This window comes from Vigna umbellata, chromosome 7 (genome assembly GCF_029865625.1).
Source record: "Vigna umbellata cultivar VRB3 chromosome 7, Vumbellata_1.0, whole genome shotgun sequence".
Taxonomy (NCBI): Eukaryota; Viridiplantae; Streptophyta; class Magnoliopsida; order Fabales; family Fabaceae; genus Vigna; species Vigna umbellata.
This window is the reverse complement of record NC_142171.1, coordinates 18846490-18918578: the sequence shown is the minus strand read 5'-3', so window position 1 is coordinate 18918578 and position 72089 is coordinate 18846490. Positions and strand designations below refer to the sequence as shown.

The 72089-nt window shown below is 32.3% G+C and overlaps 2 protein-coding genes and 1 pseudogene across 3 annotated transcripts; 2 read left to right on the top strand and 1 right to left on the bottom strand.

Moving 5' to 3' along the window:
• Window positions 1-13187: 13187 nt before the first annotated feature.
• On the top strand, window positions 13188-17226 carry LOC124833066 (amino acid transporter AVT6B-like; annotated as a pseudogene). Its single transcript, XR_015781075.1, has 7 exons — window positions 13188-13403; window positions 13502-13987; window position 14053; window positions 14322-14473; window positions 14956-15156; window positions 15897-16362; window positions 16690-17226. The product of XR_015781075.1 is annotated as an amino acid transporter AVT6B-like (transcript).
• Window positions 17227-33478: 16252 nt separating this feature from the next.
• On the top strand, window positions 33479-38329 carry LOC124833061 (amino acid transporter AVT6B-like). The gene is made up of 5 exons (XM_047307435.2): window positions 33479-34221; window positions 34364-34516; window positions 35443-35646; window positions 36519-36984; window positions 37858-38329. Exons 1-5 carry the CDS (start codon window positions 33786-33788, stop codon window positions 37991-37993), a joined length of 1395 nt encoding a protein of 464 aa, XP_047163391.2. The 5' UTR covers window positions 33479-33785; the 3' UTR covers window positions 37994-38329.
• A 1111-nt stretch (window positions 38330-39440) lies between these two features.
• LOC148195307 (uncharacterized) lies at window positions 39441-62579 on the bottom strand. The gene is given in 21 exon segments (XM_088093870.1): window positions 39441-42672; window positions 42997-43767; window positions 44046-44165; window positions 45239-45446; window positions 49178-49374; window positions 49537-50165; window positions 51790-51849; window positions 51852-51902; window positions 52010-52348; window positions 52351-52366; window positions 56003-56104; window positions 56191-56457; window positions 56534-56651; window positions 57491-57586; window positions 60558-60615; window positions 60695-60753; window positions 60805-60814; window positions 60899-60948; window positions 62074-62146; window positions 62149-62191; window positions 62279-62579. Coding segments are annotated over 21 exon segments (6414 nt in total). The 5' UTR covers window positions 62375-62579; the 3' UTR covers window positions 39441-39621.
• Between the last annotated feature and the right edge of the window lie 9510 nt (window positions 62580-72089).

The following is a 72089-nucleotide window of genomic DNA, read 5'->3' as shown; positions in this document are numbered from 1 at the left end:
ATTATTAAATGTTGTAATTAAAATGTTATAAAAGAAATAAATTTTAAAATAAATTTTAATTTATCATATGTATGTATTTTATGTGGGCTATATTAAAAAGTATAAATCAAATAAGAATATGACAACAAAGTTAGTTGTTATGATGCAATTGTAAAGTAAAATTTAGTTGAAAATTATTTACCACGTGTTGAAAAATAATTAAACTAAAAATAATTTAAAAAAAATCTGTATAATAAATAGAGAATTTCATTATATATTATAAACTATTTATTTTTCAAAAAGAATCACGAAATTATTTGCCGTTGGGTATACCTAATTATACAGTTTACGGTTTTAATTATTATTTTTCTTACCGTTATTTTTTACGAGACAAATTTTAATCATCATTTAAATTAATAGAAAATATATTTCTGTATTTTTTTTTCATATAAGACTTATCGATATATTTAATTACATTCATTTTATAGTCTCTTCTTTTTATTTTATTCTTTCATTCTCTTTCACTTTTTCTTCTATGTTCTTCTTTATCTTTTTTTCACCCTTCTCACCACTTCACGTGGGTTGTGTGAAAACGACGTCTAGCATATATTCTTCATAGTTGAAAATGATAAATGAAAATGACAAAACAAATTTTGTGGGATTCTGCTATTTTATTTTTATTCTGAAAAGTAAAGCAAATAAATAATGTTGAATCGTTCTAACTTATTTCCTTAATTATATTAATTAATAAAAATATTAATATTTTATTTGTATTTCAATGTGTTCGATATGTTTATTTTTGTTACGCCTTTATTTAAAGTTTAGTTTATTATAGTCCGAAAAATAGTATTACAAAGGAAAAAAATCAATTTCAATTGTATTTTTTCTTATTCAAATTTTACTCATTTTTGTAAGACTTAAATTTTTAAATGGTTGCATAATATAAATCAATAAATAGATTATAGATGCTTTATTTTATTGGAAATTTCAACTCTCTAAATTTCTTTTCTGTAAACACTTTAGAGTAAAAAGATAATAAAAATACGTGTTGTCACGCCCCAATAATTACTCCGCTGAGTCACCACTGTGCTCCCATAAATGCACCGTGACACGCACACCATCCCATTAAAACGCACTCACCCTCACACTGCATGCATGCTGACAAGTGTTACTTTGGAACGTTCTAAAACGTTAATGGACTCCAAGTGGCAGCAGGCGGTTGGACGATCGTCCTGTGTGGGGAAAGATTTGATTTTCTGAAAAACACTCTTCACATTCCTCTGCACGCTTCATCTTCTTCCTCAAACTTTTGATTTCCAGATTCTCTGCCTTCTCTCTAGAACCTCCACCTTCTCTCTACCATAACTCACTTTCTTCTTCTCCGATTACGTTTCAGAGACCACAGAGACGTTCCCTGCACCGTGAGCTTCACCTTGAACCGAACCATTTCCAGTTCTGGTAAGTTTCACTTGAACGCTCGTCTCTGGAATTTCTGCAAACAGTACTCATCTGCATGCATGGGCGTGAACTCAGTTCTTTCGTTTTCTTTTGTAAATGTTAGTTGAAGAGTTTAAGAGGAACGTTGAGAATAGAAAGTCACCTTGGACGAGTAGAAACCACTCATCTTAGAACGTTCACTACTGAATCCGGGTAAGGGGAGCTTATTAAATTTAATTCTTGCGTTATGCTGTGTTGTATGAACGATCAGTGATGTTGCACTGTGTTAAATGTATGTTCTGTAAATAGTATTGAGTATGAATTATGATATCAGATTATACTATATGATTTTGATGAGGAAATATGCTATGGTTTGATTTATTGGAAACATGAATTGTATGATGAGATGATGCAATGAAAATGTTGGATTTGTACTATGATAGTAGTGAATTAATGCATGAAAGTTTTGATGGAAAATATGGTTACTGTATGTAGAATTTAAATTTGAGAATCCTATGAAAATGAACGTTCGTTATCGAAACGGTCTTTGACCGTTCGGTATTCGTAGTAAATTCTTTTAATGAGTCGAACCCTTTCATTTGGAAAGGATTTCCCTTTGAGGACGAACGCCCTCTTATATATAGCTTTACGTTTGAGCGTCCGGCCAGACGTAGACTTCAGGAGTGTTGGGTGAGAATTTGAGAAGCCTGTAAGTATATCCTTGAACTCTTAGTCAAATTATTAAGACATAAACTTTAAGCATTTGAGCTATATTAAATTCCAAACTTCTATGATTTTGAACCAGTGAATAGTCTCAACCCAAAACGTACGTCCTAAGTGGCGCTTGGTCTTATACCGAACGCTCGTCCCAACAGTGTAAATGATAAGTAGCGCTCGGTCCTTTACCGAACGTTCGTTCCTTCCGTAATTATCAACAAGCGGTAATAGCGTTCGTCCTAAATTGAAATAGCGTTCGTCCATAAATTTAAATAGCGTTCGTCTATAAATTTAAATAGCGTTCGTCCAATAGTTCTAGTGACGTTCGTCCAAACTTCATTGAATGCCTAATCTTGCGCTCGGTCATTGACTAGCGATTTGTCTCCTGAATTAACTCGTGTTCGGTTTATATATATATAAACAAGTTTGCGATATGTCTATCCATTGGATTCGTTCCAGATTTATTGAACTAAAATTATTCTAAGTATTATTTGGATCGTACTAGAGTCAGTTAATCTAAATGATTTAAAGGAGTCTTTTCTCGGTCTCACTCTGAACGTTCGTCCTCGTTATGAAGGGGAGTGAACGTTCGTCTTTTTATACAAGTGGAACATAGAATGAAAATGTATTTAAGAGAAAGAATTAAGATGTGCGAACACCATGAGAAATGAAATTGTGATTTTGGATTTTGAACGAGCGTTCCAGGGAGGAACGACTCTTGAATGGAAATTGAGATTTTGTTAGTATGAACGTGGTAAGCTTAGATGGTGGTTCATCCTGATATTCCGTGAGTGCTCGTTCTCAAGTAGAGATGAGTATGTCATGTGTGGGAATGGCAGGAGGTCTAGTCCATAACTGTAACTTGGACAGAAAAGACTAACCTCAGGTGGCTACTGATGAGCATTCCAGTTACCCCACCTGAGTGCACGGACGCCTTAGCTACACAGGATTCATACAGTCCGGACGGTCGGTCTAGTATCAGGATTTTGGATTGAATAAATGTATGAATTGTATGAATATGTTGTGAATTTACTTGCTGGATTTTGATATGTATGAAATGTATGTTTGACTTGAATTAAATTCAATAAGCTTACCCTTGCATTTTCCATTGTGTTGTCTTGTCTATGTATATCCGTCTTGTCAAATGCAATGATCATCCGTGTGGATGTGAGCAGAGGGTGATGCATCTTTGGAGCAAACACTTGAGGAGGAAATCATTGCTGAAGAAAACTTAGTGGAAGTCGAGGTGAAGGCCGAACCGTAAATGCGTTCGGTTTTAGTTAGTGTAGATAGGATATCGAGCGGCTGTGAGCGAGCGTTCTTTTGTTGCTGTACATATTTGGACGTTTGGTCAATTTTTGTAAACCGTTCGTCCTCATTCCTTTTGTAAACGCTCGTTAATTTCTACATGAAAGGCCGTTCAGCCATTTATTTAAATCTGTTTCCTTCACTTTTAAAACTGTTTTGAGTTATTGATACGTGTAATTATTCTAAGTATATGGTTGATGACTGTATAATTTTGGGATGTTACACGTGTTATTAACATTAAGATAAGTTGATCAAATTCTTTTTTTGGATAAACAGTTTATTCACTTTTAAAGATTAAATCATATTTTCTTCTTCTCTTTCAATGTTTGGTTAAGGAGAGATATTGTCATAGTAAGTTATGACATTTTAATATAAGAGGCTTAATTGAATTCTTGAAGTATATATACAATATTTTACTAGCGGACACGTTACATATGACTAACGAGAGTTAATTCTAGCATTAAATATTTTTCTTTAATGTTTGGATGTATGAAAAACATAATAGTGAAATAAGTATAATATATGCATGATGAACATGGATGATATACAATTGTATATGATTATTGAGAAATTGAAAATATTAATGTATGATTATTAGCTAGTATTGGGATGATTATTAGACAATGAGTATTTTTGTAAAATTTGTGTTTGATATGTGTTATTTTTAGTAAATAAAACAACTCTTTCAAGTTTTTGCTTTATTTATCTTCTAATTTATTTTATTTTTGTATTTTTTTAATGTTTAATTATTTTATGATTGTTTAACTTGTGATATTTCTTTTTTAGTGTTTGAAATAAGTGAATAAGAATCAATTATGGTGGATGATAACAAACTAGACCTCAAGAAAGCATGATTGAACAATAAAAGATGGATTTTTGGGCAAATACTCACACTACGTGGCACGAGAATCACTTCCAACACTACAAATACAGAGAACAGACAATGTTGTAGAAGAGCTTGGAGTTGAGTTGTTGTTAGACATGTTAGAACCGCATAATAGAATATTCGTGTATGGACAAAAACAAAAGAGGAGTGAATTGGTTTACTTAATAAAATTGTGCTTTTAAAAAATTTCCTTTTTCATAAACTAATTTTATAACAAAAATTGATTCTTTATAAATAATAACCATAAAGATCAAGAGTGTAGAGAAAGAGAAAATTACATAAGTAGTTTCATATTGGTTCGAATAAAAAGACCATACGTTTAGTTGTTAATCTCTCTAAAGAGGGATTAACTAATATCTAACAAACAACCACAACTTACAATCACAGAATAAAGTTTGTGTTAGAAAACACTCTCTTGAAGACACAAGAGATGACAACACCTCCTTTGACACAAAGGATGAACAACTTTCCTAAAAACAGTAGCAACACCTAATCACTTAAGACAGTTATAGAAAGTTCTCACTCTAAGAATTGTGATCATCTCGGGCAATTGACCATCGTGTAGTCAACAATCACCAAAAGAGTTTAGCTCTCTATAGTGTCTTTTTCATTGTTCTCCATTGTCCACTGTCGTTGTCCATTATCGTTCTCTGTGGGGGAAAGCCTGTTTATAGGTTCTTTGATGAATAAAGGAGACCATTCTTTTGAAGAGTCAGATCTTTTACCTTCTCTATCTGTCATCGACACACCATCATTTTTGTTGTTCGCCGTGAGGGGGAGTCTTTTTATATATGGTCCAATCTAGTCTCTATAGTCTATAGTTGTCACCACTACAGGCCATCATCCGTTAATAATGATAATCTAGTCCCTACAGTTTGTCGTTGTCCACTATTGCAGCTCCCCTCAATTACTGATTGCAATATAGTCTCTACAGTTTGTCATTGTTTGCCATTGCAGGCCCCCATCAATTACTGATGACAATCTAGTCCTTGCAATTTATCGTTGTCTGCCACTACTAGCCATCATTCACTACGGATGGTAATCTTCTTTATCAAAGTCATCATAGTTGAAATTTCATTGTAGTCCATTGTTATCTAATATTATTCTCCACTGTTATTAGTTGTTCATCGACCTCTGTTCATATTCTTTATCAATTGGATGTCAATAATGCATTCCTCACGACAATTTGCAAGAAGAGATTTATATGGAGCAACCTCCCAGATTTGTTGCTTAGGGAAAGTTTTTTGGATTGGTATTTCATCTTCTATGTCATCTTCACAAATCATCAACAATTTGGTATTACTTGAGTGTAGAAACAAATATTTTCAATAAGTCTTTGTTGATTATATTAGTAACAAACTTGGTACACACCATTTGTATGCACCAGTTTGAGGGGAGGGTTAGATATATTATCTTTATATTTATTTTTAGTTAGTTTCTTATAATTTCTTATTTGTATTTTGGACTTAGTCAATATTTCTTGTATTATAAATACAGTATCCTATGTGTATATTCAACACAAGAGAGATTAATTTCATACATAATTTTCATTATATTTAACAAAAATAAAACTGAATTACGAGAAATTGATTTATAAAATTATTAGTTGTGCTGTTAGATTTTAAATAATTAAATTTGATTTATAAAAAAAATTAAAAAAGAGTATTCACCCATTTCACTCTATTATTCAAATAAAATAACTTAGCCTCACCATGCACTCATTAAAGGCATTTAAAAGCTTATCATGATATCAACCTCAATTGAAATTCACTTGTTGATGTCTCAAGTTAGGCAATTAATACAAATTTGCCTCCACTTCATTATCTTGGATTTTTCATGGTTTTCCCTCTTCTTCTCAACATACTAATTTTTCTTTTTGAGAATTTGAATTTGGACCTTCAACTCCTTTATGTTTCAATTTTTGACAATTGAAACAAGTTTAATTAGGTGAAAAAAAATATATTTATTAGTTGTAATACCTCTTTATAAGTTACATTATTGTCTTTTTGTTCTTAAAAAATTTGGCAAAGCTCTTAACCAACAAAGATAAATTTTCAAAAATGATAGCTATATCTGTGTGTAATTCAAAGACTTCAATTAAAATGTTACAAGCTTTTGATAAAAGTAAGAAACATTTAAGATATGATTAAGAGATGATATTATAATAATCACGTTGGAGATCCCACATTACTATACGACAAATTCATACTATACAAGTAGGTACAAACCTCACCTTACAAGTTAGTTCTGTAAGATTGAATTAAGCTTAAAGCTCATTTCTTAAGATGGTATCAGAGTCATATAAAGTCTATCCTAGTAACATTTATTATTTGTTAGCCTATTATGTCATCCGTTATTGAAAGATTTATTGTTTGATGGGTGTACTATATCATCTGCTATTGGACTACTATCGAACAATCCATTAATGTCTAGTCTCATGCTCTATATGTATATGTCTTGACATGAGAGTGTGTGTTGGAGATGTCCTCATCATTAAAGATAAGATAAATTCACATCATATAAGTGAACATAAATCTCATCTTATAAGTCGGTTTTGTAAAAGTTAAGTTTAAAGTTCACTTTTTAATATATCATTTTCAAAGATCCATGTATGATATATTTCATTTGCTAAATATAAAAACGTTAAAAAAGACTAATCCAACTGATTAAGATATGTTATCTTCTGTTGAAAGTTTCACATCGACTAGAGATAAAGCCAATTTAAAGTATATAAGTGGGTGCAAATCTCACCTTACAAGCTGGTTTTGTGGGGTTGAGTTAGACTTAAAGTCTACTTCTTAACATGGTATCAGAGTCATGTTAGAGCCTATCTTAGTGAGATTTGTGTGGTCATATTATTTCATCCGCTATCAAACCGTTATCGGATCATCCATTAATGTCTAGTCTAGTCTCACGCTCGAGATAAGACCAATTTAAAATATATAAGTGGGTGCAAACCTCACCTTTAAAATATATAAGTGGGTGCAAACCTTACCTTACAAGCCGGTTTTGTGGGGTTGAGTTAGGCTTAAAGTCCACTTCTTAACATCATCCATAAATTTTTAGGTATATATATTTAATATTTACACATAAAGAAAATGGTTAAATATGCTTTTAGTTTTTGAAAATGAAATTAGAATTCGTTCTTGTTCTAAACTTTGATACACCCTAGTCTCTCAACTTTGAAAATGAATATATATAGTCTTTGTATTCCAACAAAGTTAATTTTTGTGGACTTGTTAAATTGTGTTCCAGACATTTGAACGCAAACATGTTAATCAGTGTAAATTTAGAAACTATATCTATTTATTTTTTAAAATTTAAAAACCAATATCAAAATTTAGAATAAAAATAAATTTTAATTTCACGTTTAAGAACTATAATTATATTTAATCTTAAAGAAAATTTTGTTTATAATTCATAATTTGATTGGTGTGTTATGGTATCAAGATATGTTTTTTTCATTTTTTGTTTCTTTTCATTTTTTTAGTTATACCATTTTTTTCTTTATTTAATTAATATAATTTTATTACTTAATAAACTATATAATCTTGTAATCTTTCGGTCCAAAAATAGGCAACTACTCTTTGACTTAACTATAACTATAAAAATCACATATATCCTTAAATCTTATCTTTACAAAATAATTTTAAATACTAAAATATATTAATACAATAAATATGTGAAATACATGCATATATTTCTGCCAGTAATAAATAAATGACATTTTATATGTGGTGTAAATAATTTTTCTGAATCATGCGTAAAAGGCACGTAACCCATAACTATTTTTAATAATTGTTTTACTAATAATATTTCATATATAGAACAAATACAGAAAATAAATAAAAATATATTTTAAAATTAATTTAACTTTTATGAGAAAAAAACCTGTGTTCTGGCTAAGATATTATATTAAAATAAATAACCCATTTTATCATGCCTAACAACGCCCACTGCTTTATAAAATGATGTTTTGACATGGTTACTCTAAATCAAAACATAATTCTTAAAGAGATGATAGGCTTTTGGACGGTGACTTCTATTATTAAAATGGATTAATTTTAGAATTCCATTGTCTTTATATTTCTATTTTATAGTTTATTTTGTACATATTGTGGTAACATATTATCAATATGTTATACAACGACAAACTCCGAAAAGACTCTCAAACCGTGTTTGAAAGAAAATATAAATTTAATTAATTTATTTTTCAAGAATAGTGTATTTAATATATTAAATTACGATTAAAGTCTATCTTGAAATTTCTTAAATTTTATTTATAAAATTTGTGTGCAATTCTCACGTGAGGTGAGTCAAAAAAGGGACAATTCAACTCTCATTCCTAAGACAAGAAAATTAAAAATACACTATGATAAAGAAAATAAAAAAATAAAAAATGGTAAAAGAGTTTTTTAGGATATAGTTTTGTTGTACATTTCTTTTGCATGCTACTTAATCAATCTATGCTTTACGTTGTTATCTCTAAAGAATTATATATTGCATAATAAAAGGTAAATTGACATAATTTTCTATTCGAATTTAATTTGAGAAAACTCGATAGCATTTTTGGTGATAAGAGTTAATCTTATATAGTTAAGAGCGAAAAGTGTTGGATTAAGAAAGTTACAAGAAATATTTTCACGAAACATTATTAAAATAATTAAGATGTTATATAAATGTGAATATGCATTTCTAAGAGCTTAAGAAAAAGAGTTGGGTGTCAATTATCAAACAAACAAAACCAATACAATATTAACAAGGTATGAGTATGAACGTTAAGACATGGTTTAAACCTTCATTTGATCCTCGTATTTGTCTGTGTGGGTCATCGTGTTTTTTCGGTCTTAATCGGGTCCATAAACTTGTTAAAATGAGCCAATTAAGTCATCTCCATTAATTTATCAGTAACGCCTTAACTCTGATGACGTGGTGCACATATTATTGGCTCAGTTATAAGGATTAAATTATGTGGATATTTATATTTAAAAAAACAGTTTTTGATGTGGCAAGAAATTAGGGATTTTTTTCCTGAATTTGTACTAGGGATATGTTTTTTCAGAGTCTTCATCATTCTTCACCGTCTTCGTCTTTCCTTTTGAGCCTTTTCCTTTCTCAAGGTTCTGGTTTGCACGGCGGAGATGGATGAGTTGAGGGAAAGAGGTGTGTGGTTTCAAACTGGGCCATAAGAGATCCGACTCTGGATCCGCGTCGACGCCGCTGATATACTCCACCCAGACTACTACTTCGTCGGCGATGAATGTTCTCCCCACCAGGAACATCTACCCCTCCGGGAAGATCTTCACATTCATCTGCCCCACCGACGATGAATGCTCTCTGATCATGTTTTGGATTTGTATATGTGCAGGATTTCATGTCTGAAGATATGATCTTTTGTGGTGTTTTTGATGGGCATGGTCCGCACGGTAAAACTTGCTTCAAAGGGAATGTAAAATCTGATAGTGTAGAATTTGAGAAGGATTCCTCCACAGAGGATAAACTGAACTCTATGTGGATTGCTTTTGTAGTGGGAGCACTGTTGTGACTATAGTGAAGTGGGTAGTAGAAGAGAACCATTTTACTTTTATGATTGTTTCCCATTCTTTTCAATTTTCTTGATTTCTTATCTTACTAGGGTTCCAATCTGTTCTTGACAATGGCGCAAGGGCAAGCTTCCTTTCCTCTCCATCTTTCTCTGATTTTTTATTGGGTTCTCTTGGGATTTCCTATTAGTGTATTGCGGTCTTGAAATTGGGATTTTTGGGATGGTTCATTGGATTTTCTATGCAGGTTTTTTATCACAATTTTGGAAGTTGGAGTTGAATTGGGATTTTGATTTTGTGTTCCCATTTGTGAGCTTGAAACTGTTAGGTTTAATTTAATTTGTGAGTGGTGGTTGTTGGTGGTGGTGCCAGTGGAGGTGAGGAGCAGCAACCCCTGACGGTGCTCCGGTGATAATGCTCGGTCGTACGACAACGACAACATTGTCTTGGTGGCGACTCCAGATTGCGCGGCGTGGTGGGCGGTGGGAGAGGAGGAGTCTCATGCTTAATTGTACAAATAAGCCATTCAAAAAATTTTAATACACCTCAGCATGCCACGAGATCTAAAAATATTACACTTCAACATGTGCAAACGACGGTAATGAAAACTTAATAGAGATAGCTTAATTGGCTCATTTTAACAAGTTTATGGACCCGATTGATATAAAAAAAATGATGACCCACTTGAGATTGACACACAGATACAAAGACTAAATGAGGGTTTAAACCTTAAAACATTAATTCGAGTTTTTAGTGTACTTCGAATATTATTAGACTAATCTTCTTCTTTTTCTAATTTCAGTTTCAACTTTATCATTTTATTGTCTTTATTGTTTTGAATTTAGTTTCTATTTTCTCTTGTATTTTTCTATCAACTACTTATATATTGCATCATGGAAAATGACACTTGAACAACCATTTTTGACAACATTTAGACACGCGCACACGTGTCAAAATCTGAGTGGTCCATTTTCATTTAATTTTTCCAACTGGACCACTCAGATTTTGACACGTGTGCGCGTGTCTAAATGTTGTAAAAAATAGTTGTTCAAGTATCATTTTCCTTGGATCATTTACTTGATTTATTGTTTTTGTTTTCCAGCTCACCGTTATGAATTTAGTTCATGTTTTCATCATCTTCTATTAAATTTTCTTGTTCTGCATTTTTTTTTTCAAAGTATCTTACTAATTTTTAACTTTTTCAAACTCAATGCAATCCCTCAATCTTCAAAATAACAAATAAATTTTAATCAATAAACTTATATATGACATTGTTTCTTAGACTGAACTAGATTGATCTCTATACTACATCAGTAAAGAAGAAATATTTAGTTTTATTTTATAAGGCTTATTTGACATAAAAGACTTCTATTTAGTATAACGATGAAATTAACCATTTTAATGTTTATTTTTTAATTCTTTTTTAATAGTCTCATAGGTTTCATGGCTTCATCATAATACTAATTTTATATTTATCAAATTGAATGGTCCATTTTAGGATTGTCAACGAACGAGTATGAGTAGTAGTTTCGAGCTACCTTCTCCGTCGGATAAATATTTACTATCCTCTTCATTGGATAAATATATGTTACCTTCTTCATTGAATAAATATTTGTCTCGTACCATTTTAATATTCGTGTGGTATCCGTTATGTGGGTATTTGCATATTAATTTAATATTGTAGATATTTACAAAACAAATTCTAAAAATATTTAACAAAATATTTTAATCATAAAAATTTATAAAAAGAATTTAAAAAAATCTATATAAAAATCTATAAAAGATCTATACATAAAACTGGATTTTAAATATTCAATCAAATATAATCCGAGAGATGGACGTAAATGGAAAAGGGCAGAATCAATTGTTTTCCTTGAAATTTACATACAAAATATATACATATGTGGAAAAATGACACAGGAGAAAAAAAGGTTACTAGAAGAATGAAAATGAGATACGTAACTATAAAGAAAAAAAAAAAAAAAATATATATATATATATATATATATATATATATATATATATATATATATATATATATATAATGGTATTTTGATAAATTAAGGATTATTAAATATGATTATGATACTTACATCCATTCCGTTAATATGTGAGTATAAAAAATACATGTACTCAAATATCTATTTATAGTATCATTTTTTACACATTGTTGATTTTATCCGAAATGGATCCAGATTTTTTTACATCTCTAATTAATCCTAGTTTAAAATATTAATTGATGATTTATATATAATTCAATACATTTCTATTATTAATTATCAATTACAATGTATTTAATGCTTTAATATACATTCTATAAATAACACATTTCAACTTTAGTGGCTTAATTTGTTTTGTGCTTTAATAATTTTAAAATACTTTTTCTTGGTTTATTTATTTTTGAAAATCTTTAATTTTAATTCATAATTTATTTTTATCAATTTTAGTCATTTACTTTTTAATTATCCCTAACTTTGGTTCTTTAATTTTTTTTACGCGTTTTTTATCCTTTAATTTTTAATCATTTAAACTTTGTTTAGATTTTGGTCTTTAAAAATATGTTGAATTTAATTTGGTAACAAATCCTTTCCAATTTTCGTGAAAAAGACAGAAATGTCATGCATTGTTTTTCTCTGTTTGTGATATGTTCAAAGCAACAAAACACTACAAATATTAGACTTAAAATTTTAAAAAATTACTGATGATTATGTAAAGCACCTTGGGAACCAAAACTAAAAATTAAAGTGAAATATTTTTTGTTTGAAAAATAAAATAAATAACAATTGGCATAAAATTAATTTGAGATATTTATTTACAAAAGAGTAAAATTTAAAGATTAAATAACACTAAATTAAATATTACAATTTATGTTTAGATAGAAGTAAAATTGAAAAGACTAATATGAAATACTCTTTATCTTCCTCTTCTTTTTATCCTAGACCCTAAATAAACTTCATACACATTCAAAAATTTCTTAAACATTAGAATATCAAACTCATTTAAATAAGAAAAATGAGTCATAGACAAAACATATTATTAACACTTTATATATATATATATATATATATATATATATATATATATATATATATATATATATATTTAGAGAGAGAGAAATCATCACTTTCTATTAAAAATAAAAAGTTTGCATGCATGTCTTAGAAATACAAACCAATAGGGAGAGTCCTACCTTAATCGTAATGTGAATTACGTGCAGTAGTTTGGTGAACAACTATTGTACGTTAGTTTTTTCTTTATTCTATTTTATCTTTATTTTGGAATATTACTCAAATTGTAGTAAATAAATAATCATCATTGCCCTCTGAAATCTAATCTTTCTGCCCTTGTTTTTGTTTTCTTCTCTGGTTACATATTTCCAACAAGCCCAAATTCTCTCTGACTTCTGGATTGGTTGGTTAGAGAGATTTGGATTCTGAATTCTTTCTGAGCATTTTGGTGATCTGGGTTCGTTTGATCCTCAATATTTAATCTTGATTGTTGTTTTCTTCTTGGTGCCTTAATTTTACTTTCAGGTTTGTTTAACTGAGCGCGCAAAATTTTCTGAATTAATTGCTTCATAGTTTGAATGTTTGCTTCAACTTGAAAAATGGGTGTATTTGGTTTCTGACAGATTATTTGAGCTGGTATTAAATTTCAAGGAAAAGAGAAAACTTGAAAGCTGAAAATGACTATCGTGAACCTAGAACCCAGGGCAAAGAAGACAAAATCAAGGAAGAACAAAGCAGTGGCTGATGAGAAGGCACCTTTGATACCTAAAACTCTCGAGGCTGATTCTTCAGGGTTTGATGATTTCAATGGTGCTTCATTTTCTGGGGCAGTTTTCAACTTGTCCACCACAATTATTGGTGCTGGGATCATGGGGTTGCCCGCATGTGTTAAAAAATTGGGGATGATACCTGGTCTTCTTTCTATAATCTTGATTGCTTTTTTGACAGAGAAGTCAATTGGGTTCATGATTAGGATTTCCCGGGCAGGGAATCTTTCTTCTTATGCCACTCTAGTGGGGGATACATTTGGAAAATTTGGAAAAGCCCTGGTGCAGATATGTGTCGTAGTCAACAACATTGGAATGCTGATCATTTACATGATTATTATCGTAAAAAACTATATTCTTAAGATTAATACCTTAGATTCTATGAACTTAATTAGAATGCTTGACAGGGTAAATTTTAATTTTTTTATGCAGTGTTGTCATCTGATCATTAATTGTCTTTGCGGTAAAGTCATGTCTGTGTGGTTTCTAATTAGTTCGCTGTACGCAGAATTTTGCCCTTATCGCGTATGAATCTACTCAATATTATTTTGGTGGACTTGTTATCTAGTTCATGGTTAATATTTTAGGGTTAATATTTTAGTTGAACGTGGACACTTCAAGTGTTTAGATGAAAACTTTTGGGTTGTGATTCAGCTTTGTGTTGTTTATATTGAAGGTGATGTGATTTCTGGAACATCTTCTAGTGGAGTTCATCATTATGGTTTACTTGAAGGATGGTTTGGAGTTACTGGTGGACAGGACGTACATTTGTTCTTCTTGTTATAACACTCTCTGTGTTTGCACCTTTGTCCTGCTTCAAGCGCATTGGTAAGTGTTTCTTCTTTCTTGTTTTAAAGTGAAAATTAAAAACATGATATATCACAATTTGGATTGACCGCCAATTGTTGTGGTTGTGACAATGCTTAGGTGTTGTTAAACATGTCAGGTTTTCATCTCAAATACTCAAGTATTTATTTGAAGTGTTGACAGGCAAGATGAATTAGAAATAAGGCTTGACATAAAATGGACTACCTATTTTCTTGATGTTAACTGCTTTAATTTTTATGTTTCTCAGTTTTTTTTTATGGTTTGAATTGAATATAATATGTTTATGGTAGAAATTGAGCAAACAAGTAACTGAAACTTTATAAAAACTTTTTGTTGTTTTGTTGCCATAGATGTGGTGTTGGAGTATGACACCTTAGTGACATCACATACTAACATGAACTATAATGTCTTAAATACTTTGGCTTAAGTTATTTCTATACAAAAAACTCATGATTTTTTTTTTCATACTGTGCTTTTTGCAGATTCGTTGAGATACACTTCTGCATTATCATTTGGTTAGCAGTTGTCTTTCTCGTCATTGCTGTGGGAATTTCAATTTTCAAGATTGGAATTGGAGGCATTGAGATGCCTAGATTATTCCCTATCATTACTGATGTTCCTCAGTTTTTGAACTGTTTACAGTACTCCTGTGGTTGTCACAGCCTACCTATGCCACTTCAATGGTATGAAAGTTTCTCGACCATTGTTTCGAGCTCTTTACCCTGTTTTAATGTTTTTATTGAAAACAGACATATGTAGATATAAGTTTGTCAATAATTTAATTTCAAAAAATATTGTGACTTGTGAGGTCATTCTTACAGTTCCTTTATAAGCTCACTCCAGTTCATGTCCAACTAATTTGAAAAGAAAACTGAGGGTAAAGTGGTTTGGTAAATGAATATTGATTTATGCCTGGCTAAAGTTATTTGGTTTATTTCCGAGTGTTCATCATGATACAAAACTGGAACAGTAGAGCCTTTTTTAGTTTGAGAAAATATATTTTCTATTTAATTTTGTTCTCATTTGATTTCCTGTTTTTTAAAGTTTATACAAAAAAGAACTTTTATTGTTTCTGTTTTCACAGTTTCTTGTATAAACTTTAGAAAACAGGAACAAAGTGTTAAACCACAAACGTTTTCTCAACCCAAATAGATCCTAAAATCTCTTCATCTTGTTAATCATATACTTCATTCTGAGTTGATAACATGATGAATGGTAATATGCCTTTCGTATCCTATGCTTGGTTGCTTAAAGTCATGGTAGAAATTACTAGCAGATGCCTCAAGTGCTATTAGGCCCTTGCAAAAGTTTCAGTTATGTGGGAATGGAAGCATAACATGACTGCAGTTAGCTATACTGATTTTACGTGTTTACTTCATGGATATAGTTTGATATTTGTATTGTGTGCACTCTTCTTTTGCAGTACACCCCATAGACAATGAACTCGAGGACTCATCACAGATTCGTGGGGTTGTGCGTGCTTCCCTTGCTCTATGTGCTTCAGTGTACTTATTGACAAGCTTCTTTGGGTTCCTTCTATTTGGTGAAGGAACTCTGGATGATGTGCTTGCAAATTTTGACACTGATCTTGGGATTCCTTTTGGTTCTGTGCTCAACGATGCTGTTCGTGCTACCTATGCTGCACATCTTATGCTTGTGTTTCCAGTTGTCTTCTATGCAGTGCGGATCAACCTTGATGGTCTTTTGTTTCCATCATCTAGGCCTTTGGTTCTAGATAACATCAGATTTTCAATGATTACTGTGGCCCTTATTGTTTTTTCCTTTTGGGGAGCAAATTTCATACCCAGCATTTGGGATATTTTCCAGTTCACTGGAGCAACGGCTGCAGCATGTTTAGCATTCATATTTCCAGCTGCCATCATCCTTAAGTAAGTTTGGTGCTGGATTTTTCAGTTCAGTAGTGCATGAAATTTTCAAAATGTTATATTTTAAGTTGTGTTTAGATAAGTATTAAGTACCCACCATGGGAGGGATGAGAAAAATGAAAGTAACAATTGAATAATGGCATTGTAAAGAGGCGGATTCATGTTGGTTAAAAAGGGTGTAAAAATCCTGGATGAAGTTGTGTTGTGTATTGTACTGATTCTGCCTAACAGCCACTTGTCATGCATGGAAAACTTCTTGATCTCTGTGCTCTTTTTAGTGGTGATTAATGAACTCGACATTATCATTAAAAGTTTGTTTTATTACTACAGGGATCGGTACAACATTGCAACTAATAGGGACAAGATTCTGTCTGTCTTCATGATAGTCCTCGCAGTCTTTGCAAACGTTGTGGCTATATACAGTGATGCACTTGCCTTGATCAAGACTAGTCTTAGCTCAATGGGAGTGATTTCATGAAACTTTCTTTAGAAGTCCACACGCAATATGTTCATACTTGCAGAAACAGGAGTGACAGGGTTATTGGCCAAGTAGAAAATTGATGTTTTCTGAGAGGTACGAATGATGGGTTGATTGTAAGATAAAGAAGCAACCCAATGTGTTGTTCTTCAAAATTGTGTAAAGGCCTGCAACATGTTCATCCTCCTTTGGAATTTGCTCTATATGGTATTGTAGTTCTAGAGGCTCTTCTTGATTGTCAATGTAACATAGAATGTTGGCTGAATGATTGAAGGGACGTGCTATGAATTATGAAATAATGATGTAGGTGAGAGAACTGTGAGCGTGCTTGTAATATATTGTGTTGTAAATTCTCCCCTATAGAACACTTTTCGATGTTGTGCCTTAGAGTTTCATGAAATCTGTTTGAACACAAGCTGTCATATGTTGAAGAAAAATTGACTACATCATTATAAGGTTCCAGCAATACTATATACGGCAATAACGAGTTAGGAAAGAACACGAACTCCACTTCTATTGAAGATATGGATGAGGATGAAGAATGAGAGGCGTATAAAATTTCACTCTGCATAACTATCACTCAATAAAATAATGTGGTCTACAATTATTAAACTTTCAGAATTTGACAAAAAAGATAATAGTGCCCTTTCGAACTCTCCAAATTGTTTTTCTTACCACATGATTCCAAGTTCTGGGATTTCTATTTCAGAACCTTGATTTTGCGTTTCGGAAAGAACTTTTCGGAATAAGTTCTTTTATGCATCTCTCTCTTCTTCTTTCTATGCAACATTCTTCCCTTTTTTATCTTCTTCCTTTACAATAGTAGTGCGATGACAGCAGTAGCAACGAACGATGATAGTAACATTGATAGTGTGATGTAGTAATGAAAGGTATTTGAATTCGTATTATTGTGAGGGTGCATTTAATAATTGTGGGATGCAAGAAGAAGCAGTAGCTTTAACTTTGCTTTCTAGCTATAGTGTCACATCGAAGGATTCTTTTACGGAAAATGGTAACATGATACATTTTTGTTACGGTTACGGGATTGAGTACCAAACTCTTTCACAATTTTGCCTTCTTGCTGTTCCGATGCTAAAGTCAATGTTTGTGAAACGTTTGACAATATTGTAATAAATGTGTAATAAATACAACTTACCTATCACTTACCTTTGACTTGTATTTATAGTTTTTACAATGGGTTTGGGATTAGTGACAAGTTAATCATAGCCCAATTTTAGTCCAATAGCTCTAATTTGTTTTTTACCTTAATCATAGTCTTATTGACTTAGAGAATCGACCAGTTGATTTTTGTGAACTGTTCGGTTTGGTCGGTCTTATATAGTTTTATTTAGACCGTCTCTGTAAGACCCATAAAAATAAAAATATATATATATATATAGTAGTAAATTTTAGCATTTTATTAGTAATAATAATTTTAGTGGATAGAAAAATGTAAATTTTGGATATAAAATTATAGTAATTTTATAAGGAGAAGTTAAAATTTTTGATAACTTATTTAGTATTTTTTTTAAGAAAATCGAATAGTAAAAATTGAATAGTGAATAGTAAAAAGTGAATAGTAAATAGTAAATAGTAAAAAAAAAAAAATAATAAAAATAAATTTTCAGCATTAAGATTCCTTAGCATGGAAGAAATTAGTAGGTAGAAACTAAGATCAGATTTGGTGAGTAAATGATTAAAATATTATTTTTTAAATAATATTAAAATAATAAATAATATTAAAATATTAATGAATAGTAAATTTTTTTTACCTATAAATAGCCATAGGAGGGAAGGGTATTTGGCACCAAAAAAAAAGAGGAATCAAGTGAGAGCTTGAGAAATAGAGAAGAAAGAGTTAGGGAGAAATTTTTAGTTGCAAGAAGAGTAGAGGTTCTGAAGAATTTCAGGGAAACAAATTCGGAGTAGGAGATTAAGTCTGGAATAGAGGTAAGGGGAGCTAATCCTTCTTGTATATGATTTTTATCCATGTTATGATAATGAATATGAGTTATGAGTATGTTAAAATTTTGGTAATGGTAGTTATCTATTCACTTATATAAATTTAGTTTTCATGATTATAATTTTCTTATTTTCGAGTTAGTATGGTAAAACTTTTCTTTTAATTATTTTGACCGTTGGATTTAACTAAAATTTTAATATATGAATCCTAAGACCTATTTCTTCACTTTGACCGTTTGGATTTGTAATTAGAAGTCTGTACTTAGAGAAATAAATCCTGCATGTTTGAGTAAATTAATTACCCCTGTAAATCTGTTACTTAGTCACCTCGGTAAAATATATATTATGACTCATTTGACCATTAGATCAACTTGAAAATTTTATATATGATTCCTAAGATATATTAATACACTTTGACCGATCGGATTTTTAATTGAAAGTCTATGGTTGGAGAAAATAAGTTTTAAGTTTTGAAAAATCTGATGAACACTATATTTCTGTTCTTAAGTTATCATGGTAAAAATTTTATATATATTTCATTTACCGTTAGATTGAGCCCAAAATTTAGTATGTAATTCATAAGACATATTAAGTCATTTTGACCGTTCAGATTTGAAATTAAATGTCTGTGATTAGGGAAATTAGTTCCGCATTTTGAGTATAACCAAAAACCACTTAAAATTCTGCACCTGAGTTACCTCGGTAAAACCTCAATATCTATCTAGTTAACCGTTGGATCAACCTGAAATTTTAATATGTAATTTATAACAAATAGTGAATTATTGTGACCATTCAGATTTGAAATCGGAGTTACAGATTTATAGATATTAATTTCGTATCTTCTCAGGGATCTCAATATTGCTTAATTTCTATTTTTTGATATCTATATTAACTTTCGGTGTTAATATTATATGCTATTGTTTTAAATCTGTAAATAAGAAATTTGTTAAAAACTAGTTGAGGAACGCTTTGGCTAAGGAAAGATTTGGTACTTAAGTTGTCCATTGTGACGCACCTCTCTTTCCTGGAAGTATACTCGACGAGTTTTTAACTTAAATCCTATTGAACAGATTATGTACTGTTAAATTATTGTGTAATATATCTTGTTGGAATATATTCAGTTTGTATGATTTCTGAAATAATTGGACTTTATTAGATTTGAATTTATGCATCTGAATATGATTGTGAATTATAATGATGTGATTTATGTGGAGAGTATGTGAATGTATGCGATATAGTCAATTTGTATGACTTTTGGGATGGATGGACGTGATGCATATTGGTGTATGCATTCTGATTTGGTGTTTGATGCATATTGGTGTATGCATGATGCATATTGGTGTATGCATGATGCATATTGGTGTATGCATGATGCATATTGGTGTATGCATGATGCATATTGGTGTATGCATTCTGATTTGGTGTTTGATATATATTGATGCATGCAATGTGGTTTAGTGTGTAACTCATATTTGTTTATGTAATTTGATCTGGTATAGTGAGCATAGTATGGTTTGATATCGAGGTATGTTTATTGTATTGAATTGTTAGCTCACCCTTACATGTGTGTGCATGTGAATGCGATGATCGTATAATGCGTGATATTATACGGGAGCAGATGAAGGAATGTCGTCTGAAGCAATACCAATGAAGAAAGAGATCGAAGATAAGTTAGAAGGATTCAAGTTATACTTAGGAGTTTATAGTTGAAATCTGAGTTTAAAATATGTATATCAACTGTGAATTTTTAAGTGTGAGATTACGGGATGTTACCGTAAATGTAATAATATGAATTATCCAATGTGAGATATTGGGATGTTACATTAATGGTATCAGAGCAGTTCGTCCTTAGGATGACCTCTGTGTTGTGGGTCTTCCGTGTCTTCTCTGTGAAGAATTGAGTCTAAATGGTATAATTTACCATTTCCTCCAAATCTAGGTAGTAGAGTATTGTGTCTAACTACTCATGACTTTTACCATAGATGATTTTCCTTTCTTAATTCTGAGGGTTTGAGGAAAGATATTAGAATTAGTTAAAGCCTTGATAGGGAAATATAATACTAGAGTTTAAGTTTCAAAGGATGAGTGAAGATGTTGGTGTTTAGAAGTAAAATTTTTAGAAGTTTCTAGAACAAAAATTAATAGATCAGATATCTTACGTTTCACAAAAAGGAGTTGAGTTCAAAGGCTAGATTTAGAGAAGCTTTGGATAAGCATGAATGTAGCAAGGTTTGAGAAATCAGTTTGGTTTAGTATATCAATAACGTTAAAAGTCAGAAGAGAAGGAAGTGTTGATGAGAAACGGAATGACATTGTGTGAGATTGGTAACATGGATTGATGTATCAGTGATGATTGGAATCTGAAGAAAGAAAATGGTGGAAGATTTGAAGAGAAAGTTTAAAAAAAAAAAAAAAAAAAGGATAGGAATACTGAAGTAGATTAAGAATAAATCAAATATTAGACGAAGAAGAGTAGATGAGAAGTTATATAAGGAATAAAGAGGATTGAGAGAAAGTTTAATAGGAGGAGAAATTTATAAGTTAAGAGGACACGAGATCTTTTATTGGAAGGATTTTAAGCTAAATGGATGATTAAAAGGAGATGGTTAGATTTTTTTAGTAAATGTATTAGAGATAAGATTTGAGAGTATGTGATTGTGGTATGAGGAGTAGTGGAGAAAATCCAGGTACGAAAATTTTGGCTTTCGACTTATGCAAATATTTGGTATTTTTATGATAGGATTAAAATGTCATGATTTATGGTTGTAAATTTTATTGATTTTGGAATATTAAAGTTAGTAGAGGTAGTGTAGGTTGAATTGATATTATTATGAACATGACAAGATAAGGAAGAAGAAGAGTTTGGAAATAGATAAAAAGGAGGGTTGCAATGTGATTAGGGAATTTGGAATAATTAAGAAGTTGTAGGTTGTGATTGGAGAAATTTCATCAGGTATAGTTATATGGTAGTATTCAAACCTCAATAGTGATGTAAAGGATGGGTAAAGATTTATATGTCGCACCTTGATCTCTATCCAGTGATGTGTATGAGTGAACTTGTTTATACTTACTTTTAGTTCGCATAAGATAAAAATTTGAGATTTGGTTAACACTAAATATCCTTGGGATATGGTTTTGATCTCGGGGAGCACATTATAATTGAGGTTGCGTTGTGGTTGATTGCCTGATAATCTCTATAGACGAGTGGTAGGAAGTAACATGGTGGTTAAATGGTTGGGAAGGTGTACTTGCCTGAAAAAGTTCTTGAATAGAGTGGTAGGAAGGGATACTTGGCACAATGGTTTTGTGCTATGACATCTTTTGATGACCCATTAATTCTTTATATCTATGGGAGTTATTTCAAGTATTAGAGGATTAATTAGTGTAACCATTAAGCTATATTTTAATGTTATAGGATGGATTTAACTTATGTGGCATACGTAGTTTATTTAAATGGGTAGGTGCAGTACTGATAAGGAAGCTAGTTAGTTTTAAATTCGGCCTTATTGATATAAGTGGTTTCATAAATTATAACATTGTTGATTGAGTGATCTGTTGAGTCTTATCAAAGATACGCAGTTGTTAGGTACTGGGTTACGGATAACATTAAGTTTGTGGATTCATATTAGGTTAGGATGTGGGAAGGTATTTTGAGGACACAATTTATATTCCTAAGATTTAGAGTTTATAAGTTAATTCTTGAAGAATGTTTTAACTTAGGCTAGTAATGGTTGCTAGGAAAATAATTAAATAAAGGTTGAGGTAATTTGGAGTATAATCTTGAAAGAAGCTTGATTATTCTAGTTTTGTTAAGTATTTCAGAAGTGTTTATCAGGTGAAGAAAATAGTGGTTCAACATTTAGTGTGAGTTAAATAAAGGATGAGGACAAGTATTTTAGGGATATCTGACCAATGCAAGTGAAGGATAGATATTGTAGTCTAGAGTATGATCGAAAGGATGGTTTGGTCATGTTTCAATATGTTTTTAGAAGTTTATGGTCTTAAAGAATTGTGAGTTGATTGTTGAACATTAAGTGTAGTTAAGGGTGAAGGCAATATTACCAAGAATCAGATAAGTCCATCAAGGACGAGTGAAGGAAATGATGCATGATATTAAGTGTGGAAGGGTTCCTATGAATGTTATAAAGCATACTCAATATAGGTATTAGTTTTGGACAAGTTCTTGTTAAGTGGGTATAGAAAAGAAAACATAAGGATGAATTATTTAGTAATAGTGTTTTGGACTCCGTGTAATCATCAGAGTAATTAGAAATTTTACGGAAAATAGAAGTATAGGGTAAGGTGGAGCAATCTAGTAAAATTTTTGGTAAACATAAGTGGCTTTTGGAGGCGTACAATTTCTAGGAGTAGAAACTGTGTTGAGAAAATATAATGGAAAATTGTTACGGAAAAAGAACGATTCTTAGAGTTTTACATGGTCATGGAAGTCTTAAATAAGGATCTATAAGGAGAATCACTTTCTAGTTATAGTAGGAATGAAAAGTTTTCTCGAATCTTGTGATTATAGTTTATGAGTGATCTTGGCACAAGTGAAGAAACGGACAAGCAATTTGGAGAGAGCCCCACCTATTTTCATACATCCAAGGGATTTTAAGAATTCAGGGGCTGCCAATTGTCAACTAAAGACAAAAACAAAATCCTGAAGTTAAGGGGAAAATCTAATCTAAAACCAAGAGTAGTTCATTATAGGTTAGAGTAAAAAGTTGGAAGTTGAAAGTTTTGAGCTATAAGTGATGATTTGGCATAAGTTATTACTATGAGTGGTTAGGTTACATAAATCTGGTATGGAAATTAATGGTTGATTATTTTTGTTTTAGGTGATGAGATTTTAAATTAAAAGGTTTTTGTAAAAGGAGGAGATTTTGGGTCTATTATTAAGTCAATTATGACTTAGGAATCTCAGTAGGTAGAAGTCGTATGTTGATTTTAGGAGAAAACCGTTAGAGTAATATCTTCTTATTAGTAAGTTCAACCACGAGTGTGGGAGAAGCTCTTCACACGAGGAAATTTCTCTTAAGCACATCAGTCAACATTCATTTAGTTTTAATGCTACTTAACTAAGAAAGTGTGTGTTAGATCTTTCTCACATTTTAGAAGTAGATGCGACTACAAAAAAAAAAAGAAGATGTCTCATTAAGAGGGCAACCCCTAAGTATAGAAAACCATCGAATAGAATGACTTAGAGGAAAGATCATCTACTTAGTCAAAGTAGTTTGGGAAAGAAGAGTAAATGAATTTACAAGGAAATTAGAAGATAAGGTGAAATAATCATAACCTTATTTTATGTCCAATTTTCGAGGACGAAAATTTTTGTTGTTGGGGAGAATGTAAGACCCATAAAAATAAAAATATATATATATATATATATATATATATATAGTAGTAAATTTTAGCATTTTATTAGTAATAATAATTTTAGTGGATAGAAAAATGTAAATTTTGGATATAAAATTATAGTAATTTTATAAGGAGAAGTTAAAATTTTTGATAACTTATTTAGTATTTTTTTTAAGAAAATCGAATAGTAAAAATTGAATAGTGAATAGTAAAAAGTGAATAGTAAATAGTAAATAGTAAAAAAAAAAAAATAATAAAAATAAATTTTCAGCATTAAGATTCCTTAGCATGGAAGAAATTAGTAGGTAGAAACTAAGATCAGATTTGGTGAGTAAATGATTAAAATATTATTTTTTAAATAATATTAAAATAATAAATAATATTAAAATATTAATGAATAGTAAATTTTTTTTACCTATAAATAGCCATAGGAGGGAAGGGTATTTGGCACCAAAAAAAAAGAGGAATCAAGTGAGAGCTTGAGAAATAGAGAAGAAAGAGTTAGGGAGAAATTTTTAGTTGCAAGAAGAGTAGAGGTTCTGAAGAATTTCAGGGAAACAAATTCGGAGTAGGAGATTAAGTCTGGAATAGAGGTAAGGGGAGCTAATCCTTCTTGTATATGATTTTTATCCATGTTATGATAATGAATATGAGTTATGAGTATGTTAAAATTTTGGTAATGGTAGTTATCTATTCACTTATATAAATTTAGTTTTCATGATTATAATTTTCTTATTTTCGAGTTAGTATGGTAAAACTTTTCTTTTAATTATTTTGACCGTTGGATTTAACTAAAATTTTAATATATGAATCCTAAGACCTATTTCTTCACTTTGACCGTTTGGATTTGTAATTAGAAGTCTGTACTTAGAGAAATAAATCCTGCATGTTTGAGTAAATTAATTACCCCTGTAAATCTGTTACTTAGTCACCTCGGTAAAATATATATTATGACTCATTTGACCATTAGATCAACTTGAAAATTTTATATATGATTCCTAAGATATATTAATACACTTTGACCGATCGGATTTTTAATTGAAAGTCTATGGTTGGAGAAAATAAGTTTTAAGTTTTGAAAAATCTGATGAACACTATATTTCTGTTCTTAAGTTATCATGGTAAAAATTTTATATATATTTCATTTACCGTTAGATTGAGCCCAAAATTTAGTATGTAATTCATAAGACATATTAAGTCATTTTGACCGTTCAGATTTGAAATTAAATGTCTGTGATTAGGGAAATTAGTTCCGCATTTGAGTATAACCAAAAACCACTTAAAATTCTGCACCTGAGTTACCTCGGTAAAACCTCAATATCTATCTAGTTAACCGTTGGATCAACCTGAAATTTTAATATGTAATTTATAACAAATAGTGAATTATTGTGACCATTCAGATTTGAAATCGGAGTTACAGATTTATAGATATTAATTTCGTATCTTCTCAGGGATCTCAATATTGCTTAATTTCTATTTTTTGATATCTATATTAACTTTCGGTGTTAATATTATATGCTATTGTTTTAAATCTGTAAATAAGAAATTTGTTAAAAACTAGTTGAGGAACGCTTTGGCTAAGGAAAGATTTGGTACTTAAGTTGTCCATTGTGACGCACCTCTCTTTCCTGGAAGTATACTCGACGAGTTTTTAACTTAAATCCTATTGAACAGATTATGTACTGTTAAATTATTGTGTAATATATCTTGTTGGAATATATTCAGTTTGTATGATTTCTGAAATAATTGGACTTTATTAGATTTGAATTTATGCATCTGAATATGATTGTGAATTATAATGATGTGATTTATGTGGAGAGTATGTGAATGTATGCGATATAGTCAATTTGTATGACTTTTGGGATGGATGGACGTGATGCATATTGGTGTATGCATTCTGATTTGGTGTTTGATGCATATTGGTGTATGCATGATGCATATTGGTGTATGCATGATGCATATTGGTGTATGCATGATGCATATTGGTGTATGCATTCTGATTTGGTGTTTGATATATATTGATGCATGCAATGTGGTTTAGTGTGTAACTCATATTTGTTTATGTAATTTGATCTGGTATAGTGAGCATAGTATGGTTTGATATCGAGGTATGTTTATTGTATTGAATTGTTAGCTCACCCTTACATGTGTGTGCATGTGAATGCGATGATCGTATAATGCGTGATATTATACGGGAGCAGATGAAGGAATGTCGTCTGAAGCAATACCAATGAAGAAAGAGATCGAAGATAAGTTAGAAGGATTCAAGTTATACTTAGGAGTTTATAGTTGAAATCTGAGTTTAAAATATGTATATCAACTGTGAATTTTTAAGTGTGAGATTACGGGATGTTACCGTAAATGTAATAATATGAATTATCCAATGTGAGATATTGGGATGTTACAGTCTCTATATGGTACACCACATTCATTTGATATAGATACAATGATAAAATGATCTAAAAAGTATAAAGTTTTATATTTTTTTTAAGAAAGAAAGAAGAGAATAAAAAGTAAGTAAGATTAACATCATATAAAAAATTTAGGTATAATATAAAAAAAATATTTTTCCTTCTTTTACGGATTTGTAAAAGATATTCACCAAATCCCAATTTTTTTTTTTGCTTAATCCTACAAAGTGAGATTTAGTTTGGTCCTATGTTATCATTTCTTTCCTCCTTTTTCTTTAATATGAATAATGGTACATCTAACTCCTCTATTATTATATAAATAATTATTATTTGATTAAAGAAAATAAAATTAATTTTTTACAAGTAAGATTTTCTTTGAGATAACATTAATAATATATATTGAATATAAATAATGATGTTTAAAAATAATACAAAATAAAACAAAATAAAAATAAAAAACAAAAACTTTAAATAAATAACTATATATTGATTATAATATTATAAACAAATATAATAATAAAAATATAAACTAATATAAAGGATCAATGCATAAGTCGAAATAAATGAAATGAGATAATAAACATGGTAAATAAAATAAAATAAAATAAATAAACAGGACTGCTACACACTTTTGTCTTCTCTTTCTCTCTTATTATCATGCAACACATGTGCATTTAATGTAGTCTTATCTCATCTGATCTCTTTTCATTTTCTCACCTAACTTACATTTTCTTCTTTCTTTTGCATCCTCCTATCACATTTGCACCTATTTATAATCCAAAGTTTCAAGTAAACATTAAATGTGATCTTATCTCATCCTATTTCTTTAGCTTCTTTTCTTCTTATTTCTTTCTTTTTCTATTTTCGTTATTCTTTCTTTTTATCCTTTCTTATCTCTTATATTTAGATTAGAATGTTCATTTAATTATTATTACTTTTTCAATATATAATTAATTAATTAATTCTATTATTATTCTTTTTCTCTCACTTATGTTCACTATTATTTCTATTTTACTTAGTTACAATATTTCTTTAAAACTATTTGTTTTATTTTTCATTATTCAAACTATATATAGATAAACTACAAAACATAATAAAATGCAAGATTTTCTAAATTTTATTTTTAAAATCAGGATCAATATAGTTATTTAAATGTAGGGATGTTACCTTTAATGAAGACTTAGTAAAAGCCCTTATCATACACAAAATACCTTAATGAAGACTTAACCATACTTATTAGAACCAAAGAAATTACCCAAATCGAAGTTTGACCATTAACAATAGTTCTTCATGGGTTTGTTTATCGTTTTGACTTGTGAAGCTTAAAGTGGAATGATCCATCTTTCTTTGGATCCTTCCTTAGGTTCACATTATCCACTTCATCTTTATTTTTATGTAATTAAAGTAGATACACTTTTTTTACAACCTAGTGAAAGATAAAATAACTAATCAAAGTTACATTTTTTTTAGAAATTCAAGTAGATATAAATTGTTTATATTTTATTCAAAGATAAAAAAAACTTCTTATAAAACGAGGAAAAGGTAGGAAATACTGTAATTATCATCATGATATAGTCATTAGTACTTGCATTCTCTTCACGAAGATAATTGAAGAGATCATGGACCATAAAAGGTTGAAAGTTGAAGGTAGATCAACTTATGTTGATTTAGTTTCTTTCCGAACTGAAATTAACTACTCGAAGCTAATGTTGATGGTCGAGGCTACTCAAGATGCCAATCCAAGACATATGTCAATAAAATTTCAAATGAATTACGTAATAAAATTAATTTGTCAATTAATTAATTTTAATAATTATTTCGTAGATGTTATTTGTTTATCAAATCAATTCATAAGGCTTTTAAAAGAGGTTTAGAAAGCCTACTTCATGACATGTGTCAAAGTTAGGGATAGACAAATTAATTGAATTACACTAAACTATCAATTATTGTACTATATTATATCAAAAATATTGAATTGTTTATATTAAAATGTGAACTATATTATTATAAATTCAGTTGTAAAAACTTGAATATCTAAAGTTATAGTTGAATTAATTACTCCTTAAGTGAAAAATATTTCAATTTATACTTTATATTTATATTTTATATTTATTTGAAAGTCATTAAAGTTGTAGTTCAGTTTAGTTACTATTGACTCAATCAAATTTTGGCTAAGGTGACTAAGCCAAATTTGGTTGATTTTTGGTTAGAGCAGACTCGGTCGAATTCGATCATTTTCGATTGAGGTCGACTTAACTCAATTTTGGTATGAACAAACTAGACTGAGTTTTGGCTATGGCCAACTTGGTTGAATTCAATCGATTTTCGATCGGGGCCTACTTGATTCAGTTCGGAATGAATCGATCGAGTTTCGATCGTGACTAACCTGACCAAATTCAGACAATTTTCAGGCAGAGTCGACTTTGTTGAATTTCAATTAAGACTAGCTTGGTCAAATTTTGGTCAAAGCCAACTCAACTGAGTTTTGGGCGTGGTCATCCTAGTCGAATTTGACCAAGGCCGACTCGGTCGAACTGACCTAAATCAAGTTTAGGTTGTGTTCGTTCCTGTCGAATTTGGCCAATTTTTAGTTGGGGACTCAACCAAATGTTGGTCATGACCAACTCAACCGAGTTTCAGTCTTGGGATGTCTCGATCGAATTTGGTTGAATTTTATCTTGAATCCATCTCAACATTTTTTCAAACCTGACCCATCTCAACCTTTGGCTCGACCCGACTCATCTCAACCTTTGACCTAACTTGGTTTGTCTTGACCTTCAGTCCTAAATGACTTGTCTCAACCTTTACCTCGACCTGACATATCTTGATGTTTGATCCAACTTGGTTCGTCTTAACCTTTGGCTTAATCCATCTCAAACTTTTGTAAGGTCTATCTGTCTCAATCTTCAGTCTGACCCGACTTATCTCAACCTTTAGCCTATTCTAACCTGTTTCAAAGTTATATTGTATGTCAAAGTGAAAAACAAATTTTAATACAGTTTAATGCAATGTAATTTGATAAAGAAAATAGTTTAATTTAAATTATCTAAACTAATTTTTAGTTGAGTTCAAACAAACTATTTTTTTATTCACTATAATTTTTTATTAGTAAGTATAATTACTGACCCTAATCATATACATTAAAGAAATTACAATTTCAAAGAAAAACAAACAATTCAAATATCAATTAAATTATTAAATTATGAACATATACATTAAAGAAATTACAATTTCAAAGAAAAACAAACAATTCAAATATCAATTAAATTATTAAATTATGAACTTTTGCTTGCACTCCACTTATTTCGAAATGATTACTTTGTTCTTTCTATTTTATATGAACCACGGGTTGTAATTTTTTTTTATTGTATAATCTTAACGTATTTTTTATTGAACAACTCAAAAGGACAAAAGTTTCACCGTTGTTATATATTTCATGTTCTTAAAGGACAAAAGCAACTCTTTGAATACCATATATACAGTGAGATGAGTTCCAAATTGTACCATTTTAAAGAGTCACCCAATTAGAAGAATTCAAAATTCTAAAATCTAAAATAATATTTGTACGTTTTGGGTTAAGAAATTCATATCATACACTTAATCCAAAAATGTAATTACAAAATTATGAATTTAGTAGTCCAAAATTATGTTTTTTTTTTTTTACTTTTAGATCAATCAGTTTAGAAATTTTCTTTTATCAAACCCACCATATTGTTTTTTATTTGAAAGTGAGTATTTTACGTGTTTGCAATATGAAAGTGTAAAATACAAAAAATCATAAAAATTCAGTTTAAAATAAATATCAACATCCATAATTGATTTCATGATTGGAAGTTTTGGAGATTCACCATTGATTATAGACTTATCAATATGAAGCATGCCTCATAAATCATCTCCAATTCAATTTTATAATAAGCCTTATTTTAGTTATTCATTAAATTAATAGATTTAAAAATACTCAATCCTAAAGTTTCCATATAAATGGGTTATAGTTAGAAGCTAAGTGGATTTGACTCACTATAACATAAAAATAATATTTTAATTAACTTTTAAATACTTTTTAAAATTGCATGAGTTCCTAAAATATTCTAAATTCAAAATTGATAGTTTAATATTTTATAGTAAATGTAAATTGATCTTTACTTAACTTTTATTATTTGTAATTTAATTACAAGGTTGGTATATAATCCAACTTATCTAAGACTCCATCTAACTTGACTTGGGCTTAACTATGTTCTACTTCGTCATACATTAGTTGAACCCAATCTAACCTAACATTTATTTATTTAAATCAATCTTGATCGAGTCAACACGACTTAACTTGATTTACGTTCAAACCAAATTGACTTGACTTAGGTTTGACTTAACATAAATTCAACCTAAATCGACCAAGGTTGACCTGAACTTAACTTAAACTAATCATCATGATCTTAGATAGGCCTAACCTAACTTAACATGGATTAGCCCTAAATCGATCCATATTAACTTGAGTCTAATCTGACTTGACACAACTTAAGCATAACAAAGCTCATTTCAACTTGACTTAGGTCTAATCCACTTAACTTGACTTGGGTCTAAACTAACCTAACTTAGTTTGGCTCAACTTACCCAACCTTGCATAATTTGAGCTCACATAACCTAACATTTCCTAGTTGAGACCTAACCTGAATTGTGTCCAATCTAACTTAATCTAACCTAGGCTCAAACCAACTATTCCTGACCTTGATTTGCCTTGGCTTGATTTGAGCTCAAATTAACTTGAGTTGGCCATGGTCTAACCTAACATGCTTGACCTAGAATAGGCTTATCTCAACTCGACCAATTTAGCCCATATTCAACTTGACTTATGTTCAACTTGACTTATATTCAATTTGACTTAACCTAATCTTGACTTAACCTAACATGGCTCAACTTGAGTTAGGTCTATCTCGATCCAATTTGACTTGAGTAATTTGGAATGGGTCCGAATTGACTTAGCACGACATAAGCCTATCTCAAATTAGCCTATACTATATCTATTATAACCCAAGCTCGGCTTGACCGACTTGATATGACCCCGACCCAACATAACTTAACTTGGACCCATTTTAATTGTATCTATAAAAATATGGCTTAAACTTATCTTAAGACCAACCTAATCATACATGACTAACATAACCTAGCTCGAACTAGACTTAACTCGATTTAGTCTGATTTTAGGTTCAATCCACTTATACAAAAATTAACTTAGCTCAAACTTCACTTAGCTTGATTAAATCTTGTCTTATTTGAATCTAACATACCTTGATCTTGCACAACTTAAATTTATTGGTTTTATATTTTGAAAATCCATAAGATTATCTTATTTACAATAAATATATATCAAATCCAAATGTAATTTATTGGATTAGACTTAAACTCTAGAAATATGAATTCGAATTTATTTTTATGTAGTGTTTAGGAAAAAAAATAACAATTAATACTTTCTTTAATGTGTATAAAGATTTTTTGAAACAAAAATTTTGTATTCTTATTTTTCAAGGTGTTTTATTTTAAAAAATTAGCCAACTGTATCCGTGGATTGAAGAAACCGTATATTTATGAAACAACATCTCATCGAGGCCCACCGTAATTATGTCACAACTGTCCTTGACACGGTCGTGTGTCTTATTGATCCAAGATTACTTGAAATATGCGTATAAACAAAATATAAAAATTGGATTTATCTATGTGAAACTAAAAGCTTGTATTTCATAATGTAAATAAAACGTTCGTAACAACAGTTCTGACTTACGTGTTTTAAAATAAATATAAAGCGGAAGACTTAGAGAATTTCTAAATCGAATAATTCGTAACATTTTGTTGGATTTCTCCATCTATAACATTAAATTCATTTTGTTTTAACTTTCACATTAGTTTTTCTACAATGTATTTCAAGATGGGTATCTAAAAGCTTCATCAATCCCTATAAGAAGGACGTGATATTAATTTATTGTGACATGACTAACATGCAATGAAATGTACATTAGAAAATATCTTGGCATTTTCCTACGAAGCCAAAATCCTCCACGACTTTTATGGTTAAATTTGAAGTTCGAGATTCTTTAGTTCTATCAATTATTCATTGGTAGAGTCAAGTCACAAAATACGTTATGGAAACGTGTAGATTCTAAATTTTATGGTCTAGATGTAACTTTCGTGGAAACATTTACATCTCAATAATTAGATTTGCATTTATTTATATATCATAAATTAATTTTATTTATAATAGATAATTTATTTTTAAAATTTTTAAAAAATTATATTTCATCTTAGTTTCTTATAAATTTTCATTTTATTATAATTTTCTAAATTACAATATTATTAACCAAGTATGGTTAATGACAAACAGAATTTTAAACATCTCATTTGATATGGCAATCACACTTTCTTGCTATATGGTTAATGACAAACAGAATTTTAAAATTATAATTTTGAAAAATAATTTTTCATGATTTATAATCTTTTAAAATTTAAAGTTGTTGGGATTATGAATAAAAAGGTGATTTTTCTATTCATTCTTTCATAAGAACAAAAAAAAAAAATCTCAATTGAAAACGTGATTCCATTAACGTAATTTTCATCAAAATGTTTTTTCTAAGAATGATAAATACTTAAATCTTTGGTGAAAGTTAAGTTGTTTATTCCTTTTAATCATAAAGAGAAAAGAAATTTGCAAACCATGTAAGAGGAAAAACTGAACATGACCATAAGAACATTTTTCTGAAAAAAAATTAACCATAAGAACATATTCTTTGAAAGAATATTACTTTTTTCACCTTTATATTTAACTAAACATAGGTAAAACATATATATTATATGTATGTAAATTACATATATAATAATATATGTATGAAAACAATTTAGACCTTCACTTTGCTCCATTCATTTCTCTCTTACTTACTGAACTAGAAGAAACAGTGTCAAAGTTACAAGAGGTTATTATGAAACACAAGACCAGCGTCCTAAGGTACAAAGCCTTTCAAATTTTGAATCTTTATTTTGTTCAAAACATTGTCGGCTTCTGGGGTGTCTTGAATTATCATTGTTCAGCTCTGCATCTCCGAGCCTGTGAATTCCACTGAAATTTTTTATTCAAAGTTTGATGCTTTTCTTCAACTTGAAAAATGGGTGTTTTTGATATCGAAAAAAACAGTTAGCTGATTTTAAAAAATCATAAAAGAATTTGAAAGGGGAAGATGAGGAATGCAGGCTTCGCACCTGAGGCAGTGGAGCAAAACTCTAGAAGGAACAAGGGAGTTGTTGATGAGAATGTTCCCTTGTTAGCAAAGGTTCAGGGGAGTGATGATGTTTCAGGGTTTGAAGAGTTTAATGGAGCTTCATTTTCTGGGGCAGTTTTCAACTTGTCAACCACAATTATTGGTGCTGGAATCATGGGGTTGCCAGCATGTGTGAAAAAGTTGGGGATGGTGCCTGGGCTTCTTGCTATAATCTTAACAGGTTTCTTGACAGAGAAGTCAATTGAGTTCCTGATTAGGAGTTCTAGGGCAGGGAATCTTCCCTCTTATGGGAGTCTCATGAGGGATGCTTTTGGAAAATTTGGAAAAGCTTTGGTGGAGATATTTGTTATAGTCAACAACATTGGTGTGTTGATTATTTACACGATTATACTTGGTAAGGACTTTAGTTTAATCCTAAGCCATATACATTAAATTTCATAAGTGTTTTGTTGAACTTGAATTGTTACACTGGTTTTGGTTCTTCTTCTTTAGTCATTAATGTTGTCTGATTCAGGTTTTTTGTGTTGTTGTTCAAGGGGATGTGATTTCTGGAACATCTTCTGGTGGAACTCACCATTCTGGTCTCCTTGAAGGCTGGTTTGGAGTTCATTGGTGGACTGGAAGAACGTTTGTTGTTGCGTTTACAACAGTTGCTGTGTTTGCACCTTTGGTCAGTTTTAAGAGGATTGGTTAGTTTTTTTTTCACTAATCCAAGTAAAAAAAAAAATGACTGGTGAATTACTATTAGCTGCTCACTTGTTAAATTGCAAATCAATGAAAATGACTGGCAATAAATTAGTAAACAATGACAGCAAAATCATCGAAGCACTGTGATTCATGTTTAGGAATGAACTTTCTAAGTTCTAGTTTTGACTACCAATGGCTGTTTGTTACAAATGCTGTGGGGTTGTGATAAAGGTTTCTGTCATTTCAAATTACTTGAACAGTAGGTAGGAAGGTTTTGAAAAATCATATGTAAGTCTAAGTTTTCAGTAAGTAAAAATATAAAATTCAACACTATGCTATATAAGAAAAAAACCTATAAATTTAACCTGAAAACAGGATTTGAATAAATGTAGAAAGAAGCATGACTAAGAAGATTCCATATCAAACTAGAGATGTAGTCCAATTACTAATGCAAATTTTACTTAGTTGGATAATACTAAGCATGAATCACCTTACTAAAATGTAATGTGTGACATAACAACTTAAGGTGGGACCCACTTGTAATTGTGTATAAAGGCACTATATTTGTAACATAGTTGCATATCCAACAATATAATACCATAGATTTCCCAATTTCAGCCTTTTGTCACCAAGTTTCTATATATAAAAAAAAATTCAATCCGGGAACAAAATAGTAGATACGAAATATAAGAACTATTATAGCATGCAATTAATAGGTATTCTAGATTTCCAACATCGAAAATGGGTGAAATGAAATATAACCGATTGCCATTATTGTTGTTTAGATTGTTTGAAACAAGGTAGGGTCTATTTTTTTTTCTTAGATTTTCGGAATAAATTACATAAATATGATTTTAACACCATTTATATAAGAAATTGATATTATTTAATTCAAAATTTTAGATCAATATATCTGTGGGTGTTGCAGATTCATTGAAATTCACGTCTGCATTATCAGTTGGGCTAGCAGTAGTTTTTCTAGTGATTGCTGTTGGAATCTCAGTCTTCAAGATCATAGTCGGAGGCATTGGAATGCCCAGACTCTTTCCAATCATAACTGATATGGCATCAATTTTGGAACTGTTCACTGTAGTTCCTGTTCTTGTGACTGCCTATATCTGCCACCCCAATGGTATGAGAATCTTTTTAGGCCTTTCTGCAAATTTCATTACCCTTTTCTTAATGTTCTTATGAAGATCATACATATATAACTATAAGCCAGTTAATAATTTGCTCAAAAAATGTTGAGGTCCACCTGACAGGTAGAAATTCTGAGACAAAACATCATTGTTGTTTTTGTCTGTTTCTGGAAGCACAACATGACTTCAAATTACCTATTCATGTTATATTCATTTCTTTTCAATAAAATGATGAATGACAATGCACATTTTGCTTCCTAACATTAGATTATTTGAGTAATCTAACCATAATCATGGCCACATAGCAGGTGATGAAAAAACAGTTATATGATTATATTATGTATATATAATTGATTGTTTTTGTCTTCTGGATATATAATTGATTTTAAAATATTTTTTAATATTTAAGAAATTGTTACAACCGATTTTACACATTGACAATTGGGCCATATCTAATTAAAATTGACTTTTTTTAAAGTTTTTTCCCCAAAATCAATTATTAATTTAAGATATATAATCAGTTATACACCGATTTTATGATAATAAAAATAAATTTATAATTAAAATTATATATTAAAATAAAAAATTACTAAAATTATATTCAAGTTATGAAAAACAATTATAAAAATAAATATTTTATATTAACTTTTATAACGTTACAATCGCTTAGTATTTTAGGGTAATCATTGATAAGTAATTTTTATTTTGTAAATAATAAAATCAATATTGTGTTGTATTAATGAACATATATTTTGTGTTAAAAGGTGAGAAGTAAATTAGAAAATTCAAGAGTCATTCTACACACTTGTATATTTTAAATTACAATAACACTCTGATGGTTGCATTGCATGCACTGTTGTTGCAGTACACCCCATAGACAATGAACTGGAGGACTCCTCTGAGATGCATGGCGTTGTACGTACATCCCTTGCTCTGAGTGCTTCAGTGTACTTGCTGACAAGCTTCTTTGGGTTCCTCCTATTTGGTGAAGCAACACTTGATGATGTGCTTGCAAATTTTGACACTGATCTTGGAATTCCTTTGGGTTCTGTGCTCAATGATGCAGTTCGTTTCAGCTATGCTGCACATCTCGTGCTTGTATTTCCAGTTGTCTTCTATGGAATGCGTGTCAACCTAGATTCTCTTTTATTTCCATCATCCAGGCCTTTGCCTCAAGATAACATTAGATTTGCTTCAATTACTGTTACACTTGTTGCTGTTATCTTCCTTGGAGCAAATTTCATACCCAGCATTTGGGATATTTTCCAGTTTACTGGAGCAACAGCTGCTGTTTGCATAGCATTCATATTTCCAGCTGCCATCATTCTACGGTGAGTTTCATACCCAAATTCTCTTATTTTCTGTTCCACTCCAATGGATATACTTATATGAAAAAACATAACACCATATTAGAAATGCATAGAGGAGATAACTAGCTTAGTATCAACCTACTTTTTATGATTATATCTTCCAATTTTAGTTTTGTGTTTACCTCAATTCTATTAAGCCTTTTTATAAATTGAAAGTTATTAGGTTAGACATTATACATCGATAAGATATAAGACATTGAACTACACTTAAAATCTATTTTTTAATTTTCTATTTGTATATTATATTTTTACTAAGATATAAAATCTTCCTTACACCCAGTTATTGGAATTGAACATATTATCATTTATGTTAAATTGTGATATAAATATCTAGAAAGTTCAAACATATTTATTTTTTCTACAAGGAATGGTTGTTGCAATTTTTTCAATAATTGATGCTACAAATGTCAAAGAGGCATGGAGTACAATACAAAAGGAGTATCGAGTAAGAGTGGTAAAATAGGTCTTAGACATATGAATCAACCCGCCAGCTCCGAATTAGTGTTTTCAATATGTTAAGATAGTACTGTTTTTTTTTTTTTTAATTTTACTTTATTTTTAATGACCAACAATAAAGTAAATAATTTAATAAACTATTTACACTTAAATAACTTCTCGATTTTTAAGCATGTTAGATGTAATATTAGCAGTTGATTTCTTGATATTGATTATTTAGTTTTTAAAGTGAGTGGCTCACTTTAGAAGAGTAGGTTCTTTATTGAAAAGTTCTTTTTAGTTGTTTATTTGTTGTGTCTAACAGAAAAATGATTTGATATATTCTATTGCTGAAAATTAATTAACAATTATCGCTTTGTATTAATGTTTCAATTTCAGGGATCGACACAGCATAGCAACTAAAAGGGACAAGATTCTATCAGTCTTTATGATATTCTTGGCTGTCTTGTCAAATGCTGTGGCTTTATACAGTGATACTTATGCCTTGATCAAGAAGAACAAAACTTATACATGAATTCTTTTTTTCTTGAAACTTTCTTTGAAGCTCATAGCACAAGCACATTCATACTTTCACAAGGGTTGATCATGGAATAAGCCACTAAGTGCTGGTAACATGTTCAAAAGTGTGTAAATAAGAGTTTTAATTAATGATCTTCAAGTTTAAAGGATTTTGCAAAATCAGTCTATATAAAATGACTGACTATTTTTTTTTCTCTAAGTCAGTTTTTATTTAATAAATACTTTATACCGGTTATTGTAGTTTGATCTTTGTTGTTGTAAATAGTTTACTTTTTGTGACTCTATTTCCTGGGCTTCATCTACCCAAATACAAAATTCATATTTGAGCTTATGTACACGAGCTTCCATTTGTATCTTAGTATAGTTTTTGTGTTTTTCTCTCCCATGTGGTTCCAAACACAGCGTTTGAAATAGGTTTAAAGTCAAGCCAAACACATGCTACAAGAACACTTAACGTGTCAGGTAAACTTTGGTATAAGGTAAGATCAAACTTTAACATAAAGATTATCGAAATGTCACGTTTTATGTTTCAAGAACTAAATTAGTTTAAAGTAAAAATATATCAGCACCTAAAACTTAGGATCATAGGGGATTTGGTCTTAGCCACTCGAAAAGTTTATTTCGATACCGAAGTTTCTCACAAATGATACAACTTTTTCTTTTAATATTTCATTAAAAACTGATAGAATGTTGACATGTGATTGATAGAGTTTATAAATAAAACCTGGTCAAAAAACTCTCTGTGAGTGAACAAATATTACTCATAGATATAGTTTGACATGTTAGTGATGCCTCTTTCTCCTTGAAATCCTTCATCCCTAATAAACCCATCTCACTCATCAGCATATTTGACCAGCAGCCCAACTATCAACCAGAGCTAAAGTCACCATTAAGCACGCAAAGATTCTTTCCATAAACTTGTGGAGTCACTTGAGACACCATTAAATCTCAACAATGGTTACCCTAAACCCATGTGTATATGTAAGATCTTTTTTATGTATCATTGCATCACTCAAATAATATACACCTTAAATAATTATTATAACTGGCAAACTCTTCCGTGAGGTTTAACATTTGATTGGGTTAGGTATGTCCGATATTCTTGTAATCACATTGAATTAAATGTGAGAATACATAAAAACCATAAATTCAACACGAAGTTAGCTTTAATTAACTCGTTAAAAAGAATCAAGGAAAACTAACCGATTACGTTGTTCCAAATGGATTATCCGATCTAGTGTGAATGTTTAATAACTACTGTGCAGCAACTAATCAAGTATCCAGGGTTTCTTTTATGGCAGAGTCAAATAGAAACATACTTTCCTTTCCCAATTATGCGCACTTCTCTGAATTTATGAGCCTCATAACTATAAAGATAAGAAAGGAATAAATATAAATGAAGAAAAATGGTATAGGGCAGGAAGGAACAGCTGAAAACTACATTGCAGTGTTACAATCGAAGTTAAATTATGCATGCTATTTGACAAGAAAATGATCTGTCTACAACTACACAGAATGTTACAAAACTCTCATCCCAGCCTATGTAGTATGTACAACGTCTATCCTGTAGCAATCCCTACTTTCAACTTTGGACAGAATATATACAGAAAATGAATTATACAATCACGGGTTACCAACATTGGGCACAAAAGGGACTAGCTTTTTCTGGTCCTTTCTCTTTCCTAACGCACTTCTGTCTAATACTCGACCAAGAATCAGACGAGTATTCTGCAGAGCTACCTCTCTTGGTGTCATCCCAGACTCAGTTGAACCAAATTGTCCATGTGTAAAAGCCGAGCTTAGTCCTGATCCCAAGCCATACTGTAGAGGGCCACTTCGGGCCTTGAATGAGGTTTGTGGAGCAAGCAACTTTTCTTCAGGTCCGCCAATTCCGTTCTCAAATGAACCTTGTTCATATGCATGAGTACTAGTCAATGAGCTGCAACTTTGTAGAAGGGCTTCTAACACACTTAGTGCCTCCCAACACAAAGTGCTTTCCACCAATTGGGACACAATTGCATAGATATGAGGACTCTGGGTAGCGTCCATTGGTGTGTGCTGGAGGAGAGCTTTGAGCATGAGTAGAATGACACGTTGATACTCAACTGGTCCTTTTTCCAGTAGCCTTAGCAAGTGTCCAAAGGCCAAAGTTGAATGTTTTGGAAACCATTCATTACATAGAAGTGGTGAAACACAAGCCAGAAAATTATCAATACTCTTAATCTCTCCTCGAGAGTAAATCATAAATACAGTAGCTAATTCATCCAAAGATTTTGCTCGACACCAAATTGCTATATTGACAGCAACAGAGCATGCCTTTTGATATTGATGTTGGAGTGGTGAAACTGGACCTATCACTATGTCTTTACTAAGTTGAAGACAGAGCCAAGGGAGTAATCCTATGATGTGCATCAGGAGTCTTGTCTCGGCATCACCAAATATAGAATCGCATGAATGAACTGTTGTACGAGAGAGAACATCAATAGCAACACTGTGGCTGACACTCGACATAAGTCCTTTAAGAACAAGGGGCTGAACCCCTTCAAAAGCAGGTAAACTCCCCTCTTGTAGAGGTTCGTAGCCACTTTTAGATTCTGTGCGCTGAAATTCTCCTAAAACACTACTATCAAGTTCATCTCTGGGCATACTTGAAAGGAGTACATTTTCTGTTGTCCGATCACGGAAAGATAAACGGTCAATCACATGAGAGAACAGTTCTAGAACCTGGCGGTAGACATGGACAAAATCTGTGTGCATCATAGCAACACAACCCCAAAACAGCTGTGGGTAGAGTATCACCTTCTCTGGCTCCATATTCTCCACCATAACTTGCAATGTCATCAAAATTTCCATAACAAATCCCAAAACTTGAGGTACTGGATTTCCCAGACATCTATGGAGGCAGCGAAGAAGGGACACACAAGCATCACTTGTTACACTTGGCCGAAGTGCACGGTAGATCTGATGTGACCGACAGGCAAGGTGTCTTGATGTACACTCCATAGCCCATCTAAGAGCTTCTTCTCCCCAAGTTTCCCGAAGATCTCCTTGGAAGAAGATAGCATCCACCATGCTCTGAACCAGGGCAGAAAGAAGTGCTGCACTTGGAAGCTCAGTTCTGACAACTGTTGGATCTTCATTCTCCCACATCATGCTTCCTCGCTTAGATTGTACATATTTAATTAAGCTCACAACTTGCTGTTTGTTCTCCCTATCATTATTTTCCACCTCATATTGCTCTAAGTGGCGTCCTGCTAGGGAATATAATAGATTAACGAGTAAATGCTGACAATGCTCTAGTACAATGTCTTCTGAGCTATCCATTGAAACAAAGATAACGTGAAAGAGTAGAGGCAAGTATTGGCGGAAATCTTCATCATTTTCATATGCAATTTCAGCAAGAAGAATCAGAGCTATATCTGCATGCGTAAGTGAGTGCTGCTGATGACCCTGTAAGGCTGATTGAAGTTCTTTTGCATTCACAGCATGCATAGCACTCCCACCATGCAGTCCATCTTCACCTGAGTTTGGAGTGTCAACAAGATAATCCCCACTGTCTCGTGAAACATGGCGGCTCCGTAAACTCCCTGTTGAGCTTCTAACACCCATCAAGGGTCCTGACATATTAACCAAGGCTGGAAGAAGCTGTCCAGATCGCCCAGCAGTTACTGGGACCACATTCAACTCTGGAGGCATTGGACTTAATGGACCTGATACACTCCGGCCTGTCATACCTGCTGTTCTCCAGCTCAAGCTCCCACTAACATTTCTTAGTGGACCATCAAGGGAACCTCTTACAAGCAATGGGGACATGTGTGGTTGGTTATCCAAAACTGACGTCATTTGGGCCACAGCAGGACCTTGTGAGAATTCTAGCACAAAATTTGCACTAGTATCACCCTTACTTGCAACTGGCTCCATGCTATCCTCTAGTAGTCGTTGAGACAATTGGAAAACTAGGTGATCTATAGTCCGCTGAGGGCATATTCGTGCTAAATATAGACTTACCCGTTTTGCAACACTGAAGTATGTAGCAAATGCACCACTTATTTCAGTTGATGCATTTGAATCACAATCTTCAATGCCTTTTGTTATCAAGAAATCTAAAACAGGGCTGATATTCCTATTTTTGCTAGCAATTGTGCTCCAAAGCTTCTCAATTTCATCAGGAAATTGGTCTCCATGCCGCCATGTTACATAGTAGAGACTTTTTAGTAACCTTTCACTCCAGCCTTCCTTGAGTTTCCAGAAATTAAGGTTCTCAATCCAAGGAGCCATGCATGTTAAGACCTGATGTTGTGCAATTATATCAACAGCATCTAACTGCCTCTGCATAATCTCCTCACAAAGAAGTTGGCTTAATTCAGGATGATCTTTGGCAAGCTTACAGGAAAGCTTGTATTGGAATTGTTGATAGGAATCAGGAAGATTACCAACAACGGCAGCTCGATAACTTCCTGAACCCTCAATGCCATCCTCAGCCCATTCACGAACAGAAAGTGTCTCCAGCATCTGAAGTGCATCGTCACGAATTTGTCTTGATGGGTCTACCACCTTGTAAAGGATCAGACTCAATAATCTTTGTATTTCACAGTTTGGTATCTCCTGACGCATGTAGACCTCAGCCAGTACACTGAAGTATCCATCAGCTACAGAAGAATTAGAGTAGTAGCACTGCACAGATCAATTCAGTTGAATAAGCTATAATACCAGTGTGACAAAACAAACAAGCATGATCCAAAAGATTATGTAATAAATACTAATTTATATAAAAAGAAAATTATCTAAAAGTGTAAATAGCTTGCAGTGCAAGTATCAATATATTATTGTTCTGTAAACAGCGTCCTCTCTGTGTGTATATATATGATTATTAGATAGTCAATATTACTATTCTTCACCCTATCACGATTTGTATATGAATAGACTTCATTGCTAATTCTTTAGTTGGAGAACAATATTTCCTAGGATGCAACGCACAATATAGCATTGAAATATTACCTGATCAATACAGGAAGGAAACAAGTCCAAATTTGTAAGCAAAAGATTCTTCAAAGCCAATTTTGCTAAAGAAACACGGTGATGGCCACCCTTGATCCTGTCACGACCAGCAGCTCCTCGACCACCCTCCCCCTGGTACTTGGTATATGATGGAGTTCTAGGATCAGCTGGTGAGAAACCAAATGGAGCCCTTGGTGTAGGCTCCAGAAACAAACCATTAATCCAAGATATCACACGGCCACTCATTTTCCTTGCATTGTCATCAAAACACGGTCCGTATAAAAGTGATGCTATTGCATTCATGGATGCCCACTGGATTGCCTCAACCTGTTCATTCAGTTCTTTGTCAAATGATATTTTATCCACCGAATCTTTTGATCTTGCATGTTGAGAAGACTTGTAACGATCAACTTCACGTCTATAATCACTCACACCATCTACACTCCATGTACTGCATGTATCATCAGACCAGGAGAGAAGAAGATCAAAGAGTCGCTTTCTAGTTCTAACATCAAATTTCTCAGATTTCGAATCAACAAATTCTGGGGCTAATGATCTTAGAACACAAGCAAGTGCATAGCGGAATGGTTGCATGTCTTGAAAACTTTCAGGAGTTGTTGAGATTAGTCTAGTTGTCTCATCAATGAATTTAAGATAATGCAGACGGAACACTGGCTTCCGTGCTAGCATGCCAGGCCATATATTTTCTGCAACAGTACGATAAATATTTGCAATGTGGACACGAAGCTCTTCCCGACGAGCCTTTTGACTCTGAATAAAATATACATATATATTGTAAATGCCAAACTATAATTCAACCATCCAGGAGAAAAAACAACTAAAACAATAGTGTAACAAAAGCTTTGATAATTTCACAACGTAAATATGAATTATTATCTATAATATTGTTCAAATGTGCTGGAAAGGTTTTAAGAATTCATTATCTAATTTCTGTCACTATCATATTGTCCTTATCACTCATAATTTATGATAACTACCCACTTCAAGTCCTCAATGGCTGATAAAATTTCACCGATTCAAAACTATACCTTCCACTTTGGTTTTCCTTCTGTCTCAGAAGAAACTTCATCAATAAAAGATGAAAGTTCGCTGAACATGATTTCACATGCTTCCAAGTGTGAGCGGCCAAGAGCCATGGTCGCTGCATGCTATATCAGAAACCTTGTCAGCAATAAACAAAGACACCAAAAGTGATGACCAAAATGTTTTGCAGCAGAAATTTAAATGTCTTTATAAATGAAATTGTTGTTATTAACAGTCAATAATCTTCCTTATACCTCTTCCACATAACAATGGACTCGAAACTCGCAAATGTAAAGAGACCTTTTGTCAAACCTCACAAAAATTGCTTTTCAACAGGAACCAATAAAAGAAATGAAATCAAAATTCTGACTTTAATATTATCCACAAAATATACAAAACATTATGCACCAACCAAAAATCAAATGAGAACACGAATCCTATTTCTATTTCCATTTAGCATATAATGGGAATAAATAAAAACAGTTTTTGTTGGAAATGCACAAAGGTCAACATAATAATCAACCAGACATAATGTAAAATCCTTCATTTATCCCTTAACAGATTAAGCTTTTGAGATCGTTGGTTCATAACACATAATTTCTTAGGAGAAAGAACAAAACTAAAGCATAAACTTCCTTTACAAAGATAGAGAATAGTTTATAAGTGTTTAATCATGATGTGGACCCGGTAAATTAGGTCAAACTATAGACAGTTACCATTCTAAATACATCTCTTAACCTCCTACATCAATAAGAAATACAAAAGAAAACAGTGAGATCTCAACATAGGTTAAATGAAGAATTGGTAATTAATATTTAAAAGTAAAATGTTTTTAAACCTGTAACCAAGAAATCATATATATAAGTTAAACAAACAAACATTATGACAGAGTAGCCTTTAGCCTGCATATCTTGCATCCGACTTTATCTTGAATTTCTTCATTCAAATTACAGACTTCATTGGTTTTTCTTACCATTCAGTCACTTGAGGAACTAAAAATAGTTTTTCATACGAAAAATATTAGAATATTGTAAAAACGACAAAGAACAAAACTATTCTCAGATTCTTTTTTAATGATTTTGGTTTAGAAAACATGGAAACATACAAACAATACATCAAGCACGCATGCAACTCTTCATCCTTTGACATAGACTGCTTGAAGATAGACTAATTGACAAGTTAAGAGAGGCGCTCTTACAACATGAGCATCAGATCCAGATTTTAGTGAAGGGAAAATTAGAGAGTAAAGATCTTTGGTAGACTCTCGAGCAACTGGCGGACATGAACAGACAAACATGGCATACATAAGCCACTGGTCCAGTTTATTATCAATATCCTGCGACTGATGAGCTTTTCCACCCAATTCAGCAGGTGTGATATGAGTAAGACGTTGCATGACCTCTTTCCTGCCCAAATTTGAGTGATATTACCAAGTTTTAGATAGAAATTTAAAACAGACTGAATGAAGAGGGGTAGGGGGCAAAGCACGTGGGTAAAAATATTTTTTCCTCTTCTTCAAAATGATAATGATAAATCACTCCATGAAACTTTCTGTGAAAGATATGATTTGATCTTTAGTAATTAGGATATTCTCCATTACTAGTTTCCTTAATTATAATGACTATAAGGGATTTACATGTTTACTACACAATTCAAAACAATAGAAAAACTCTTAATGGTATTAGAGCTAAAGTTTCCTTTTCCTTTTCTTGTCTTTTTTATATCCGCAGTGTAATGTACATGCAGCCTGTTCAGGCAAACCACTGTAATCCTCCATTTACCACCATTGAGCCCTCCTTTCTTGGAAGAGCAGACACCACCAGAGTCACAGTCTCCCTGCAACCACCAACCATGCACAAATCTATGCCTAACTCCACCACATGCACTGCCTCTCTTTGGTGTGCCCATCTCAGATCACCACTGGACACACTGTTTTTTGGCAATCCAGCCCCAGTGACCTCCCCACCATGCTTCTACTTCTCTGGCAAACCACTATTAGGCATCTTTTGGCACTATTTGACACTGTATAACTTGATGGCCTCTTCTGATTTGGCTCGCGTGCAATCTCTCATGACTTCACCAACATACCGTTGATCCCATGCAAAATTGTTACTGATGAGATTAATATGACCTTGCACTGTTAGCCTGGCAAGTCAAGTACTAAAAGTTCCAAAATAAATATTATGAATATTTTAAGATTATATAAAGCAATGCCTTTTCCAATTAGAGGTTGTAGGCTACATATATCAAGTGACACCATCTTGTTCCATGAAAATGCAAAAATTATGTTAGTGTCCATGCCTTGTCTAACCTTCTTCTAAATATGTCCTTTACATCTTTGCTTCCCTTTGAGGCAGTAATGTTTCTCGTATTAACTTTTGTGAAGAAAACTGGATAGGACTAAGATTGTAGAAGAATGCCTTTTGAGGGAAGTTTTCCCAAGCCTCTATCTTCCAGTTTTGTACATGGGTCTCTTGCCATAATTTTTATAACCTTCAATGTTCCATTTTCCTAAAAGTCACTTTTCTCATACTTAATATTTAAATGACAGGGAATTATTTGAATTGGAGCATTATTGGATTTCATCAACTCCCTTCATTTGCCCTGCAACAGCATAAAAGGATATACACTCTTGGTCCTTTTATGGTGTTTTCATTCAACATCAACTTAAGGTATTAATTGTACTCTTGCTACCATGCTTCATTCTCTACTGTCTTTTTTTTAGCCCACTGTCACGCTTCATTCACTGTCTAAATTTCTATGTATGTCATAAAATTTAAGATTTCTTATCCCTTTCCATCAATTAGCAATGGGGGTATAGATTTTTTTTCTTGCTGGACCTCTTTGGAAAATATGTTTACTTCTTAAAATGTGAGTTTATGCATTCAATTCCAAAGAACTGGTTCATAAAGTGAGATTGTCTCCAGTTCAATATTCTATTCAGGCTCTTTCTCTAACCAAGATGGAATTTGGAGCTTTTCATATACACCTCTGCATACCCAACACTATTAGGTCAACTACGTGGATAACATGGTGGGTGACCCTTTCCAATAAATCTAGTACTAACCGTTTAAATGCAAGTTCTTGAACAAGGGGATGAAGATGCTCTTGTACCATATTAAGAAAGTAAAATTTAATCATAACCCAGCTCTACAAAACCGGATAAGATAAGATTTACAATCATATATTATAATTTGATCATACTTGTAGTTGGTGTAAGATCCCAAACACAACCACTTTGCATTGAGGACTCGACATCTCAAGCTTGACTAGGATAGGCTTTGAATGTCTTTGATACCAAGTGAAACTCTAGGGAAGAGAAAAGCACTAAGATGGAACCGTGTTTTTCTAAGACAGGATGGGTGTTTTTATTTATATTGAGAAAAAAAAATCAATACAATAAGTGGAGGAGATTTGATATCCTCTAACAGCAAATATATGATACATGAATAAACAAAAAAAAGAATCCTAATAATACATATATAATCTAGATATTCCTAATTATATAGGATCAACTCCCTATTTCAATATTCTCCGAATTATATAGGAACAGCTCCTTATTTCTATGATTATAATAGTTTACAAATGCAATTTTAGAATTCCCTATTACTTAACATCATTACTTTGAAGGCTAGTAAATTTAATTACAGTTAATCTACAATGTAACAATACTTAATTACAATTTATCTACTATGTAATATTTAATTACAGTTATGATTTATCTAAGACTTTATTATCTTCCTGTGTTTTGCCCAACTTTTTTTCTTTACAGAAATAAGAACTTCAAAATTAAAGTTAAGTCGATTTGGTAATTTAGTTTTTTTTTCTTTGGTTAAAATTTATTTAAAGTTGGAATTTCAAGCAAAAAGAGTAGAAAAATTAACAAAATTAACTTTTCAAAAAACTTTCTTTAATATCTTGCCTCTTCACAATCCACATCCAGATGTGTGGTTTGTGGTCCTGGTTCAGAATTGGTTCCTCGTGCCTTCCTACAATGTTTGTCTACTGCCTACATACATAATAGGGCAGTAGTTTTGTTACAGGGGAGAGGCTAAACTTTCATGGCAATGTACATCTATGCTACTATATGGGCATTTAGTTGGGACATAATGCTCATACCTGAGAATAATACAAAGGATTTACAACGAATCTTAGAGTGTGAATTTCTCTCTGTTAGGATCTCATGTTTATAACAACTTTAGATACATCAGATACAATATATGAGGCAGAAGAGAAGAGAATTTGAAACGATATATCTAAGAACTAGGTGCAACACAATGGACATAGATAAATTGTATTTAAGACTATTTATTCTAACACTTCCCCTCAAGATGAAGCATACAAATTGTATGTGTCAAACTTGGAACAAATATATTCAATTTGAGATTCTCTCATGGATTTTTATTAGTACATCTAGAACTTAATCACTTGATCTGACAAACTAGATGCAAATTTCCTTGGACAACAACTTCTTTAGAATTAAATGACTATCAATTTCAATATATTTATTCCTCTGATGAACACTAGACTGGAAATAATGTGGAGAACAACTTGGTTATCACAAAAATTTATATTCTTGGAAGACTTATTTTACCCATATAAGCTCAGAGGTGAGGGATGTCGTTGCTCCATACTCAACTTCAGCAGATGGCTAACAAACAATATTGTATTTCTTACTTTTCTAAGAGATAATATTTCCTCCTAGAAAAATACAACATCCTATGCTAGAGCGTCTATCCATAAGAAAACTAACACAATCAGTGTCGCAATATCCAAAGATTTGGGCATTCCCTTCATTAAGTAGTTCTAGTCTTGGAGCCTTTTTAAGGTATCTCAGTAGGAATGATAGCATTCCAATGATCAATACAAGGATTTTGCACGAATTGACTCAATGCCAATTGCAAAAGACAAATATGGCCTAGTAATAGCGAGATAAATAAGTTTTCTAATCAGTCTTCCATATATTTCTGTCAGAGGAAACTTCTCACTGTTCTGGCATTAATTTCTAATTTGGATTCATAAGACAATCCATTGGTTTACAATCAATCATTTCTGTATCTTTCTACTAAATATATTTAGCTCCACAATGTTTGGACTTCAGTGAATACAGAAAAAGGTAAAAGATATAGAAACTTACCTTGCTTCCTGAACAGAACTTGGACAAAGTTCAGCAGCATATTTCACTAGCTCACTAAGACACCGAGCCCATCTGTTCTTGTCAGGGCTCTCAAATATTATAGATTGAAGTGTCACTTCCGAAGGAATGGCATCAGGTTCTCGTTTTAAATCGAATGGTCTCCCGGAGTCCCAATAGCAGTTCTGAACAATCTCATCCTGCAATGCCAAGGTATTTACATCTTTAAGGGGACCAAGGCTTATTATGACAAGATAAAATTCAAAAAATACACAAATGAAAAATGCATAAAATATTAGTGTAGCAGATAACAGGAAAAAATATCATTCAAACAAAATTGAATAATATAGGCAAAAGTGTACCCCATGTTCTTCCAGAACATCAATAATAAATATTGGTTCAGCTTCATATTTTAACATGAGATTTGATTGCTCGTGTATCCTCAGGTCCCGAATATCATTCCTCAATGCACGAACACAACGCAATAACTCTAATGCTGTATGCCTAATTTGACTATCAACAGAACTAAGGAATATGAGGCCAACTGCATCAATTTCGGATGCACGAAACTCAATTGCTTCGCCTGATTGTTGAATGGAAGACTTTCTCAATCTCTCAGTTTCATGCCCTAAAGATGTTGAATCGGCATCAAGTAGTATCCTATCATCTATTAGACAAGATCTCCAAAAGCGCATGAGTTCCAATAGGCGTCCTAACGATGTTTGAATGAGAAGAGGAAATTCATCAGGAAGTTTTAATATGAAATTGGCCATTCCCTTCATTACAGCAAAACGACGATGGGGTAGGTACTTCACAATTCGGTTTAGCACTTGCACTGCTTCTTCTCGAACACCAGGGTCAATACTTATGCCATGTTGTGGTATTATTTCAGTAATTTTATCAGTTCGCCCAACTTCTTCTATTAGATCTGGGATGCACTTCAGCACAGACCGGAATAGATACCCTTGAGACTTTTCCTTGGTTACAGCATCTACAAAAGAATTCTTATGGTGTCATCATGATGGCAAGCAGAAATTCAATACTAAACTAATTAACAAAATGCACATTTCAACTTCAAAAAATTAAAAACTACAAATACAAAGAAATTCCCATCCTATACAAATAAATAGTTTTTATAGTTTCAATCCTATCATATTTTGGAATACCAGTGAGCATAGAAATATACTGAAAGACAGACCAATCTGAAAATACTTTCTCTTCACACATCACGGTGTCATGATGGCAAGCAGAATTTCAAAAGTTAACAAAATACAAAATCTAAATTTGAAAAAAGTAAATTAATTACAAAAGGAACACCCATCCTAAGGAAATGAGTAGTACTTTCCAGTTTGCATCATTTCAATCCTATTATATTTTGTAATACCTATAGGCATGAACGTACTGAAAGGCAGACCAGTCTGAAAATATCTTTATTTCACATACAATTTACTCAGACTTTGTGAAAAGACTAAATGACTTCAAGTCGTCAAATCTAAATATTTATTATTCAAATTTTGTTTGTACTTTATCAAGTCCAGCAGTGTTCCAAAGTACTTGCAAGAAAAAGAAGAAAAGTGCGAGAAAAATATTGTGCAAGAATTAAAAGAATTTGTGTGTTCTATAACTAAGGTGGTAAGTAAATTAAATGGCTAATTTCGAAGGGAAGATCAGAAATATATTTATAATTAGGAAATGTTAACCGTTTAACTTCTTAGCTACTCATCAGCTGTAAAAGCCTACAGACTCTAAATTTTTCTAACAGACTCCACTAACTGCCATAAAAGTAGTTTGGAGACAGAAGAAAGTTGGAGAAGCAGATAATAAAATGTAGCACATGAAATAAATAAAAATAAAAAATAAATAAATAAAATAAAATAAAAAGTGGAAGAAATAGACACTTATTTTCCCCAACCTCAGTAAATCTATTTGAGTAACTAAACACATTAGTCGTGAATGGTAAAATAGCCAAGGAAACCCTTCAAATATACACATCTGTAAAGAAGTGTGCTTTCAGAATAGAAAAGTACACATCATTTTGAAAAGGTTTTACAACATTAAAAAAAGTATCAAAAAATATTCTTAAAACATAAGACCAAGGGGAGAATTAAGTTACAACTTTCATTTCACTTTAAAAGATTTAGGAAACAATCAAAACAAATATCTATGATGCACGGATAAAATAAGTGTATCAGATGTGACACCCATTTTATATGACAATATGTTTAATTTGAAAATAATAGGATATGATACATATTATTTGCATATTGAAAAAATGTACAAAATTCTTAAAAATGATAAATATGTGATTGTTAGTGTGAATCCAAACTAATAATAACATGTATTAAATATTATCAAAACAAAACTATAAATTATTATCATCATAAAAGTGTTAGTATTTTATAAATTAGACACTTCATTAATAAGTATCGGTAAAGTCTCCTACCATATCAGATATGCATACTTGTTGCATATATATACGTGACACAAATTGAAATATCAGTGCATAATAGACAAATATGTTTTCCGCAAAATATAGAGGTTTGATTCAGCTTTTAAACTGTAATTCTTATACTTAAACACCTTCAATCCAGCTAGCATATAATAGAAGTAATTACCTATTGTGGTACGTGATGATGTCAAAAGTGCTTGACTATAAGTTTTATGGCATGACCTTATATAGACTCAATTGCAGCTTTCACTTTTGGAATATAGTGGTTAATATCAGGACCTGCTCATTCAACAAAATTGTCATTACTGAAGAAAATAAAGCTCTGAAAATGTACTTCAATTAAACATAACAATGTACAATTATTCTAGGCATGTAATTAATTATACCTTTAAATATATCCAAACCAAAATGCTTACTTGAAGGTGACATGACAATGGCAAGCAATGCACGAAGACCAATAACCTTTGCTTCACTGGGACTGTCTTGCTTGAGTAATTCTAGTATCATATGGTTCATGGTAAAATCAAGGTTATGTTCAGCTATAGTTACACAGAATTCAACCAGTTTATCATGTTGAACATCCTGAGTAAGCAATCCTTTTCTTAGAACTGCTAAAAGTTGTGAAGTTACACTGTCTAAGTTGTCCCATATCCGATTTGGGGCCTGGTTCGCCGCATGGACACTCAAGTAAAATCTTAAAACACGATGAAGACAATCTAAAGCCAGAACCGATGATTCTTATCCTGCATGACCAGCAATAGAATGGATTCTTTGTATAGTTAAAATAATTGAAAAAACCTAAACCGCATAAATAATGAAGTAACTACGAGCTCTTGTTCGCCATTTATAGATATTAGGAGTTAAAGAGTAGCAAAAAACTATCTGTGTTTCACTAGGGAAAAAAAGGACATTTTACCCACCCTTCTCTGACTTGCCTATTCCTTGGACTAAATGCATCGCTAAATGAGGATATGTCAGACAGATTAGGAATATTTACATACATGTAATAAAAGTATTAATATGGATCATATCATTTTGTTATAAAAGCCTTGATTTTAGAGGTTATCCATTGTGATCTCACATGGCTTGTCTATTTTAATATTTATTATTTCTTAGTTTTTAAACAAGTAGAAGAGCTTACGCTGATAAAAAAAAAAAAGAGAGTACAAGAGCTTACTTTATATAGAACTCCATCATCCTAGAAATAATACTCACAGCAATAAAATAACAACTCTTCGTATCCCTACAATATCCTAATACCAATTACTACACTGTCTAAAAAAATCTTCCTGTAACTCAAAAGAGCTGATTCTTATAATAAATAAGGATCAATTATTTAGGTATGATAAACATGGCATCTAATAATATCTTCTCATAACTCGAGCTAATTCCTATAAAGAAGGACCAACTATTGGCATATGATAAATACAAACATGTACCATTAATATGGTCACCTAATTATCGTACTTAATTATCTCAATACAAGCAAACATTATACTCAGGATTTCAAGATTCAGGCAGCTAAGTAGTCAATCACATATAGCAGCACGGAGCTGGCAACCCCAAAAACACTATAGCAAGATGACCCCTGTTGTGAAGTCTAAATACAATATTATATATATATATATATTATTTATTCATAGAAAATGGATTTTAAATTTATCTCAACCTCACAAGAACCTGCTCATATGGTGAGATTTGTGCCATTTTTTTTCATCTCTAGTTGATGTGGAATCTCCAATACTTCTCGTCAAGCTGGACAATGAATATCTCAAATGTGAGACTAGATATTTGTGCTTATAATTGGTGGCACAATAAGCTGACAAGTGTTTACAATTGTTGATTGGGCATATGATGTAGATGACAAAAGAGCACTTCAGGGGCATATCTAATTTTTCTGCCCTAACTTGATTTCTTGATAGTCAAAGAAAAAGCAAACTTAGTTGCAACACCAACTGCTGAAACTGAGTAGAGGAGCTTAGCTATGACTGCTTCTGATGTTCTAACGGTAGAGACTCTTTTTTCATGAGCTTCAAATTAGCATTCCAACACCAGTCATCTACTGTAACAACCAAAGCACCATTACTTTAAGTCACAGTCCAGTTTTGCACTACATAACAAAATATGGAGCTGCTGGACATTTTCTTACAAGATGAAAAAAATTCTCGACAAGTCTCTAGTTGTCTCTTATGTGCTTGCTCAAGCTCAGGTTGCTAATATTCTAGCCAAGCTCCTCGCCATAACTCAGTTCACTCATCTCAAAGTCAAACTCAAGGTTTTGAGTTCTTCACAATCCTTAGTTTCTAGGGAAGTACTAGGGTATTAGAGTTCTCCTTTGCTATGTAAGTTGATTGGCTCTCTGCCACATCAGCATAGTTAGTTATCTTTGTTAGAATAAATAGTCTTAATAGGATTTATTGTAAGGTGTTGTGTTTTTTGCTGGACCTAGTTCCTAGATGTATCTTTTCGAATTCTCTTCTTTCCCTTTCATACATTGAATCTTATGTATCCAAAGTTATTATAAATATGAAATCCTAAGAGAGGGAAATGCACACTTTCAAATATGGTCAAAGTTATGGTTATAGCATATCCTAGCGATATTTGTTTTTTGTTGGACATGTTATTTCACCCACTATCGGGCCATTATCGGACCACCCATTAATGTCTAGTCTCACGCTCGAGATGATGTCTATACCTCAACATGACGGGGGTGTTGAAAGTCCCACATCAACTAGAGATAAGACCAATTTATAATATATAAATGGGTGCAAACCTCACCTTACAAGCCGGTTTTGTGGGGTTGAGTTAGGCTTAAAGTCCACTTCTTAACCGGTAGGATGAGCTACTTGATGTGGCACTTAAGCCTTGAGGCTCTCCTACCAAATGGACAAGTCTTTGTATCATGTTCATAAGTCCTAACAATTGATACTTTCATTGAGAATTGAGCCACATAAAAGGCTACATATAGGCTGAATTTAGGTGTAAACTGAATACTGATAGTTATCAAAGTGAAAAGGGCTACCACCAGGTCTTTGTCCATAGAATGAAGTTGTTGTGGACACCAATCCTTAAAAGGAGTGGCAATGAAGGTGTCTCAAATGGAGTAAGATGAGGAATTTGGTGTAGTACTTAAGACTTGTCGTTCTCCCACATGGTGGACTAGTCTTCTAGGTTGGACTAGAAGTTGGTGCTTGTTAGAATAGGTCATCTTAACTAGACTTTATTGAAAAGCTATTATGTGCTTTGTATTGTACCTAGTCTCTAAATATTACATTTCTTATTCTTTTCTCTTTCCTCTCATCCATTGAATCTAAATTACCAATGTCATTATAAATATGAGGACCTAAGAGAGGGGAATCAACCTCTCTAATTCATTTTCTATTCTTTTGAATTCATCTCAAGTTGGTATCAAAACTTATCCTAGTAAGATTTTGTGAGTCTATCATATCCCCTTTATCGAACCACCCACAAATATCTAATCCTACACACAAGATATCAATTCCTTCATATGACATATGAGTTGGAAATATCACGTCGACCAGAGATAAGACCAATTTATAATGTATAAATGCGGACAAACCTAACATTTCAAGCCGATTATGTGAGGACAAGTTAGATTTAAACTTGCTTCCCAATAATGCTCAAGTCCTACCAGTCAACTCAGTGTTAATTAGTCAGCTACCCATTAGTTAGGTATTCTTGTAACTTATAAATTGGTCTAGTTGTCTGTTAAATAATATACAAAAGGTTCACAAAAACTTTTCTATTTAGATTATAAATATCTAAATAGAAAAGTGCCACAAACACACACACTAAGCAAAGTCTTGGAAAGTGAAAATTAAACATAACCCAACCTTTCACAAAACTAGCTTTCACAAAACTAGCTTGTAAAGTAAGTTTTACATTCAACTATATATTATAATTTAGTCATATCCCTAATCGATGTGAATTATCCAACACACCCCTCACGTTGAGAACTAGATATATCAAACATGGAACAAGATATTTGTGGGTAGTTCAATAGTGATAAGATAGTCGGTGATATAATAGGTCTAATAAAACTTGTTAGCATAGACTTTAATACCATCTTAGAAAGTGGACTTTAAATTTAACTAAACCTTACAAAATTGGTCTATATAGTGTGGGTTGTACCTACTTATATACTATACTTTGGTCATATCTCTAGTAAGTGTGGGGTCTCCACCACAAAAGAACATAAACAAAACAATTTAAAAAAGAAAAAGATTCTACCGCAAAAAGTTTAGCAATCATGAGTAATACTTAGCTGAAACATGAGCATTTTACCATGTATAGTATATTGTTTGCCTACCCACAATTCCAATGGAATCCAAGAATGAGCCAATTGAATTTAAACATACCTTAAGAAGTTTGTAGAGTTGATCCATGTGAGGACTTAAGTTGTTGTGAAATATTTGAGGATCACCAAGGCATAAAAGAAGAGTTACCAATGGATACCCAACCTAGATGATAACACAAAATAAAAACTTAGCAAAATTAACATTAATAAACAAGGAAAAATACTGAAATTGGTAAGAGAACAGCTTACCGCAATGTGTTTGCTTTGTTTATCCATCCAATGCATTAGCTGAACTCTTATACGTCCAACAGCTTCATACCATAATGTAAGTGCGGGCTCTACACCAGAAGGTGGCCATTGACTTTTCCCACCATCTGCAAGAGGTGCTAGGATGTTTGAGAGCATATTGCATAGAGCATGATGAAGCTCACTTTTCCGTTTATGAGGAGCACGGTTTAAAGGATTTGCTTTTGCAACAAAGGATGCCGAGGCATTTAATCCACCTTCTGTTTTAACCTGAGATGAAGCTTATATTTAAATAATACTAGTACCATATAATACCTTACATGAAATATTTAAGTTTTACACATACCCCAAGCTTCAGGTAGCGCATCCCATTAATGATACTAAGTGTCTCACTTCTAGCAGCACTTGTATCAATTCGACGGGTGTTGAGTTCCATGAAAAAACGCTCAGTAACAGAACTAAACCTATAAAAACAAGAAAAGCAATACCGTGAAATAATAATAAAAAAAAGTTGAGATACAAAGGCAACACAATTATGGCTAACTGAACAATAGTGTAAAGGGATGAGGCAGAATCACCCAACAACATCATCCCTATCCCACTTGACTGAACCAGAATCACCCATCAAATTTTAAAACTTAACACACAAACACTACCAAAGTTAATCATCTCAAACTAACAAAACTTTAATAGTTAGGGAGACAGAATTCCACCTGAAATGGAGAACTGAAGTGTAAAATTCATTTTTCTAAATTGGTAAATAGATTCTAAAAGTATCTCCATACACTTTTTGTTGTGGTACTGCAACTAACTCAACAAATGAAAGCAGGAACAGATAGAACATTAGTTATGTCAATACAAAGTCACAAGGAAAATATATTTGAACGAGGAAAGCCAGCACCAAGCACACTAGAAGCAGATACACATCTCTAGAAAATTTAAGTGCTAGTGATTTGCTTTTTGTATAGAATCTATACATTGCCTTGTTTTATTCAAAACTAGTACTAAAGGCGCCAACTAAGAAATCAGAGAAAAACGATAAAGGTATAAGGCACCAACCAAGAATTAGATAATAAAACAATTGAATTTCTCCTATAGCCCCGTCAGTCTACATTTTTCAGGACTGAGAACAATACATACCCTTAAAAGGCACAAGACAGGACGATACCTAAATTCCTAAAGAAAGAATAATACATGTGACTGATATGAAGAAGTATTTACTAAATGTGTCAACAATATAATTGTCAAATAATTTTCAATCATACTGGATAATTTATACACAACCCTGATAAATCAGATATACCTGATACGGGACAGAGCACCTAAGAGTTGAGCAACTAAGTCCAGAAGAAGCCCCCTCAGATCAACCAGTGAGGGATATTCAACCTGGCTAACAACCCTGCAACAAGAGTTCACTAAGTTCACACCAAAGTTAACAGAAGAATAAGAGAATTAAAAAGTTTATGGAAACCTAATAATTAATCTTTATGTTTTGCTACTAAGAAACCACATTCTAGTCTGAATAATAATTGATTTAACAACACTTTAAAATATTCATGAAATATTTGGACTCAACTCATCAATTACTCATTCAAGTTATGTTTATAAACAAACCCAAACTTGATAATTGGATTGAATATTTAAATGAGTGGAGTTCAAGCTTTAAAAGCTCAAGTTGAAGAGTCCATACAAACATACATACATACATACATATATACATACATACATACATATATATATATATATATATATATATATTATATGCATATACACAATATATAACAAATATAATTTTTATGAAAACAGTTTTACATATATTATTCTACTAATAATTTTTATAAAACTACCTTTCATTTATTATTTATCGCTTAATGTTAAAGAAAATAGTAAAAAATAATTAAGTTATAAATGAGTTGAAACGGACAGCTCACATTTTATGCTAGTCCAACTCAAGCTTTCAATTAAGCTCATTTAAATAGATGACCTAAGCTTGAATATCCAATTCTTTTCACAAGCCAAACTCAAGCTTCAAATGCTCAACTCGGTCAATTCATATACACTTCTATCTATAGTTCAGCTTAACTATATTAAAACACATCCAATGTTAAGCATTCCAAAAATCAAATAAAAAAGAAGAGTTTCCTGAGATTTTAAAATTATTAGACATAAGACACCACATGGACATTTCAGCTATGTTTGCTTTATGTTAGGATTCAGTTGCAAGGGATGGAACTTGAGTCCCACATAGGAAGTATAGGATTATAGTCCAGGGTTTATAAGGTCTTTGGCTCTCCAACTACAATAGCTAGCTTTTGTGGTGTGCTTCTCTCAAGATTTTATTGATTGATATCATGGACTTCCACCATGTTTACCATCTGCAAACACATGGTGATACCAACATTGCAATGTTCAATGCCCTACCAGAACAGTTTTCCATTTTGTAAGCATTCCAAACCTTGCCCTTGTAGGAAAGAAGACCTATTGGTTTTTGGCTGATACAAGGATCAATGTGATTTAGGGTCGTCACCTACTTGCTTGTGAGATAATAAGTACTAGTCCAAGGGGCTTATCTTCTTATAGCATCGCCTATTCCAGAGCGACCATTTCCTTTGCTTTGAATCAATCCTATCATTCATCAACAGAGGTCTAATGAACTTGACAGGCCAACAAGCAAAACCCCTTGTCCTCTGATAGTGGGTTGGTGCAAAGTTGTTTTAGAGAATCTCCTTTTGTTCTTGCAATAATGACTACCAAAAGCATTGTGCAACTTGTCAAGGTACAACTTTGAAAAGTGTATCCATCGTTTTACCTAGAACTTTGGGGAGATGAAGCCCTTTCAACTCTAGCTTCCAGTTTCCTTTACATGCGAGTTCGCATGGGTGCTCGGCTAAGGGTTGTAATTGGATGTAAGGTTGCAATGCAAGACATGGGACTTGCACATTGATCCTCCACCTACATGAATGGATAAACAAGTATAGGAATAGCGGATCAATGATATCATTATAAATATTTCTGTTGTATTATTAAAGAAATGTCTTCCAACACTACATCAACCTCCAAAATATATTGTCCCATCTTTTCTAGTTATATTCTTGCTATTGAGTCACTTGTTGCTCCTACATGATCGGCTGATCTAGCAACATTTGAAGAATTCATCCAATGGTGTCTGACATGTCAATCCTCTAGTAACACAATTTCAGTAACACGCCGTAATTCATCTGCTTGTCTGTATCAATCTCCATCTCTTGATCCCTAGGTTATTGACTAGGGTGCAATTGACAAAATATCTAGTAATAGTAGCTAATTTGTCTTTTATAATTGTTGTCAATGGTTCACAAACACAAGCTTGCAAGAGTAGCACTACCATTGGTTTTAAATATTTTGTTACCATTATTAATGATTTTTTTAGATATACTTGGATTTGGTTAATAAAGAATCAATCAGGAGTGTTTTCTGTATTTCAGACATTTTTAAATGAAATCAAAACACAATTTAGTTCCATACATGCTTTATGTAGTGACAATGCTTGTGAATATTTGTCTCAGCTATTCCTGCAATCCAATGGATCTTTCATCAAACTTTAGTTATCATAGACTTTCCCCCATATAATATACTTGTTTGTCCTCGTTATCTTCTATTCCTATTCCTAAGTCTCCATGTGAAGCTTTATCTCACCTAGAGATGAGATGTATGTCCTTCAAAGTAGTGGTACTTGGGAGCTGGTTCCTCTCCTAATTGTCAAATCAATTGTTGGGTGTTGATAGTTGTATACTCTTAAAAGAGGACCTAATGGTAACACACAAATCTGTGACCTTATATTGACTCTCTCTCTCTCTTGTTGTCAAACTAACATCTATGCAACTTCTCTTTTCCATTGCAACTATTCACCACTGAACTTTGTTTCAGCTTGACATCAAAAATGCATTTTTACATAAGTTTGATTGATCCTTGAGTGAATGTGCCATTTATCTTAGGCTACAAAGTTTTAGAATGACTCCAGCCATCTAAATGCTCAGATAACTTCCCAGAATCAATGGTTAACAATCATTGGAGAGAAACAAAAGCTTATGTATCTGACTTTTCTTTCTTTTCACACTACTGAAGCATTCTACATAAATGTGAGCCTCAATGCAGCAAAAGTTTAAACCTTTGAGGATTTAGATTGAAATAATCTTGAATACTGAAAGTCTTAAGCAATTAAGAACCTAAAATTGACATCCACATTATGAACTGAAAAAAGTGGAAAAGTAATTCTTAGGAGAACCCTATATCTTATAATTCAGACATCAATCATTTGCTTTATTAAAAAAATATTTTCACCAACTATGAACATACTACAGTGTTCCTATAATCATCGACAACAGAAATACCTGTCAGCATTAATTAACCAGTCAAAAACAAAATTTTCGAGCCCAGACCACAGTTTCTCTGTAACAACAAACGAATAATTAATGTCCATCATATGTTCAAAACAAAAGAAACACAATCACATATACATAATACAAACCAGTAAGTCCTTCCTGTGGACAACACTCCACAAAGCGTATGCATGCTGAGCAAAATGCACTCCACTGCAAGCTGAAATCAACAAAAAATATGCTACATAAACCTCCAAACCAACTGACCACTGTTCTGAAAACAAAACCAAAGCAAATATGCCAAAACTCTAAATTATACAAGCATTAATTAGCCTATCAAAATTCTTGCACACAAACCTTTCTTTGGAATGTCGATGCATCATTGGCACCCTTGGGAGATTCACTACAACAAGTTAAAAAAAAAACTAATTATTTCAGTGAGTATTTAACTACAACAGGGTTGAAAACGTACAAGTATAAGCAAAGTTTCACATCATAGACCAAAGACTAGAATACACTTTTGGTCACTTGTACATTTTTTTTTGTTTTAGTCTGGTCCCTTAAGTTTAAAGATTATCAATTTGGTCTTTTAAAGCGCCTAGGTCAGACCAAGATCCGCTCCACCAGTCCACACAAACACTTACTTGGTGACACTTGCCAAAGTGAATGTGATAGATGTTACATCACAGGCACGTTTGCCATGTCAAGTAAAATTGATAGCATCAGTGTAAAATAGACTGTCAGAATGACCTGTACAGTCTCAGCTAGAAACTTCAAAAGACCAAAAAACACTTTTTAAACCAATTGAAATCAAAATGAAACCAAAAACTTAAGATGAAGAACCAAAACTTTATTTTAAACTAAACTATACATTGTTTATCCGTTTATGCCTTGAAAGTGTAAAAATTGATATCAATCAAATGAGTTTCATGACACACCCTAACTTGGTGACATATGGTAAAGTCTGAAAGTTCTTGCATTGCAGTCTGAAGCTTATCAAATGGAGACACACACACACTCCAATGCACAAACTAAGAGAAAAAGTTTCTCCATAAATATTTTCGGCAATTTTTTCCGTAAACACTTCTAGGAAAGAAAAGAAAAGGCGAAACAAGTTTCTCCATAAAATTAGTCTAAGCATGAGTTAAAACTTGAGCTTCCAGAAATTAGTTTACAAATGACACATGAGTTAATTTCTTTTCTTATTTTATTCTCCTGCAAGGACTTCAGAAATCATTCAAGCATACTCTTTGTCTATTAACATGAATGTAGTTTAAGACGAACCTAACTTTTATCCAAACATAGTCTAGGAACGTCGGTGTAAAACCCATTGGTCACAGACACCTTAGAACCAAAAGAAACTTTCTAAACTTAAGTTATCAAAGGGTGAGCAACAATGCAGTTCAGCCTAAACTAAACTATACCAGCTATGTTAAAAAACATACTGAAAACAAAAATAAAAAAGGGCTAATTAATTAAGATGAAGTGAAAAACAAAAAAAAAAAGAGGAAGAGTTAATTATCCTAACCTCTCCCTCCACTTCAACAAAGCTTCCAACAGAGGAACAGGAGTGTGGCGCGCGACCATTGCGAGGGAATCAGGACCTGCTCGTAGGCCGGATCAGATGGTCGCAGGTATTGCCCATCCTACGGTGAATCCCATCACAGCCGTTAATTCAAACCACGAAATTGGAAAGTTGGTTTCAGAGCGAAAAGAGGTGTTGACGCAAATACCTGTGCTTGAGCGGTTTCGATACGACGCCGTGCGAGGGGGAGGAAGCGCTGAAGCAGAGCGTCGACGATCAACTTGGCAGCACTCCCTGCCTTCATTTTAACGATTAGAGGAAGAAAAGGACCATTCGATTTTCTTCTGATTCTGAATCACATACCAATTGAGATTGCGACCAGAAACAAAGAAGGGCTATTGAAGAAAGAGGGAAACGAAAGGGTGAATTTGAGGGAAGGGTTTGAGGGTTCAAAAATAAGGATCTGAATTGTGAGAAGAGAAGGTAATGGCTTCTGTGACGTGACCATCGCTGTGAGCCTACGCCAAAACCAAATTATTATAATTGTTATCGGAAGATTTGATGAAGAGATGGTATTGTCTGTTTTTAAAAATAAATAGTAAAATAAAATTGGAAAAATCATTTAACAAAAATAACTATTCAGTCTTATTATTAATATCAATAAATAGTAATAATTAAAAGTTTTCGTAATATAACTTTTTACTCTAATATGTCTTCATTCAAACAATTTTAATTTCAACCGCATCCGTGTTCTCTCTCGTTCATTTTAAAATAAATAAAAACATTTATATCACTAAAAATTATAAGAGTAGTTTATACATTAGTAATATGATTCTTTATTATAACCTTATCAAAAGGTTTAATTATAGTTTTAGCCTTTTAATTTATTTATATTAATTTTGGTTTTCAAAATTTTAAAAGTTTAATTTAGTTCCTTAAATTTTTCAAATTATTGGATACTTTAAAAAGAGTTTTTTTATGTGAAATGTCATAACTTATTGGAGATTTTTCCTTTCAATCAAAACTAGTGATTAATTCAGTGCTCAAAACAGAATCAACGCAATTTGAAAATTGAATCGAAAATCATATCCTGTAAAACAAATTAAAGGTCGTTAAATTGTGTTTTTTCTTTCTCAATCAAACGATGTCATTCAGTTTCTTTTAGGTTAAAATCAACCTAAATATAAACCAAACAGATATTATTATAACATTATTATATTATTATTATATTATATTTTACATATATATATATACATATATATATATATAATCCACATTCTCACGTTTATCAATTAGAATTGTGTACTGTATGACGTCGTACAATGGGTTCGATCAAATGAGACCATTAAGAAAGGACGACTAGGTAAATAGGTTGATTTCTATCACATACGCCATGCAATTTAGATAAGTAGTGCACTAATTGCATGGTCATGAAATATGGGAGACCGAAAGGACGACCTCCAACAATAATCATTCTCAAACATCACTTTTAACCAACTAACCAAGATTACTGGTAAGCATTACATTTAGGTTCATGATTGGGTCATAATTAGAGTTTCACTAATATCATGTTCATCTTAAAACCTATAAATAGAGGAGTTAAGAAGGTAGATGATTGCATTTATAACAAATTTAAGATTTTACTGTGAGCCCAATAAGATTAAACACTAACTTGAACATCAGGGTGTTTTTGACAAGTACACCTGAGCGGTTTGGAAAACGAGCAAGGAAGTACTTTGACTAAGAAGATTCAGAAATACCTAAGCAAATTTGGAGGAAAGCTTGAAGGAGTATTTTTGTGGAGATCCTTAACCCCAAGTCCGAAACAATTTCAAATGTTGTTCTTTGGGATATATAGTATTATCTTTTTTAGTTGAATTTTTCAAGTCTTTAAACCTTTTAATTAATGTAGCATATTGAATCGAGTGAAAATTTGGTTTAGGATTAATTATTTTATAAGAAATAGAAGATATTTTATTCATAATAAAAGAAATATAAATTAAGCTCAAAATATAAATAAAAACGAATAATAAAGTAACAAAAATTAAAAGATAAATATAAAATTTCTAAAATATTTAATAATCTAATATATCTAGTCATCATCCCAAACTGGTGCATATAAATTATATGTATCAAACTTGTTATAAATATACTTAATTATCAGCTTCCGTAAAGATTTAGTAAAAATATTTATTAACTAATCACTAGAGTTAATGAACTCAGTCTTGATATCTCCAGATATAATATTTTCTCAAATGAAATGACAATCAATTTCAATGTGTTTGATTTTATCATGAAATACAAAATTAGAACTAATATGAAGAACAGACTGATTGTCACATATAAGTGTCATTTGAGTGACATATCTAAATTATAACTCTTTAAGTAATTGCTTAAGCCAAATAAGGAAGGATGTTACGAGGAAAGGAAATACAATTATGTTTTCCTAATTAACACAACTCACCCATGAAACTAGATAACTTGGATAAGTTAGGAATTAGTTGCTGCAATTTGGCAAGACTAGATTACCTAACTGAGCATGAAGAAGAGATGGAGATTCAATAACAATGTCAATATGTGCAAAAGGACGGAAATGATAAAAACCATAAGACTCATATTCGTGCCAATCACCTATCTTGAACTTTGATCTTCTAAAGAAACATAACATTTGGTAACAAAATTAACACAATCAAGAGAATGAATTCAACAACTAATGGAGAATAAGTTAAAAGAAACCTAGGGACATAAAACACATTATAAATGGATAAAAAAGGTAACAGTCTCAATACCATGAGCTAAAACCCTAGATCCATCAGAAGGTAAATTATCTGCAATGGTAAAGAAACCAGTAATGTGATATGTGGCTCTTGAGTCGAGAACCCAAGGACCAATAGAAGAAGATTGAGTCAAACGAACAAAAGATGTACCTGTGTGCTACAAAGGCAATGGAACCAGAAGGTTGTTTATCCTTATACCATGTGAGAAAGTTACTGATAATAGTTTGTTTATTTGTGGTATCAAATGAAGGAGGATTCATAGTAGGTGATTGTGAGGGAGGATCAGTCTGAACAACAACAGCAGATCGAAGAGGATGTTCATGTAACGCATAAAACTTGTCAATCTTGTGGCCTAACTTGCCATAGTGATCACACTTGCAACGTTATTTTCTAGGCTTGAGAAAGTGATTACAATCATCACGTTGAGATGTCAATATAGAGAAATCATCAATAGAAGTAGATGTACCATTGATGGGTGCACTTGATACATGCAAAAAAGTGAAACAAGTAGAAGTCAAATTGAGGATAATGGGTAAACCCAAAATTTGATTATAGACATGAGAATATTTATCAAGAACTTCGTGTAATGCCAATACCATGAAGAACTTTGACAATTGCTCTTTTTCTTGGACAACAGTAGGGACAAGAAGTAATAACTCATTAAATTCATGAAAAAAAGAATAAATTTTACTTAAATAATCATCCATAGAGTACTGATTTTGAGGAACAACGACATTGAAAGGATCATGAAAAACACCATAAAGATGTTGAGTGTCATTAGTGTATAATAATTTGGTTTGTTTATAAGCTTCAAAACACATGTTATAGGCACGAAACATCTGTTTTAAAGAAGAGTAAATAGTACCCTTAAGAACGATGCATAACTAAGCATCAATTTTTGAGTAATATCATAAACATACCTCTGATTCTCAAGCCAAAGTTTAATGTCTAATACCCAAGTCGTATAATTAATTTCATATAAGTTATCAACATACAAGTGCACATTGACATAGTTAATATAGATTGATAGGCCAGACACACTGGTGGTAGAAGAGATGTCAGACAAAACAACATCGGAATAAGACATAGATGACCAGGAGAGTGAAAAACCCTAAACATCCAAGGTTATCCAATCAATGAAAGAAGCAAAAATTGTGAAAGAGGAGAAAGGGGTGATATCAGCGATGATGTTCGTTGATGGAGAAGAGCAGATACGTGCCACCATGTGAAAAGGAAAACAATGTAGGTGTTTAACGTTGGGAGATGTGTCATAGTAACTTTAAACGTATTATGAGTGATTGAATTATGTCTATCATAGTATATCCACTTACTATGACAAGTCTTCAAATACTTGTCATAATAAGCTTGACTTACTATGACAGATTTTCATAAATGTGTCATAGTAAGTCAGACATTTTGAAGTTAGATCGGATTTTCACATGAAGAGGGTTACAATCATATTTACAGAGTTGGGACACATGAAAGACATTATGAAGTTTCAAAAAGTTTGGAGGTAAAGCAATTTTGTATGCAACAAAACCAATTTGTTTAAGAATTTGATATGGACCAATGAAATTAGGTAAAAGTTTTCTAGACTTGAGAGCTCTACCAACCTCAGTTACAGGTGTAACTTTCAGGAACACGTGATCTCTTTCTTGAAACTCATGTGGTTTCTCTTTGTTACGATAATAACTCTTTTGTCTATCTTGAGAATTTTTCATCTTTTCCCTGATATTTCAATCTTATTAGTTGCTTGTTGAATTATTTATGGCCCCAAAATTAAAGAATCTCCATTCTCATACCAACATAGTGTTTCACATAAAGAGGATTACAATCATATTTACAAAGTTATGACACATGAAGGACATTATGAAGCTTCAAAAAGTTTGGAGGAAAAGCAATTTGGTATGCAACAAAACCAATTTGTTTAAGAATTTGATATGGACCAATGAAATTAGGTAAAAGTTTTCTAGACTTGAGAGTTCTACCAACCTCAGTTACAGGTGTAACTTTCAAGAAAGAACACGTGATCTCCTTCTTAAAACTCAAGGGGTTTCCTTTGTTATGATAATAACTTTTTTGCCTATCTTGAAAAATTTTCATCTTTTCCCTGATATTTTAATCTTATTAGTTTCTTGTTGAATTATCTACGACCCCAAAATTAAAGAATCTACATTCTTGTACCAACATAATGAGGTTCTATATCTTTCGTATAAAGGCTCATATGGAGTCATTCATATGCTTGAGTGGAAACTATTATTATAAGTAAACTCTATCAATGGTGTTTTGTTTCCACTTTTGTCGCTTAGGAGTATCATTTATTTTTATATATAATTGTTTATTTTACAAAAAAAATTTCATTGGCCAATGGTCTTTTTTGTCTTATAGAGAAAATTAAGATCTGTATAATAGGGTGGTTCTGGCGAAATAAATTTAAATAGACAAAAAGATTAAGAGTTTCAAATAAGTGAGAACTAATCTCTAATAAATAACAAACTAGACTTAAATTTTTGAATAATTTAAATAAATTAATTTTGTTTAAACAATCCTTTTTCCAAATTGAAGTTACATTAGTATAATAAGTATTGAATAAAACAATGCCAAACAACAATATATATTATTTTGAAAACATCTTTAACCATTTTTAACAATACAACATATATTTTAACAATAATATAAATTTATTAGTTTAGCAACATATGAGACTATAGGATTATAAATAAATGTATACAATGAAAAGAGTAGGATACAACATTTGTGATTATAAATAAATGTTTACAAAAATAAATTACATTAAAAATGCTTTAACCACATAAATAATAACAAGTACATTAGAAATATTTGAGTATTCATTCATAAAAGCATGATATACTAAAAACCTTATCAATATATATTCTCTCTCAACAATGAAAGAGTGGCCAGAACTAAAAATTTAGTTATAATCCAAAGGAATTGGATTCAAAAGGCTTAAATGCTTACTTCGTTCCCATGTTAAGAGCTGTTTTTCAGTTTAGTATCCGGTTTTAAAAATGAAGACATTGGGTCTCTATGTTATGAAAATTGAATGACTTCAGTCCTATTAGTTTAACGGTGTTAAAATTGATAACGGTGAACTGACTATGGATGTGAGGTGTGCAAGAAATGTCGTCGTGGTAATGAGTTGGGCTAAATTAGTTGAGGTGGCAGACAATAAATTATATTACATGTTTTTAAATTGGGGAAATTAAATAATTAGGATTTTTAATCGTGGGAATAAAAACATTAGGAAATTTAGGGCATACATTGGAGATTTTTCATTCGTTGATTTACAAGATAGTGTCGAAGGAGATTGTCGTTCTCAAAGGATTGATAGTCAGCGAAGGATTGACGTTCTCGAAGGAGATTATTGAGCGAAAAGGGTTGCTGAAGGAGTAGTGTGTGTCGGCGATTGCGGTGGTATTTCTTTGAAGCGAAAAGGTGGAAGGTGCGCTTTTTATCGCTTCTTTTATGTAGTTACTTCTCCCCATGAAAGTATGTTGTCTTCTTGTCCCCTTAGTGTGTTATGTTGTGGTCCCCCTTTGTTGTGTTGTGGACCTCCTAATAACGTTGGATTTGTAGGGGTCCCGTTCTTCACTGCCTTTCATTTTGTTGTGCGAACTGTTTATATGCTTTTGGTCCCCAATTAGTGCGGACTATTTTGTGTTATTGTGCCCTTAGCATATATTGTTTTATCTTTTGTATTGTTCAATTTGTGGTTGTTGTTTAAGTTGTGGTTCATGCATATTGATTTAAGCATTAAGACAATGGAATATTGAAGGTGAAACAGTGATTGCGTGTGATTAAGTTTGTATGTCTACACGTGTAATACTTGTCAATAACGTGGCATGTTTACAATGAAGATACATGTGAAGGTCATTAAAAAATGATAGTAGATGCATGTGAAGGTCATTAACCAAGTGCATGTAGTCTGACACTTACTTTTATATAGGCTTATAAATAGTTGACAATTAAAGAAAATGTCCAACTCTGATTGAGGTGGTGTTTCCCCATGGGGTTAAGTTTGTGAATGATAGGTCATTTAGATATCATGGAGGTCATATCAGTACCTGTTGGGTGATTTCGGCAAGTGCATCGAATCGTTTCAAGTAATAAACCATGGTAAGACCAGGTATCGTTTTCCCAAGAGACTCATAGTACTAGAGAATTGTGCGATTAAAGACTCATCTAGACTTAATAGAACAAGATTCATTTACAAGCATGTGCAAAGAGATAAATTCAAAAATATACAATGGTTGAAGTTTGATCATTAAAGACACTTAGATATGGACAAGACTAGAAATTGTATGAAATGACATTGCTAAGGTTAGTTTTCACCTATTTCACTCTTGTGCTTAGCCAATTTCATCTCATCTCCATCAATTTACTAAAGTCAATCCGCAAAACTCTAGCCCTAATCCCTTAGGTGAAAGAGCCTAGGTTTTCCCTATTAAACTCCAATCCCCTAGAAAATCTAACAAGCAAACCCGCATTAAAGAGCTACGATCTTAAGACAACATGTGAATCATCTTCCATCCCTAGAATTAATGACCACAAGGACTCTTATTTCAGTTCTAGGTTCCATCTTACATCTCCATAATCCATGAAACTCCAAATTCAAGTCATGAACATTCCTATTACATGCAAGCTTTAAGATTGGAAACAAGAATACTAGCAATTGATAGAAAAGGCATATATATAATCAAATCAATCATCCATTACACAAGAATTCATAAGCTACAACAATCCCTAACAAGATGAATCTAGTTCTCCACTTCCATGAAGAACAAAGCTTACAAAATGGAAGATGAAAGAAGAAGGAGACCTAATGGAAGAGAAGGAGATGTTCCCACAAGCTCCTCACGGCCTCCATACGCTCCATCAGTGAAATCGCGCCTCCAAAGAGCCAAAGACCCGAAGCTCTTCGCGTTTCTGAGTTAAATAGAACAAATCTGCCATGTCAGCAAAAATGGCGCTCAAGTGCCCCTAAAGAGTGGGGGCCTGGGCATGCATAACTCAAACTCAGCAACTGATGCACTGGCGCTCAAGAGCCCATGGAAAAAGGGGGCTCGAGCCTGACTCTGCTGCATTGCTTCCTTTTCTGGTTTTTTCTGCAGATTTTCTGGCTTTTGTAGTTGATTCGATTCTCTACATTGTTGGAGATTCTTCGAAGCATAGTTTTAGCTACAAAATAATGGGATTAATGATGAAGTTACATCAATGTAGCCTAAAACACATTTATTTAGAAAACAAGACAAAAGACGAGGATTAAGCAAGTTACAAGCTAGAAAGGAGTTAATTTTGCTACTAAAATGATGCTTAGATAATGGTAAGAATTAACATTATCAGTACCTTGATCGTTGACACAGAAAAATGGAGTTATTTTGAAATCTTGGCCATACTAAAGGAGATGAGATATAGAAATGTTAAGGAGTTGTGGTATTCCCTGGGTGGTCGTGTATTAGAAGCTAGGTTGGAATTGTTAATTGATGACATAGGTGCAATGCATGTGGTGAGCATTGCATTATTGAATGGTAAAGCTCATTTGTTTATGGTTCACATAGTGTCCGAACCTAATTGTATTTATATGTTGCAATATGATGGTGGTGAACATGGTGAAGGTGAACTTGGAGAAGAGGGTCAAGAAGAAGGTGGTGAGGATGGGGAAGGTGAAGGTGTTGAAGATGCTGAAGTTGGTGAAGGGGATGAAGTTGGAGAAGTTGGTGAACATGGTCAAGGTGCTGAAGATGCTGAAGTTGGTGAACATGCTAAAGGTGTATGTTATGAAGGGGTTTTGCAGGATGATGTTGGTGGTGGTGAAGGGGATGTGCAGGATGATGTTGGTGATGGTGAAGGGTAGGTGCAGGATGATGTTGTGGATGATCAAGGGAATGTGTAGGAGGAGTTTGATGTTAGTAGTTGGATAGGGTCTGATGAAGAAGCTTTTGCCAGTGAAGATGATTTTGTAGATGTTGGTGTGCATGCAGATGAACAAGCCCAAGTACAAATATGTGTGTTTGAAATGAGTACAAGAAGTGTATGTATTACTTCAAATATGCATGTACAAGCCATGGGCTTATCTGATAGTGAGTGAGAATCTGATAGTTGTGGCAGTATTTATTTAAGTGATGACTCAAATGATGAAACACCCCGAAAAGGAGATTTTGGGATCTTCTCAGAGCCCATAAGTACGAAAGAATATAAATGGCAACTAAGGACATACTTCCCTAAAAAAGGATTTCACTGATGCAATTAGAACTTATGGAGTACATATTGGTAGGAAGTTGAAGATTTCTAAGAATGACAAGAGAAGAATATGTGTCAAATGTTGTGGCTCACAAGGGAAATGTCCATGGTACACTTATTGTGCATATAAGAGTAGCCAAAGTACATGGCAGCTAAGGAAGATCATAGATAAGCATACATGTAGTAGAGAATTCAACATTGGTTTAGTTACCTCCAAATGGTTAAGTGAAAAATTAGAGAAGATCATGAAATGAAATCCATATATAAATCTGAAAAATCTACACAATAAATTTTGTAAAAAATGGAACATTGATGTGTCTAGGTTTACAATAACTAGGGCAAAAGAAATGGCAACCGCCAACATTGATGGTTGTTTTTCAAACAACAATATGAAAGAGTGTATGATTATGCACAAGATTTACTGAGGTCAAACCCTAGCTCAACAGTGGAAGTGAATGTAGAACGAAATGAGGATAAGGATATATTCAAGAGAATGTATGTGTGTTTCAAAGCATGTAAGGACAACTTTGTCTCATGTAGGCCTATTATACATTTGGATGGATGTTTCTTAAAAGGTAAATATGGAGGTGAGCTTTTAACTGTTGTTGGAAGAGATGGTAATGACCATATGTGTCCGTTGGCATATGTTGTTGTTGAAGTAGAGAATAAGGAAACATAGAATTGGTTTTTAGAATTGTTAATTGATGATCTTGGAGGTGAGGGATTATGTTCAAGGTGTACTTTTGCGTCAGATCAACATAAAGTAAGTAAATGTGTACCTTTCATTCATTACTTTATTGACCAAGCCAATTTAAGACTCATAGTTTCATTCATTACTGTCATAGGGACTTCTACCAGCTATACAACAAGACCACGAAGCTATACACCCCACTCAAATAGGGCTCAACAAGACCACGAAGCTACACCACACCCCACTTAAGCAAGTCTGATTACTCAAGAACCCTAGATCGATCACACTAC

What these genes read in the sequence shown, in the direction of transcription:
- LOC124833061 (XM_047307435.2), top strand. Translation starts at nt 33,786, where the DNA reads ATGAGGAATGCAGGCTTCGCACCTGAGGCAGTGGAGCAAAACTCTAGA. An exon ending in CTATATCTGCCACCCCAATG is followed by an intron (nt 35,647 to 36,518) that starts GTATGAGAATCT and finishes CTGTTGTTGCAG; the next exon opens with TACACCCCATAGACAATGAA. An exon ending in CCAGCTGCCATCATTCTACG is followed by an intron (nt 36,985 to 37,857) that starts GTGAGTTTCATA and finishes TTTCAATTTCAG; the next exon opens with GGATCGACACAGCATAGCAA.